Source organism: Anas platyrhynchos, chromosome 1 (genome assembly GCF_047663525.1).
Source record: "Anas platyrhynchos isolate ZD024472 breed Pekin duck chromosome 1, IASCAAS_PekinDuck_T2T, whole genome shotgun sequence".
Taxonomy (NCBI): Eukaryota; Metazoa; Chordata; class Aves; order Anseriformes; family Anatidae; genus Anas; species Anas platyrhynchos.
The window spans coordinates 33724125-33796213 of NC_092587.1; the positions used below are offsets into that span (position 1 = coordinate 33724125).

A 72089-nucleotide genomic window follows, 5' to 3' on the forward strand; every position below is an offset into this window, starting at 1 on the left:
CAAGCCTGCCCATTCAAAACTTTTATGTATTATAGAAGGTGATAAAGTCCCTGTAGTGCACATAAAAAAAAAATAAATAAACACATTAAAAAAAACATGCTGGGGAAGACAGTCTGGGCTATCTCTACCTCAAACAAAGGCAAATCCACCTGTATGTTTTCTCCAGGACCTGCATGCACTTGGTGAATAATGGAGAAGGATGGGGAAGTCCTATGTGTACTTCAAGGGGATTTGGTGTTGGGTGAGAATATCCAATGATTTGAACTGTATGATGTTAATTGCTATGTAATGCTGTATGACACCACCACTATGGTTTCTTTATGCCATATCAATGGTATCACAGTAAGAATCACCCAGATTAATGATGAATGAATTCTGATGGAACCAGACAAAATGGAATCAGAACTGGCTTCAGTATGCAACAATCCAACACCACATACAATCTCTTCTGCCCTGAAAGACTGTTATGACAGCTGGAGTCCAAAGTCATGGACTAAATGAACTCTGGACATTTTAGAGGGAAATAGACTAAGAGAATATCTGTGTATGTGTATATATCAAAGGACAGGAAAGGTGGTGATTATTTCAGATATATATATTGGAAAGCAAGACCTGAGCTTTCCAATATAGATGGCGTGGAATTAAGAGATGGATATTGTCCTGGTTTCAGCTGGGATAGAGTAAGTTTTTTTCCTAGTAGGTGGTATGGTACCATCTTTTGGATTTAATAATGTTGATAACATGATGTTTTAGTTATTGCACACAGCCAAGGACTTTTCAGCTTCTCATGCTGCCCTGCCAACTGGAAGGTGACACAGGATTTCTGACCCAAGCTAGCAAAAGTCATCATTCCATACCATGTGATGTCAAGATGAACAGTAAAATGGGGTGGTTGGTTGGGGTGAGGGGCCTCTGTTGGGGTCAGGCTTGCCATCAGTCAGTGGGTGGTGAGCAACTGCATTGTGCATCACTTGCTTTGTATATTCTTTTCATTTTCCCATCCTTTTCTGTCCTATTAAACTGTCTTTATCTCAACCCATGAGTTTTTACTTTTGTTTCCAAGCCTATCCCCCATCCTGCTGTGAGTAGGGGGGGAATGAGCAAATGGCTGTGTGGTGCTTAGCTGCCTGCCGGGTTAAACCACAACAGTCTTTAAAAACGTTTTTGTTCTCCCATGTGTCTGTGAACAGTGGGCATGTGCAGAAGCTGGGGGAAGGAATGAAGGATATTGCTCTCGTCACCCTGTTCATTTATCATCAATGACTTGAACATGTTTGTTCCCTCTGTGTTGTTTGTATATCCACTGACTTGAAATCTCTCAAATATAAAAGTGAAGCACTGTTTATGGGATCAGGAGAAGAAAATAGAAACATTGTCAGGCTCTTTGACATTGCTTACTATCTCTGATGAACCACACTCAGTATGTTAGACTGTCTGGCATAGGAGAGTTCATCCATTCAGTAAATTTACCATAAGTGCAGCTACATCTGGTGTGTATTGAGTAAACTAGTTCTAATAACAGAAATCTGCGTGGAACTAGTGTAAATTGTACTGGTGCAAATCACAGTTCAGAGCAGCTTTGTCTGGCTCTGCTAGAGGCTGGCAGTGATACAGCCGCTCTGATGGAGAGCAAGCAAAAGCAGAAATTGCAGGAAATCCACAGGGTAGTTAATGTCCTTGCCTGAGACACTGTAAATGACAAGCCTTTTGCAGCAGACACAGAAGACAGCAATGCAGCATTAATGTGTGATGTGGCTTTCCTCAATTTATTTTTCACATACCTTTTTCATAAAACAGAAAAAGAACTTTTAAATTAACACATTTTCATAAGGTGTGTTTGTTTTATTAGACCCTTTCTTGAGAGAATTCCATACCCTCCCTCTTTAAAAAAAAGATCACTTGAGAAGAGAGGGAAAAATCTCTGTGTGTCTCAGAGTAAACATTCCCTGCTGGGCTCCTGGCAGGCACTGAGCCCACCCCTTCAGAAAGAAATTGGATCCTGAAGCAAACTAGGTAAAGGAAAAAAAAAAAAAAAAAAAAAAAAGCAGCTGTTAAAACATTTGGACTCTTCTTTCCCCAGCCTAGTGCTACAGATGTGATCATTTCAGTTGTTTGGCTTGTGTGCTGGAAGCCTCAGACCCTCTACAAGGGGACGTTAAAGAGGATAAGATGTAACATTCCCATCTTCCTCACCACTGTCCTCTTCATCACTGCCTTCCTTTCCACATTCTTGGAGGACAGTCAGAAGATTTATTACATAATTTCTTTGGCGGCTGTTAACCAAGTGTGCAGATACAGCTTGGTTTAATTAAGAAATCAGAGTGATTCTTTTATGTAGGTCACATCAGTTTTTGATTCTGAATCTCATAAAGTTTTAACCTTTCTGAAAAGTCAGAAGTGTGTATATGGCTTTTCAAAAAATTACTTTCTTACATGCTTCTAAGTGTTGTTTATGCCAGAAAATGCCATTGCCCCTTTACCAGATAAATAGTCAGAAACCTTTGTCTGAATGTGGTATTTGGTGAAATATAACTTTTTCCATCAAAATGCTTTCAGATAGGATTCATACATACAATATGAGCTCCTAATTGTCCAAAACATGGCTACATTGGAAAAAGAGCAATGGATGATTTGAGTTTTCTTTCTTTGTCTCACCACTATTTGTATCAATTGGAAATGCCTAAAAATAATATATTCACAACCCATCAGAAAACAGGGGTATGCTGGCTGAGAAACATTGAATTATTTTTTTAATTATCTGAATCACTGACTTCACTCAAAGTGAGGAGCCTTTAAGTCTATAATACTTACACATTTATTTCTTTTATTGGTAACCAGGCAGCATACAAGTACAAGGACATTGGCTACTGCTTCCAGAACAACACATCTTTATGACCACAACACAGTTGCTCAGTGCCTCACTCCCTCATTATATCAGACTGTCAACCACCATTTTTTTGACGGTTCATCCCTGCCTCTCTTTTTTTCTGAAAAAATCATCATTCCCACACGTGATATTTTAAATCAATTTCTATTCATTTTAGAAAACTTCCTGTTCTTTCTCTGACTCAATATCGACAGAGTTAATGCACTAGTATTCCTTAGAGCACAATTTTAGATATGAAATGAAAAGATCAGTCATTTGTTGAGAGTACAGTGTTTTCAGCCTTTATCCTCAAAGTTCTTCATGTCCTTGACACAAGTTATGTAAAGAACTTTGTAACCCTCTGAGAAGGTTACATCATCTTCAACAACATCTTTATTGCTCAAGGACAATGAGCAAGGTACAATGTCTTCACTGCTCAAACACAAGGGTTCTCTGTACCTAAGCATAATGCTAAGTTGTGCAGGAATTATAGCTTTCTCAGCCATTTGGGATATTTCAAGCCCAAAGCTCTGAAATGAACTCCTTCAGAGACTTGAGACCATCATAGGCTGCATTCCCTTCTACTCTGCAAGGCCTAAATCCACTAAATCCTTGATTCCTCTAACTCATAAAAGTATATCAGCATTAGAGGCTTTATATTAAAACAAAACAATAAAAATCCCAAATATCCCTGTGCACAAACACATGCGCTCTCTCTCTCACACACACACATACAGAAAAAAAAATAAATAAAGCAAACAAACCACTACTGAAACAAAGTCTTTATTAAGGTCTGTTTTTCTTCTTTGAGAGTGGTGAGAAGACAAAGAATGTGGGACAAATGTTAGTCACACATATTACTTCTATATTAATAAACAAAAATATCCAGAGCCTGCTGTATGTCCCCATGGTTGGCATTCCTACATTTAAACCTCTTCCCACTGCCCTCCTAGCCCTTGCTGTGCACCCTGACCTATGTGATCCACCAAACTGCGACTGGAAGAGGCTACAACTGTGCTCAGAGATTAACATTGTTCAAGGGAGCATGCTAACAATTAAACAGGATGGGTAGTCACATTCCAATGCTCTGGATGTAAGTAATTTCATTGTGTATATGTAGCCATGGCATAGACTAGGATCTGTTGCAGTCTGTTAGAAAATAAGATGCAACAGAAATGAGAAAGGAGGACAGACTCACAGAAAAAGAAAAAGAAAAAAGGAAAAAAAAAAAAAGAGGGAGTTCAGCAGAGTTTACAGTGTATTACAGAGACAGGAATTTTTATCTAGGTGTTTAATATCACACTGCAGGCTATGCTGTGCTATCTGTATCATCTGAAGGTAGGATGCCAACATAATGAAGCACTGTTTATGAAAACTTTTTGAAGGAGAGTTGGAAGGAATGTTATTCCTATACATCTGTCCAGGGAACTACTGCAAAAATAGAGTTAAACTCTGCATGGAAGGTTCCTTTTCACCTGAGCTCAGCAAAGAACTGTGCTTTTCTTCACCCTGGATGAGGCATATCTTCTCCTCCCCAAGTTACAGACTCCTTCCCACATATTTTTCCCTTTTCCTAGGCTGGAAATGCCTGGCAGTAAATGCCTGTAAGACTAGGACCACACCAAGCAACAGTTCAAAACTGGATTCATAAGTTGTGTTAAAGTTGGGCATTTATCGGATACAGGATTCAGCATAATACCTAACATTAGTTTCTCTGGCTCAACCAGGAAAAGATGATAGCAAACCAATATTGTAAAGCTGAAGGGTAACACTAGAATCAATATTAAGTATTCATAAAATAGCATTGCCTGTGGAGCTGATGCAAAAATCATGCCCCAACACAGTTGTTAAAGGGTCCTGGATAACCCACCAGCATTGAAGGAGAACCTGTCCCATACTTGAAGCTCCAGCAGAGCTCCCTCATGGAATCTCTCCCTCATGCTAGCCAAACTCGAATTTCAAAAATTACCTTTGCCAAACTTTCCCTACCAATGGGTTTCTTAATTCTTTTGTAACTTCTCTATGCCATTAGCATATCTGCAAAACACAGATATGAATTTACTGGGCAAAATAAGGAAGTCCAAATGTTTTTCTTGAAGTACCAACAGCACATGTATAGGTGCTTTTTAGTCACATGACTATGTTGCCATAAAGCAGCTATACTGTTCCTTCCCCCCCTACATTGAGGCCCAGTGTGTCCCCATTCCTCAGGCTGCAGCTGCATTTTCGAGAGGCACCCACAAAACTTTTCCTCAATTACAATCAATTACTTAGTACCTCAGTTTCCTCAACTGAACTTTAGTGTGAGTCAGGACCATGTGAATTCATTATTTCATAGGGAAACAGGAAAATCTGTCCTTACAGGTACTGAAAATAAAATAACCTCCTCACTATTTTTTCCTGAGTCAGTAAATCTGAAAGGCAGTTTTGACTGGAACTTTTATTTTCTATTTATTTATTTGTTTAGTTAGTTAGTTTTTGCTTGATATTGGGTACTAAGACAGTTGGTTTACAATTTTGTTCCATAATGTTTCTCTCCCTCCCCCCACATTTCTGCTGGAGTAATCTGTATTTTCCGGCAGCAGTAGTGAAGCTTTGCCCTGAAGCAATCCCATAAACACTTGCAAAAAGCATAATTTTTCACAGTCAGATATTCATGAAGCAAAAACTGGGTAGCTTCATGCAGCAATAGTGAAGTGCTGCAGACAGGCTGTCTAGTGGATTGTGCGCTAGGCTGGGATCCAGGAATGCTTGAATGCTAGTGCTGGCTCTTCCACCAGCTTGCTGTGTGGTCTTGGGCCTGGGCAAGCCGCAGCCTCTGTCTCACAAGTTGCCCATGTATAAAAAGAGGACAATAATATTTGCCTGCTTTGCAGGAGTCAACACTCTTGTGCTAATGTTTTTGCAGGACTCTGAAAAGCTAAAGAGCTGCCAAAGTGTTAAATCTTTCTACCAAGCAAAGCATTTGTCTTTAAATTTAGAATGCAACTTGCTTCAGTGAGAAAAACAAAACAAAACAAAACAAAACATTTCAGCCACCTGCAAGGTTTTACAGAAACTGTTAGATATCCAGTGATATCCATTTATATAAGTAAAATCAGACACAATTCTTTAGAAGATGAACAAGGCTGTTTTGCACATTCTATGCACTTTAGTTGACTTTCTTATCCCCTTACCCTGTGCTCTGTGCTTTATGTTGTACACCAGCCAACTCCTAGATTCCCAGATCCACTACTGAATTTAGACAAGTGCAATCTATTGAATTCATATTGCCTTTCTGTTTCCACATCTGACATTTATGCAGTCAGTCCTTTTAAGTAGAATTAAACTAGATGACATTACAATGTATGCAAAAGAAAATCAAGATAATCCATGATAAAATTGCCAGACAAGGGCAATAATAATTCTATCCTCTTGAGCTATCAAAGCACAAGGCCTTTCATATGCAGAGGGTGTTTGCTGTCTTGCTGGGAGTCCTGCATTTAATGTGTCACAGACTTCATGTCTAGGTTCACTAGATTCACTTCTAGAGAAATTCTTTGCTCAAATTGTGTTGAATTTCCAGAATTCAACACAATTGAATTGTGTTGAAATTCCAGAGCCCCACAGTGTGGGGCTCTGGAAGAAGAGGAAAGCAAATTTACAATTTTTTACAGAAAGCACTCTTTTTTCCTTAGCCCCAAAATACAGCTCCAAGGGCAGATGAAACCATATGTGAACTGAGGTTGAATTTCAAGAGCCATTTTGGTCAACATGACAAATGTTTCAGAAACCATGAGGGAGTTTGCTTAGATGTTTCTGTTTTGTTGTTTTAAAGCACCACTTGTGGTTCAAACACCAGAAGGCAGTAACTAGTGATGAGAAGTCAATGCCCAACAACTTTCAGATAAAAGCAGCATCTGCTTCTGTGAATTCTCTCTCTGCTTCATTTTAGTGAAACCTTTGATGCTCTTCAGACTCTTCTCTGATGCAACTCAACTCAGCAATGCAAAAGAAAAGCCATTTTTTACAGGTTAAGCTTGGCAAGCTTGTGAGATGAACTGCCCTACAAAAGGGTCTAGTGAATGCTTTGTGGGGGCTCAGGCAAGCCTTGGGAGCACACACTGGGAATGTGGGATAACTGGAGGAGTGGAGAATAAGATAAAAAGATTTTTTTTTTTTTTAAGGGATCCATAAGCCTGTATTTTAGCTCAACTAGGTATCTAGAGGCTTAATGGGGCTATGACCAAAAATGAAGGTGTTTTCCAAGCTGCAGGCTGAGCAAGTAAACATTCTTTTCTGATCAACTTAAGGAGTAAGGGTGCAGTTTCATGTTATGTTTTATGTAAACATCAAATATTGCCCCTACCCTAGGCACAGTTTTACCGGTTGCTTTGGTCAGATGTAGAGTCCGTACAGTTTTGATGAGCTTTTGAGTTTGGAAGTATCTTGAACAAATAATTCAATATTTTGTTGAGACCAGCTAGGTGAGCCAGCCCATCTTGTAACTGCACAAATATTAAATCCAGTGTGAGGGAGAGACAGCAACCCATAGCCTGGGGTCAGAAAAAAAAAAAAAAAAAGGAAAGCCATGACTTTTTTTTTCCACAGACACCAGTTAGATCTGATTAAGTGTAATCTGAAATTGTACCCTAAGAAACGCCTCAGTGCAGAAGAGGAAGTCCTGAATTTCAGAAAATCCCAAAGAGAGGCCTATGGCATACAAAAAAAAAAAAAAAAAAAAAAAAAAAAAGATCTCAAGATCTGATCCACAAAAGGTAGAATTAAAAATTATACCTAATCTAAATGTTAATTGAAACAGATTTTGAAACAGTTTGTTTTTGGGACACGTATGTATTTAGATGTCTTGTTTGCTCGTTAGAGTATTTCAGCTAAGCAAATATATGCTTTTATCTCTATGGTATTTAAGTTCTGAATGGTCTCACTGTGACTGGGTAGTATAAGGTCTCCCAACTCTTGGAAGGAACCATTCCCTAAACATGAATGCATTTATCAGTGCCTTCCTCCCCAGATCATTCCAACAGTTCTATGTTATCTATGAAAACCAGCTGTATATTAGGCTATATCAAAAGATTCATGTTCAATGCATATCAAAAGGCCAGCAGGTTGAAGGAGATGATTCTCCCTCTCTGCTCTGCTCTCTTGAGGCCACAGCTGCATTCAGCTCTGGGGCTCCCAATTTGAGAAGGACATGGTCCTGGTAGAGTCAGTCCAAAGGAATGTCACAAGGATGATCAGAGGGCTGAAGCACCTCTCCTATGAAGAAAGGCTGAGAGAGTTAGGAATGTACAGCCTGGAGAAGAGAAAGCTCTGAAGAGACCTTCCATTACTTAAAGAGGGTCTGCAGAAAAGATGAAGAGGGAGATGAGGACTCTTTATCAGGGAGTGCAGTGATAGGTCAAGGGAGAGTGGTTCTAAACGAAAAGAGATTAGTTTAGATTAGATTAGATTAGATATAAGGAAGAAATTCTTTACTGTGAGGGTGTTGAGGCACTGGAATAGGATGCCCAGAGAAGCTGTGGGTCCTCCATCCCTGGAACTGTTTAAGGCCTGGTTGGATGGGTTTTGAGCAACCTGGTTTAGTGGGGAGTGTCCTTGCCCATGGCAGATGGCTTGGTACTAGGTGATTTTCAAGGTTCCTTCCAACACAAGCTGATCTAAGATTCTATGATAAAAAGATAATACGTGAAAAAAGATGTCTATGACAACATCATGCACTGTGAATGAGAACAAAATAAATGGGTCTGAGTGTATTTTTTTTGCCACTGTTTTTTTTTTTTTTTTGATCTCTAAATTTTTCAATAGTACCTAAAGATCGGTAATACAATTGTCACCAACTGAGAAAACTATAGAAGTAACAGCTACAGTATTCAGGGCCTGTTTCACACATAATGCTTTATCTGTGGCAACAAATAATTCAGCTAATCAAGAAAAGAAGTCAGTCTCACCTTGTAAAAATGTGAGATCTTTGTGTTAATACCAATACAAAATACAAATTTCACAATTCAGAAGATTTTGCAGAAATTAACAGTGATTGGTAGAGATGGACACCTGGAGATAATTTCCACCACTCCCTCATCATTCTCCAACAGTTATCATTTGATCTGCCTGTGCTACCTAAGTTTAGGGGTTTCTGTTAAGCAAATTCTAGGTAGTGAGACTACCTAGAATTTTTAAAGAATGTTTAAAAAAGGTGCTCAGAAATGATTTTGTATGTGTGGTCATTCTTGCAGCTTAAACAAGACAGATTTGGTTTGTACCTTCTGACAGTTATGCAACTAAAATAATATTCACCTGGAAATAAAAGCAAGGAAACAGATTTGGGGTATGGGAAGCTGTAGAATGCCCTATCATTCGAGTTTTATTATTTTGTAACAGAGAAGTTTTCTTAAAAAAAAGGGGGGGGGGGGGGATTTTTTTTTTTTTACATTTGAAAATGTATTTTCTCTGAGGAAGTTGGATATTTAAATATTCGTTAGATATCTTATCTACATCTCTATGTTCCTTTTCAGCCTTGTCACTGGTCACAAAAGGTCAAAAATGTGTGGCTAAAAATTCAGCTACACATTGTCTACATCTGACATGAGTTGCAATAGTGAAGGGTAATTTTTTTGTTTCTGTGTGAATGCTATTGAAAGACTCTAGGGGAATATTGGCAAGAAAGAATATCTTTTCCCAGTGTCCTATAAATAGACAAAGATTTAGCTAATTCATCAACAAAATCAGAATATTAAGAGTTCAGTGTTCCTTTTTAGGTTTACCCATATGTGTTATTAAAACCATTAAGATAATTCCATGAAGGCAGAGATGACATGGAAAGCAAGTTCCTGTTTTCTTTTGGGTTTAATTATCTCTGTTATCAAAACAACAAACTTGTTGTTAGAAGGTGAGGCTTTTGACACTGCTGGGGGTCAGCTTAGTCAGAAATGGTATAGCTTTCATCTCTAAGAACAGATGTTGTCAAGATAAAAGAACAATTATAACAAACTTCTCTACATACAAACTAAATATAAATATATAGATAGACAGCATAGAACATTATAACCATGCATACATTATTACAATGATCAGTATTATTATATAATGTATGTATAATATGTATTTATACACAATTAAATATAAATTATAAATAAACATAATGCTATATATGCATCCAATGTTATAAAATATTAACGAACAAAAATTATGTGTTTATACTCCCTTCTTACAGATAATACCCAAGGAAGGTAGCTATAATGTATCTCCCTGGGGTCTGTCAGTACCATGGTATAAATAGTTGCTTAACAGAGCTTTGGATCCATAACTGGTGTAATCAGGTTTACTGCACTATGAAGCAGATGGCTATATTTGCAAGAGCAACTCCTCTGCCCATCAACATGGCCAATAAGCAGCCATGCTAGTAGCCTGCTGGGATTTTCAAAACATGTTACGTGTCACATAACCGCAAGCCAGAAAGAGTTCTCGGCTCATGGTCACTAGCTTTCACAGAATGGTTTCGGTTAGAAGGGATCTTAAAAATCATCTAGTTCCAACCCCCATGCAATGGGCAGGGCCATCTACCACTGGACCAGGTTGCCCAGAGCCTCATCCTACCTGGCTTTGTACACTTCCAGGAATGGGGCATCAACAACTTCTCTGGGCAAATTGTTCCAGTGTCTCACCACCCTCTGAGTTATGAATTTCCTCCAAACCTCTAATCTAAACCTCCCCTCTTTTAGTTAAGAACCACTTCCCGTTTTCCTGTCATTATTTGCCCAACCAAATAGTTGTTCTCTGTTTTGTTTATAAGCCCCCTTTAAGTATTGCAAAGCTGCAATGAGGTCACCCTTGAGCCTTTTATTTTTCAGGCTGAACAACCCCACCTCTCTCACCCTTTCTTCAAATGAGAGGTGCTCCAGACCTCTGATAATCTTTGTGGCCCTCCTCTGGATCTGTTCTAACAGATCAACATTATTCTTGTGCTGGAGAACCCAGACCTGGATGCAGTATTCCAGCTGGGTCCAAGGCCATAATAAAGGGGCACAATCATCTTCCTCAACTTGCTGGTCACTCCTCCATTGATGCAGCCCAGGATGCAGTTGGCCTTCTGAGCTGCAAGTGTGCACTGCTTGCTCATGAAAAACTTTTGATCCACCAGAACTCCCAAGTCCTTCTCTCAGGGATGTTCTCAATGAGTTCTCCCAGTCTGTCCTCATGTCTAGTATTTCCCTGACCTAGGTGTAGCACCTTACATTTGGACTTGTTGAACCTCATTAGGTTCATGTGGACCCAATTCTCAAGCTTGTCCAGGTCCCTTTGGACCTTCCTTCTGATTTATCAACTGAACCGCTCAGCTTGGTGTCATCTGCAAACTTTCTGAGAGTTCAGTCCATCCTATTGTCTATGCCATAATTTTGCATTTTAAAAATTCCACACCAAAAGTTCTTACCATTGTCCTCAGAAAAACAACAAGAAACCAAAATGAACAATCAAACAAAAACAAACAAATACCCCAAAACATTCTAAAAGATCACCAAGATCAGGAGACAGTTTCATATATTTGGCCTATATTAGATATTTCTGCATTTTTTAAATATGTATTTTCCCTCTTTATTCTCTAAATAGTGATTTCCTTCATTGGTATTTATAGCAATCAGAGATTTTTAGGTCATTCTTGAATTAGGTAGACAGGAAATTGAGGTGGATTTACAGTGTGCTCAACTCTATATTAACCATCCAAGTCCATAATAATAGGAACCAACTTCTGCTAACTCCACTTCTGCCCTTTTTATGTTCCAGCTGCACTTGGAAAACTTTAGTAGCACATAGCCATATGTAAAACCCACTATATATAACTATATAATTGTTATTAATCTTAGCAGATAATCTTGCAAGAAATAAAACTCTCAGGTTTTGTGCTATCAAAATATACATGCAATGTACTATGGATGTATAATAACCTATGTGGAGGACCTGTATTTAGTATACAGCACCATATCCTGCACTAAACCACAATTTGCAGTAATTGAACTTGAGGCTTAGCAAGACAGCTGTACACATGTGGAAGATTTATAAAGGCTTTAGAATGTTAAAATAATCATTTAAAAGCTGTAATATGAGATGGACTTGGCTAGACTGGAACCTTTTTATTTTGCTGGTACTTTATTCTCAAGTTAAAAAAGAGTACTTTGATTTTTTTGTTGTTGTTGTTTTCTTTTTGTTTTTCCTGTTCTTTCCTGTGTAACTGAAATGAGATCTATTACAGGAGAAGACAGAGAAAGATGCTGAATCTTTTCACACACATTTTAATGGTCATTGGGCTGGAAAAAACAACAACAACAACAACAAAACAAACAAGAAAACAACACCAAAAAGCACCAATTCACAATAAAAACAAAACAAAACAGAAACACCAACTCACGATAGCCATATGATACACCTGTTTTCAGTTTGTATGACTTGTATGACTCCTTTCCTTCTGTTACCCTTTTTTTTTTTTTTTTCTTCTTCCCTTACTTTCTGGCAGAATAACATTTGCACTCACTGGTTCCTTGTACTTGAAGTATCTTTAGAGCAGGGTAATCTCTTGGTTTCTGTTATTTTCAACCTTCTGGTATTACATGGACAGTCTGTCACTGAAACTTGCTTTCATCTTTGAAAACCACTAAAATAAACTGCCCCTCTGCTGCAGAGACAGACTGTTTATTTGATACTGCCTGCCTTTATTATTTTATAAAGCTTTGATTTGCCCATCTTCAGTTCTTTGGAACTGTCTGTGGGAAGTGTAAGGGTCACATTCAGCAATATTGCAACAACACAATAACATTAGAAACAGGTAACACCAACAAATTTTATAGTGACCTACAGGAAAGAGCATTCACCTCTGAGAAGAACAGTGGAAGAATAAGGACCTCTGATGAAATAACTTTAAAACAGTCCATTTGAATCATTCATGTAAATCTCAGGAGTGGTAAGAACGTTTGTTCTGTCAAACTAAGAAATTCTGATTATTTCTGAAGTAGGGATATTCTTTTGGAAGGTATGTTAGCAAAACCTCACTGAAAGTGTGTAATAGCAGTAAGAAATAAGTGTTCATTTGTTTGTTTTATAATTTCCAAGTCATACTATGATCCCATATTTCTTAGTAATTTTCTTAGTAATTTTCTAACTAAATCTTACAATATGAATGTCTATGAAAAGTACATTTCAGGACTATAGTAGTAATTTATTTGATGAAGAAAATACATTTGATGAAACTTAAATTGAGATCTACATTATATTTGTTTCAAAAGGAAATGGATTTCCCTTATGCAATTATGCAAATAAAGAAAAAATCAAGGTAGATCAACAATGTCATGAATTCAGAGACCAATAGCAGAAGAATTACCTGAAAACTCCTGTGAATAGAATAGTGATAAATCTTGGGTTGAGGTCTGTTTAAACAGATGGTTTGCAAGATAGTTTCTAATAACATTCACAAAAAGCCTAATCAAATAAATTATTACACTGAAACAAAAGTAGGCTCACTGGAAAATATATCCACTAAAATTACTCAAGAAGTTTTGTCATTAAGTAATGATACAATCTGTTGGAAGAAGACAAAATGATAAAATGATCCTAAACTTTTTTCCTCTTTTTTTTTTCTTTCTTTTTTTTTTTTTTTTCTCCCATTTGAAATGCAAGGAAACTGTCAGGACCAATATATATTAGTTTGCTCTTCTAGTGAGATATGGGAGTCTGTGGCTTACGTTCTATTCAGTATAACTGAGCTATTATTTTTTTCTAATTGTGATTCATTACGAATGAAGAAATGAGCAGAATACCAACTGAGACTTTCTGACTTATAGACAGTAATTACAAGTTCTGAACCAGTTTGACACAGGGTGACACGTAGAACCAGGAGCAGGATGCACAATGACAGGGACTCCCCTCATTTGTCTTGGGTTTTGCTCAAAAAATACCAAAACCTTTCTGCATTTTTAGGTATAGCTTAGTGTTTTTTAGTATTATCATCAGCCCAACAGATAAGAAACTCAGATTTTGGCCACATCTTTTCACAGAAATACATGGGGGAAATGGACTGAGAGAGCGCAAGCATTTCCACCATCTTGTAAGTGACCTTGACTTCCACTGATTTCTTCTACATCTTGATGTCTTTTAGTACTTACTAAATTTTCATGGGAACCAGTGTTTTCTGTGTCTGTCATCTGGAGCTTTGCTATTTCCTTCAGAAACTGAAGAATTTTGTATGTACCAGGATAAGTATTTCCCAGAGAAGTCAGTGAGTATTTTGGGTCAATGACTCAGTCAGGTGGCAGAATGGCACTTGCAGGTCCTGAAAATCCACAAGATGCACGTCTTAGAGACTTGACATAGTCTTGTACGTTCTTTCTGTGTTCTCTCTTTGCAAACCCCTGGACAAAAAGCACAAGTTTTAATTTAACAAACAATTTCATTATATCTTTTAAATGTACTATTGTTGTTGTTAGCTCTTAAAATATGTATTTTTTTAAATTTATTTTTATATCATTTTGCTCTCATTTCCACATGGCTGCTGCACAATGAAATCTATATTTCTTTATATAGGTTAGTCTTCTTTATTGCAAATACAGTAGATGACTTATTTTTTTACCCCTGAGTTTGCCATAAAGAAATGTTTTTAGAATTCCATGATTTTACTTGTTTGTTAATGAAATACTGCTTAAGTGTACTTAAATTAGTTTAAATGCACACATTTGTTTATGGCAAAGGAAACTTCAGAGCTCTATTACATCCCTGGTGTATGATAGTTAAAAATTCTTCTTTATTTTTCTTCTCTCTCTCTCTTTCTCTTTCTCTTTTTCTTTCCCCTTCTCTTTTTTCTTTTTGTTCTCCCTTCCCTTCCCTTCCCTTCCCTTCCCTTCCCTTCCCTTCCCTTCCCTTCCCTTCCCTTCCCTTCCCTTCCCTTCCCTTCCCTTCCCTTCCCTTCCCTTCCCTTCCCTTCCCTTCCCTTCCCTTCCCTTCCCTTCCCTTCCCTTCCCTTCCCTTCCCTTCCCTTCCCTTCCCTTCCCTTCCCTTCCCTTCCCTTCCCTTCCCTTCCCTTCCCTTCCCCTTTCCCTTCCCTTCCCCTTCCCCTTCCCCTTCCCCTTCCCCTTCCCCTTCCCCTTCCCCTTCCCCTTCCCCTTCCCCTTCCCCTTCCCCTTCCCCTTCCCCTTCCCCTTCCCCTTCCCCTTCCCCTTCCCCTTCCCCTTCCCCTTCCCCTTTTAAATGTATTTTATAATATACAGTTATAAATATATTTCTTAATTAAAAGACTTGATTCAAAATAAAGAAATTATATATTCAGGGCAAATTCAGAGGGAAAGCAAACAAACAAACAAACAGGAAATTTTCATTAAGATGATCTCTCTTGTTCTTTAGTTAGAGAATTATAATATATGTAGTCCATTTTGGATAACAGTTTAAAATTAAACTGGATAAAATTCAGCAGAATAACACAGAAGAAATTGTTATGTCTGATCACTGCATCAGCAGAGATCACTCATAATATTGGACTTTTTATCTCTAATTTCTAGTTTTGCTAGAAAATTTATTCTGCCATATGTTTGATATAATAGTATAGAGCTCCTTTATTCATGGATGTGAAAAGGAATGGCAAAGAAAATAATAATAATAATAAATGTTCTTGTGAAAGTCCTGAAGCAATTGAAGAAGATCAGTGCAATATATTCCCACCAAATGTTCACTATCTTTATACAGATAACAAGTTGCAGAGCTGTTTTATTTCTCACTGCTGATACATTATTTTCTTTTCTCCCATGCTGTGTCACAGCATGCTGTCTTGCTTTGCAACATTTGAAGCCATGAGACAAATCTCTAAAACACAAGAAAAATGTATGTAGATGTTGTTTAAGAAGCAACGTACCTCCACTGGTGACCAGGTATTTTGCAGGTGGATTGTCATTCTGAAAACATAACATTTACATAATTACTGGTTCTAGGATTATACTTGTAAACATTTCAGCTTCTGCCTGCAGAATTTTAAGTATAAGAATAGCTGTCTCAAAAAATTCTGTGATTATTACTGTTAGTTAATTTACCTAAAACCAGCAAGATAAAACAACAGCAACCACAAATTAATTCCTATCTCAGAGTTTGCAAACCTATACTGTATGTACTGCAAGGTGATGATGATATACAAAGGTTTGACTGTTGCAGTCATCATACAGTCCTAATTTAGAGCATAAGTAGTATTATATCTCAGACTGAAGGACTGACTTTAATGAAAGTATAACAACTATATTTGCCACTAACAGTATTTTTACATCAATTCTTAGAATATGGCAAGATTTGCATTCCTTTGGGTATCTGAGTAGTTGATAACTGTAACCGTGTTTTTGTTATTTTTAATATTTTCTCCTCCTTCTCTCAGCTCCCCAAGTAATAACAATATATATTTATGCACAAAACCCTTTCAGCATACAACAACAATTTTTTATTTCTAAAAACAAATTCTATACTATCAACTGTATCCTACTTCCCCAGAGAAGGGTTTAGAAGTCTTTGAAAGAAAGCACGCGTCCTAGGAAAGGTTCATTCATGACTGCCAAGAGGAAAATATCCCTGCTTTCTCATATCCTGTACTCTTACCAAGTATCCAGCTGCCAAGCAACAGCATGTAGGAGACATAATGAAATGTGGATGATTTGGAAAGAAAAAAAGTCTTGTAATTAGCATAGATGACCATATTTAGAAATTGGGAAGCACAAGAATGTTGTAGGTTCTGGGATCAGAATATTTTTCTCTGCCTGCTCTAGTATTTAAATAGCATCCAGTCAAAGTCCATTTTTCCCTCTCATAGTCCGGAAACAGGACAGGCTAGTAAGAAAAGGATCATATGGAAGACTCCCTGTTGATTTCAATTTGTTTCTTTTCTCAAATCTTCTTTAAGTAATTCCAACTGAATGAGCAAGTCCTGCCACAATTAACCTATCTACATATCTATGTGACATTTAACTCCCCAAAGAAGGAAGAATGAAGCATTTTGTTTTGGTTTACTTTGTTTTTAAATCAGTCAGGTATCTATTAGCAAACACTCTGCATCCAAAAACAGAACAACATTCTGCCACGCTGAATTGCTATTGTACCTGAGGCACCTTACTGAGTTTCAAAACTCTGGTTTTCTCAGTGCTTTTTAAAATCACATGAACTTCACCAAAGATGTGCATCTTATACCACTCCCTGAAGAAAACATGAGTTCTTTGGTGATAAAACCTGTGTGGTCTGTTCATGCACTTACTCAGTTGCTTGGTACCAACCTTGTTATTGTTGATTGATATTGACTGCAGGGAAGTTCTCAGCCAGCGCAGTCCTATCCCCTCTCAGAAAGGCTGCTGTAGGCATTGCTACCCAGGCAGAACCTACTCTGGGATCTCTGGAGAGTGAAAATGTTGCATAAATCTAAGAGAGAATAATTTATAACAATTCACACTCTAAAAAGCATTAAAAAGGAGTGTAGACAAAGTCTGGGTAAAGACTAAATAGGAAAGAATCAAACAAATATATATTTTTGTAATGATTTTTTAAATGTTTACCTCTTTCAGAGGTAAAATAGCTCTTAAATTTTTAGCACCCTAGTCTATATCCATAGCTATATGTAAATAGCTAAAGTTTTTAAAATGAAATAAAATGTAGAGCTCCTTGTTGGTTATACTAAATACTAGTTAGGATAGGGCTTCAATAGGTTACAATAGGATTTTGTGGGTAAAAATATTAATATTACATTTTTTTTTTTAATAATTACATTCATCTCTAAGATGTACTGCTGCTTTGTTCATTGCTAGTATGAAATTGATAAAACTGATTCAAACTGATAAAGGAACAGGAGGATCAGAGATAATTAAAAGGAAATAAAGGATTCCTGAGCTTCTGATCTTTATATTATATTAAATAATAATAAGTTCAGCCAGGATAATTGAAAGTGTCACTAACCTCACATGTTTTTGGATGTATCAATTAAAAGTAAAATAAAGTGCCTTGTGGAAAATAAAAGCAAATCAGATATCAAAGAAAGAAAGAAAAGTTCAATGAAAGACTAAATGTAAGTTGCTTGGCAGAAGACGGGAAAAAAGATCTGTCCTTACTCCCACTAAATGAAAAGGGAAATTCTTTTGTATAAACCATCTTCTTGGGAGATCATTATAACCTGGTGAGCTCAAATTTCAAGGATTTATAGTGAATTCTCATCCTGGTTTAGTGAGAGAGACTGTTCTTATCCTCTGCTGAAGAGCTTATTTATGCAATGATAAAACCACATGAGTTCTATCTCCATCAGCAGGGGTCAAGACACAGGTAAGTAAGTGGACTGATATCTATTGGGTATGCTTAATGAAGGACAGGAACAAATTTAAGTAGAGTATTGTCAAATTGCAAGAAGTCTCTTTCCTTCCTTATTTGCATATATTAGTACTTTGTTTCCTCCTTTTCTCTATAGAGATTTTCTTATCTATGCCAAGCATCAGGGTGCTTTGAATGACTAGTTCAGACTGGAAATGACGAAAAGAGGTCATCTCATTCAGATCTCTAGTCAAAGCAGGGCTAACTTCAAAATTAGGAAAGAGTTCTCTGGGTCCTACCCAGTCAAGTTTTGAATATCTCCAAGGTTGGATATTCCACTGCTTCCCCAGGCAACTCGTGCTCGGCCACATCCATGGTGAATTTATAGCTGATCTGAATTTCCCCTCCTTCAGCTTGTGACCTCTGCAGCTTGTCCTTTCACTGTGTTCTAATTTGAAAAATCCAGCTCTTCTCCATAAAATCCTTCTGGTGAAGACTGAAATCAGATCAGCTTTCTTTTTTTTTTCTTTTTTTTTTTTTTTTTCCAGGCTGAACAAACCCAGCTTCCTCATCCCTTTTTCATATAACAAGTACTTCAACCCCCTCATCATTTTGGTGCCCCTGTGACTGGTTATTGACACTTGGTTGATCTTTCTTGCATGGAGAGGTGAACCTCAACACAATATTTCAGTTGCAGCACCACAAGAGCCGGGTAGAGAGAAATAACCAGTTCCTTCAACCTGCTGGCTATGAATTTGCTATCGCAGCCCAATATGCAGGAGGCCTTCAGCACTCTCATGCCACACTCATTTTCTGTAGATTCTGTCACCCTTGCAGTTATCACAGCAGACTTCCTGGATCTGTTACTTTGAACAAGTCTTTCTGTAAAAGTAAATGGGCTAAAGAAGTAAGGGTAACAGTATTCACATGCTTCCTACTAAAAACAGGGGAAAAAGGAGACAACATTTTATTTTCTTGTTGTTTGAACAACCATTAAAATTAGTAAGCATAACATTTAGCTCTTAATTTATAGAAATAAAAGATAAGCTTACATTCCTTTATGGAATCAGGTGACAGAAACAAGAAGAGTCTCCATCCAGAGCACAGACATCTACCAAGATGTGAAATAATTTGTAATTCTGAGCTGTGCTGGTAGACAATAAGTACTTGGAAGAGAAGGAGGGGGAGTGAGAGAGCAATTGTGGTGAAGTTCAGTTGCCTAGCAAGGTAAAACCAACACAGCTATATACATGAGTGAAGTCAAAAGAGAAATAGCAGAAAAAAAAAAGGAAGGATCCAGTGGTTATATATCCCAGAGTAAGACCTGTATGGAGAGGTTTGGGACTCTGTCTTGAGAGAAATTAAAATATAAATAGTGAGAGTAAAACATTTAGAAGATACTAAAAGGATACTGCTAGCATGGCTTTTTCCAGCTGTTAGCCCTTTGTGCTAAATACCTCCCTATTTGTATGTTATTGCTATTAATACAATATAACTTTTACAGAAATAAAAAATAGTTCTTTTTGTAGTGTAAAACTTCTCAAGTGTCTAATTTGGTTCAATGGCAAATAGTTTTACAGCCTTACAGATGGCAATCTTCAGCGAGCTTGTACACACCAAAAAAGTACAGATTTAAGTGGCCATGTATTGTATAAAAACACCACTCTAAGTAACTTGATTTTAATCTAATTGAGTTTGATTATTTTAATACCCTTCAAATGGCAGCCTGAAATTGATCTATGTGGTTAATACAGATTGGTTAAAATTTATAAAATGTATACATAGACAATGAGAACACTGAACAAAAGCCCAAATGCCCCTTCTCTATATTCCCTCTCCCTTCCATAATACACTGTACTGCAGGAATGAAGGAAGTATGAGATTGTTAAAAGTTTTCACAGAATTAGAATATTTCAGTTATAATTTCTTCCCTTCCTAGCATGCCCTCTCCATTCCCAGAAGGGCCCTGTTTATGTCACATACATAAACATGTCTGTAAGTAAAATACCTTTGTTCTGAGAATGCACCAAGTAAAGAATAAAACTTTCTTTAACAATACTATGAATACACAGTGTTATGACTTCAAATTATGGACTCAAGCTGAAGTTATATTGCAGGGCAATTTTAAAAATAAGTTTAAAAACAATTACAGCCTATTTTGTACAATTTCATCAACTATTTCTTTCTTTCTTTTTTTTTTTTTTTCTTCTAGGAGTGGTTTCAGAAAAGGGTGTCTCTCCAGATCTGACAGAGTTCAGCTTTACTGAATGTATCACATACACCCAATTTCATTTTGTGAACACAACAGAAATGATGTAAGAGATGCCTGAGTAATTCCTTATGCATCATATGTATGATATATGTATGCCCACTATCCTCTTTCTTCTACATTGCAAATTAAAGGATGGGCAGCAGTGGAAAACACTGTACCAACACACACACATGCACATGTGTGCAGAGGACACGCTGCACTCCATGGGCACTAAGGCTGTGCCTGTGCTAAGCAACACTGCATTCTTTATCTGTGTGAGGAGGCATCTCCCACCCAGGCAGTATAGAAGCCCAGGGTTTGCTTTCATAGCCACGTGAAAAGGGGTCCCACCTTTTTGGTAAATGCAGAGGGAGAGAGAACACCTATTCACTGATATTCTGAAAGGCAGACAGGCTTTAGTCCCTGCCTTGTGCCTGTTCTCTCATCACATAAAAAAGCCATGCTGGTGCAAGCCCTGGACAAGTAGTTCAGGGCTGCATATGCACTGCTAACTGCTCTTGTCCCTCACCTCCTTCATGGAAAATTTCTGTGTTGGGAACATGTCCCCATCCATTCTGCATGTCTCATGCATAAGGGAAAACATGCAGAATTCCTTTATTGCACTGTATGGGAAGAAGCAGGATCAGCTCCAACAATAAGATACAGTTTCAACAGAAAGAGTTTGTTCATGCCCTGTTTTGTGGGTGCTCTGAAAGGGGACAGGCAAGGTAGTGCCCAGGGTAGATATTTAAATTGATCCCCAGAAGACAGAAGTCAGCTGTATTTTATACAGCTTTTCAAGCTAGAGTGACTACCCTTTGTGTACAGTCACCTGGGTGGGCATACGGTTGTAGCAGAAATTTAAGGTGTCTCGTTTCAGATAAACAGGAATAAAGATTTATCCGGCTTTACACAGTGCCTCTGCCTAGGTCATGTATTTTTGGTCTGATACTCCGGTTGTTGAGGCAGAGGTATCAAACACACCTGGTGTGATACTCACCACACAAATCCCACTGACTGCACAGGCGGGTATGCTCCAACCACAGTAGCTGATGATCTTGACATCCTTTCCTTTTCTGTACCGCCCCTCTGGCACATGCACACATTCTTGCTGCAGACACAGGACCACCCAGCCAGGACTGGTACACTGATTCCAGTGTATCAGCATTTGAGATGCTGAGGTTCACAGCAGAAGTATTTCCAGACAGACAGCTTAGTACAGAGTCTGAGACACTGCCTTCAAGAGTAAGCAGAGGAAATATTAAGGTATCAGCTGGCTCATATACAACATGCTCTTTAAATTGATCTTTGTGGTATAAGCAATATTCTGTGTTTTTAATCCCAAATAGAAAAAGATTACAATGAACTAGATGTTAATATCCTAGTGACAAATGTTAATGCATTATGTTATACTGGATGGTGGTATTTTATTTTATACACCCATAAAATATGAAACTGCCACCATCCCACTGTATGTTCTGGATGTGTTCCTTCAGATTTTGAGTTCTCCTTTTTTTCTGCTCAGTATGAAATTGTTAATGAAAATGATGGAAGAGAAAACACCTGAAAAGTATTAGACAAACTGTTTATCACATTTGGGCTATAGATCGAAGCCCAAATGGAAAATATATTACGGTCCCTTTCCCATGCATAATCTTGCAAAGTATAAATTTAATAATGGAATCTGCAGGGTGCTTCTTCCTTTTCAGCTGGCATGTGTAGGGTAGGCTGGAAACAAAATAATTTACAGAGAACTACGGTTACATGCAGACATTTCTTACCACAGGTTCCTGAGTAAGTTTTGTCCACAGAAGAGTTAAAATAGGATTGGGAAAGAAGGTTTTGGAAGTGGCCCTGAGCCACATAAAAAAGACAATTATTTCTTCCTCTTCACTCACACTTTTATGTTTCCAAAGCATTACTCAATGTTCATCAGAGCTGCAGTCAACAGTTTGCCAGAAATTCAGAATTCAAAGTCAAGCTTAATTTGAAAAGGCTACTGGCTAATCACTTTTTGGCTTCAGCTGACAAATGAAGTATGAAAACTGCCAGCAGCTGTGTATTTTGTTCAATTGTTTGATCTGAAAACTAGACAGAACAGAGTAGGGGGTACAGAGGAAAGAGTGAGCATAACAAAGTGGAAAAGGGGAACATGTTGTCCTCACAACAAACAATTGTGCGCTAAAGTGACTAATTAATCATTCTGATGGATATCTCCATTGACCCAAATTAAGCCTTTGCTAGTTTCATATACATATTAGAAATTAGTTGTCACATGGAGTTTGTTAGCATACTGCTACTCCAGTTCTTGAAGGCAGTATGAACAATGCAGCCTTGATCAGTCTCAGGGCTGTGAATTACTAGTATGACTCCATTCTCTCACTGGACCATGTCTAACAAGTCAAAAATATACCTGTTTCCTCTTGTTTGTACTTTACCCTTTGCCTCTTGACCTTAAACAGCCAGGACATTCCACTAAAAAGGACATGGAGCAGCAGGAAGGGTGGTATAATACAGTCGTAGAAAGGGGTACTATTGTTACACTGGCTGGTAAATTTTCACCAAGCATCAAAATATACAGAATAAATAAGTTAGACTGCAAAAAATAAAAATAAAAATGTGTGCCACTGCCCAGGGTCAAATGACAAGATCAGTCAAAATGCAAACAAATTTTATGGAAAGAGGTTTCAATGTAAGGTCATAAGCCTCCACAGCATCTGGACAAGTTCCATGCACTAAGAGTAGGTGTGACTGGAAAGTGAAGAGAAGGTCAGAAAAGCAAAGAGAAGTTAATTTTATAAGAGTCAAGAGAGAAAGCAGAAGTCAGCAAATTATTTCTTTAGAAAAGTCTTAAAATTATTTTATCTGTCCCTTGTTCAGGAAAAAATGTTGTTTTAAACATTTTTTTTTCCCAGTAAACAAAGATTGTGCGAAAGTACCTACCTACAAAATCAGTGCCCCCCCCAAATAACAACAACAATGCATATACACACACACACACAAAATAAATTAAGACATTACATAAAGTGACAAATCCCACTCTATCCAAAAACTCCTCAGGAGTCCCAACACAAACAGACACACAGAAGAGAAGTTTCTTTCCTTCCTCAGCACACCAAGGGTTGTGCCACTGCTTTGTAACACGGTGCCCATATATAGCATATGTTGGTGCCACATCCTTATTCCACAATGCACGATGGAGATAGGCTCATGTCAGTAATGGCAGGGCAGGGATACACCCTGGCAAACCTACAATCTTGTTCCTTTTTGTAATTCATTTTCTTCTCAACTTGAGAGAATCTGTGGCACTGTGCAGCACTGGGGAGCATGTGATTGGCAGCTCCACAGGAGAAGTATACTGATGGCAAGTGAGGCAGCAATGGAAGAGCAAACCCTTTTAGCCTGACCTTTTTCCCTCCCCAGTACAATCTGTGCCAGAAGAACTTGTTGGAATACTCACTTGGCATGTGGGGATATGTCTTTACATTTAATAAGAAATTTAACAGTCAGATTCCCAAGCCAATGCCCCTGCCAGCGTTGTGAGAGCTGGCATTCTGAACTCATTTGCTTTCTGTTGATGCGGTCCTACTCCACATTTGCCATCTGTTTAAAACACACATGAGAGATAACAAACTTTGTTTTAAATCCGTGCTCTGAATCAGACCTCTGTTTCAGATGTATCTGAATGTTGATCTCCTACCTCCTAGCTGATTATCCTAAAAACTGAGTGTTGCAGTAAAGAAACACCAGCAATTCTGAGAATCTAATTCCTGCATTTTCATCATAGCAACCCCAAAAAAGACATTGCTGCATTGTCGAAGCAATTATATTTCAAAATCTGACTGTTGCTTTAAAAGTAGTCATTTTCATATTAAAACTGAAACAATTACCAAATTTTCTCCAAATTCAGAATTATTTTCGGTCATTCAAAATCTTTGTTTTTCCCTGATAGACAATTTTTCAAAGATTCCACTCAAATATATTAATATGGGAACTAATACCAGCCAATTTCTTGAGTGAAAATGATAACACTGTAATTTGACAAATCTAACCAGGAATTAGCTTAAACTACAATTTACACAGCAGATTCTAGCTGAGGAAGAAGACCAGCTTTTGGAGTAGTTCTTAGTAATGTGGACTCCAGCACAAGTAAACCAAATCTAGCTGCAAAACATTGTAAATAAGGTCTCAGGAAGCTGCAGAGAAGAGTTGTAAGAAACTAAAATGTGGTTTAATTTTTGTTATAAAACACTCATATTCCAGCTCACAAACATTTCTGTGTTAGCATGGACTTCTTTGTCTTCTGAACTGCAGGCAGTAATTACAGGATGAAGATTTCACAAATGAAGAGTTTCTCAGGGAAACTCAGGTTTCTTTCCTGACAAAGCCATCAGCTAGCATTTCCTCTCAGTACAAGAGGATAATTTTAAAAATGTTTCAATGGAATTGAAAATTATTCAGACTGTAGCTATTTGTACAACCAAACCAAGCCAGCAGCATAAGGTTCAAAAGGAAAGGCTAAACAGAAATCTATAATTCCTTGAGTGCATCTGTATCACAAAATTCAAGCATTTACGTGAAGTCACTCAAGTTAAATTGCTTCTGAATAACAGGACATTACCTGTTGAGTATTATTGCATTGATCATTGTTTAAAATCTTGATTTAAGAAAGATTTAAATTAACCTAGAAGAAACAGAAGTTTAAACTGTGTCTTTCTCTCCACTGAAATTCAGTGTAAACTCAATGGTAAAATTGCATAAACAGACAGTAGTGATTACACCTGATATTTGGTGAATTTTCTTGTGTAGACAAAAAATATGAGGATTCTGTGTCTGTAAGTAATACAATTAGAGATGAGTTAGGTGTTGATCAGCTTCAGTTTCCAGGGTCTGTAAAAGTGAAGTGGACATGACAGAAAGACAAGTGTGTCTCCAAATGCAGGAACAAGTCCAGATGTTCAGATGCACAATAATGAGATATGGACTGTCTGAATATATTAATCAAATGCGAAGCTCAAAATACTTTTGTCTGAGGCTGGAATTGTATGAACATAATTTTCATATTTTTTAAACAAGATAAACAAGTAATCCTCAGGTCTTAGTGTTCAGTCATATACATATATATGTATGTTTTATACTAAATTTAAATGATTCACTACTATGATAGCTTCATAACAACTATATACATATGAATATATATGTAGAAAAGAATGTAAAACAAACATATTTTATCACTCCTTTTTCAACCATAAAAAACATTTCATATTGTTATACTGTACTGAAAATGTATTTAAAGTGATTAAAACATGTATAAATCTGGTGTCTACAAGTATAAATGCAAATGGAGTCAACAGCTATGACATAATATGAAGTAGTCTCTAAACAGGGACAAAAACCTATAGAAACTTCCTGATAAAAATGAAATCTGTGTTTTCAAACATTTTACTCAACAATTTCTATACTGCTTAAGAGTGAGATTTTCAGAAGTGCTCTAGAATGAAGCTCTTTAAAAGCATTTTAGCCCTTCAATGACCGTAGTTAAAATTACTGTGGACAAATATATTAGTGCTGCTAAATTCTGGATCTCCGGTTTAAGCTCACAGGAAGTGAATATTGTAATGTACAGAGAATATCTCTGTTTGAACTTTGTTCAGTGTAGGAGCATTTTTGCTGGACTGTTTCTTAAGCTGGTTTAAGCATCTCTGATATCCTCTCTAATCACAGCCTAACACTACTTTAGTAAAAGAAAAATATTTTATCTGTAAGGTAAACTAGATCAATGAGATAATCCAGCCAAGAAAGGGAAAGAGAGGAAGTAATGGAAGGAAATGGAGGAAAGGAATTAAAGTGAGGAAAAAAAAGGGAGAAAGGAAGGAAAAAAAAAAAAAAAAAGAGAGAGAGAGAGAGAAGAGCAATATATTAAAAAAAAAAAAAAAAAAAAAAAAAAGCAAGGAGAAAAAAGAAAATGAAAGAATGAAAAGGAAGAAGAAAAAGAAAAAAGAGAGAAAAGATTAATTCTCAGTTGTCTCAGTTCCCAAATTCAGTTCAGTACATGACCACCCAAGCAGCTAAGCCACCACACCTGAAGGGGCAATGTGAGGGCAGAAACAAATGACTGGAATGTGAAAAGACAGGAGGAGTGTACTGACCCCACACTGCTGACATAAGAAATGCAGATCAGATCCATTTTCAGGCTTTGAGCAATTTCTGACAAGAAGCAACACTGCCATGCTTTGCATGCTTAGCAGACCCATGCTAAGAGCTGGGTCTGCTCTTACTGAGCCCCAGCAAAACACATGCATCCACCAGATTCAACAGCAACTGAGCAGCCATTTTGAAGATGTGGGTGATGCCTTAACAGAAGTGCCTAAAGCCAGAGACATACTCTGAAGTTCTTTGAATGTCCATGGCTTGGTGACTTTGGAGTAGGCATAAACGTGACAGCTTCTAGTACCTGCACACAGGAGGTGCAGAGCTATACTGCTCTAAGTAGGTCAGTACGACTGAGCAATACAAGTTTCCTAATGTACACTTTCCCTAGAAATATTTCAGAAGTAGAGGATTCATAGTTTATTTTCTGGCAAAGCACCTCTGGTGTCTATGCAATGTTGCAGGCAACTCTCAAGTTTATATATTTACATCATTCTCCCAGTGAAGCAGCTACTCCTGTAAAAACACAAATTTGCTTGTGTGGCTTTGCTTGTCTGTTCTGGGGCTCCTCTCTGCAAAGCTTTTGGTCAGGGCACATCTCTGCTTGCCTTTCCTCTCAGCTGAGACAACAAAAGCCTACAGCACACAGCTTAGGCACAGATATATTTTTATACGATTGTTTTTTATTTGTTCTGCAATGCTGTAAAGATGCATTTCACAAACTGGTTGGGCAGCACTTAGCTTGGAGTTGTGAGAAAAAAAAAAAAGCTTTTTGGGATTTACATCATTGGAAATGCTAACTGTAGCTGGTGAAATTCACTGGAGAGGGAGCAAAGTCAGAGTTCACCAGGGGGGAGCTCAGCAGAAGCACTTGAGTAAAGTTGCTGTAAGAGGTGAAGAATCTTTTTTGTCAATAAAACAGCTCCATCACTGGAGCTTCATAACAGTGGGAAGCAAAACTTCATATTGTTTACTGGTACCATAACAGCAACACACATTTTGCACACAGACTGCATCTAAGCCATTGAAACATATTATGAGTATGGGTACTTGGGTAGTGATTTTTTCTACAGTCTCCAGCTGAATAGGAAAAGATCATTAAAAAGGATTTTTTTTAAAGATTTGTTTTTCCTGTCTGATTCAGTGCCCATATACGTGTGTATATGTATGTGTGAAGATGCATAATATATTTCAGTAGTAATCCAAAGCAAGTCAGGGGGCTTTTACCTGGGATAGGGTGGAAAACCCAGTATTTGACCCTACTGGCCTGCCACTTCAGTTTTGCACTACTCCCAGGGGCCCTGCAGCAGACAGAGGCAATGGATAAGAATGGAAATTGCAGTGGGAAAGCTCAGCACTTGCCCCCTGGACCATGCACCTACCCTGCCAACCCACAAGGCCAGGGAGAACATCCTTCCCTGAAAAGCCTGTGGAAAAAAACAGTAGAGGGGGAGGGTTTTGTCTCTCACCAAACCACCCTTGGGAGCAGCATTTGCAGGATGCGTCCATCTGGCCTCTCTGGCCACTGCAGCTGTGGTTGTTTGAAATGGGGTTGCTCTTTGCTGGATGTATGTATGCTGTGCAAAATGCAGAGCAGACAGCTCAAAAAAGGTGGGGGCAGAGGAGAGTCTACCACTGGAATACAAGAAGCACCTTCACCAGAGAAAACCATATATTTTTTTTTTATAGTTGTTCTTATCCTATTGCTGAATTTACCCCAGGGCATCTTTTGGCTCTGTAGTGGAGAGACATTAAAGGAAGCCTTGGAGCCTGCTGTGGTCTCTATTGGTTCTCCAGATGTGTCTCCTCACAAAGCCTTTCGTCTGCATGGGTACAGCATTGCTGAACTTCTGAGCCCCTTCACTCTTCATTAACACTTAGCAAAACCTCGTTCCCACACCAAAGGTTTCCACAGCTTGTGAGCCAAAGGTACATTATCACATGGTTCCCCTTCCCAATAGCTCATGTTACTTGTACAGACTGCATATGGAGCTGTGGGTCTGGTTTTTAGCATTTTATAGCCTGTCTTCTGTTGGTTTAGTATGGTAATATGAACATTGCTAAAGACTCTACTAGAGTGGCACTTACAGTAAACCTGGAACCATGTCATGCCCTTAAGCCCATGTTCAGACACAGCCTCTTTGGCTGCAGTGAAGTTCTTATCATATTTGTCTCCTTTTAAGTGTAGACTTCAGAAAAATAAAGCTTCTCTTGTAGGCTTATTCAGTGAATGTAGTTAATTAATGTGTTGGCCCTCACCATTGTTTTAGAGTTTTGGTTGCATTATTTCTGAGGGAAAATTAAGGAAAAAATAATACATAGGTCTTAACCCTTGTATTTCTCCATAGATTTCCAAAATGTTTGGAGTAGCACACAACAGGAATAAAACACCTTTCTTCATTCTTCAGTAGAGAAAGGACTGCAAGAGCTAAATTTAGATATTCTGCTCAGGATCTACAATATCCCTGCTATTCCTGGAAACATAGAAATATCTAGGAGACTTCCACAACAGCCTCTCTTTCAGTTCTTCCCCATCCTTTCTACCATGAAGTTTTTCCTAACATCTGGTTTGAATTTTCCTTGCTACATAAGCCTCTCTATCGTATTTTCTAGCTCTCTGTTAGTTCTGTTGTTCTTTGCAGATTCTTTCAACAGGTTCTTCCAGCTTGGTACTGAAAAATGGATGTAATATTTCTTCTAAGCTCTCTACAGGCTTTCATGAGACAGAAAGATGAGTCTGTAGGCAATGTAATCATAGTTCTGTGATTAAAGAATTTGCCTGGAGGGGAAGAAAGTAGGGCTCAACTCCTCACATTATCACAGATCCTGCAATGCTGATGGTAAACTGTGTAGGCCCAGATCCAAAGAGGTATTAGGGGCTCATTAAAGGTTTCTTGTTCCATTCAATTACAAGACTAACCTCTCTCCTACATTTCTCCTTTCATGCTGGTAGGTTTGCTGAGAGAATGCTTTCAAGTTGAGGTACGCACTGGAAATGAGCAGGGGAACCAAGTTCATTGCCGTTGATGACACTTAAGTATGAGACAGAAGCCAAACCGTTGTTAGTCATGTCAACAGTGATTTACTTTTAAGCCTTTGCAGACCTAAAATTCAGGCATGTGAGGAAATGCAGCGTTGAAAAATGAGGTGCTGATAGAGTCTGGGCACCTCCGAAGATTAAGCAGGAGCTTTCAAGAGCTCAGTTTTAGGTTCTTAAATTCGAAGTCTTACTTAAAAACATTATCACCTTTCTTGATCCAGGCCTTGTGATATCTGTTTTTGTGACTCCCTGTTTGTAAAGGGATTTGGAAATACCTACTCTCCCAAGTATCTCTTAAATGAGATATTAGTTCTTGAATATTTTGTGGGGTATGAGGCTTAATATTTTCATGGAAACTGAGTAAAGCTCAGATAACCAACGGTTTCAAGCTGCAAGTTCAAATTAAAAAATATTGTAGACTTTTCTCATTTCTTAGTTAAACAGTCTAATCTCTATGCTTGCTATATAAGCAGAAAAAAATGAGACTAAACTACAGAATCCATATCTCTGTGGATGTGAGGTTGTCATTAGGAAAATGGGGTATATATGGAGCTTATTTGTCCAGGAACAGACATTTCAGTATAATAGTTTCAAGATTACATTTTTGGATGTATTCTCTTTAATGTTCCTATGTCTCATTTTACAAAACTTTGGCGTGCATTTTTACATTACATATGCTTAAATACATTACCTTCTTTAAATTTTAGGAAGATATTCAAAAGTGAAGAGATCAGATATAGCAAAATCAAAGGTTCCACTAAAGCACAGAGAAGCTTAAGTTTTTATGAAAAAAAAAAAAAAAGAAATATTTTTATTGCTAATCTGCAAAACTGAGCTAAATTTTTTGAACAGGTCTTTTTGAAAAGTCTGGCAATTGCATCCTGGAAATACCACAATCTCCTTCACATTGATCTCTTTGCAGCTCTCTCTGTGGTGCCAGCTAAAACTCCTCAGAAACTGGTCTGTTCTGAGATTCAAAAAAGATAGCTAGAGAAGTTAACTCTGATCTCAGTAAATATTATTGTATTCTTATCTCCTGAATTTCTCTGAAAGTTTTCATTGAATGACATACCTACATTCTCTTTAATATAATAGATTTCCATGAGCTGATTAAGCATATTAACCCAGAAGAAAATGAATCTGTCTGAAGAAAGAAAAGGTCTGAAGAAATTGTACTGGATTCCTGAGCTGTGCTCTCTACTGGTCTACTGCAAGGATGTAAAAAATGTCAGCTTGATGCTGGAGACAAAATAGGACCCTGCAGCCTGAAACAGATAAGAAATGGAAGAGTGAGGGCCAGTGGAAGAAACAGATAGGCGCTTTCAGTGGCACTGAACTCTTATTGATTGAAGAATCAAATCCTGAGAAACTCACTCAAAATGTCAATAGAAGAACTGAAAGCAGTTACCATGAGCAGGTGGTAAACACCTAAGAAATCTAAAGCAACTCAATATGAAACTGAGGAACTGTTTCATGGTAGCGTATAACATATGCCTTGGCAGCAGTGCCCAAAGAACAAGAAAAGATGAAGGTTTGTCTTTTTAAAAAAGACGCTGAGAAGAGCAATTAATAAATTCCATGAAAGCTAATAGAAATTACAATAAAAATGAAGTTACAGAAAAATAAATGTATAGGAAATAACAGGGAAAAATTAACACAGTTTTTGTGAAAGAAAACTCACCCTTATAAATCTAGCTGTTAAAAATATGAAGTAAATAAATATAGAACATTCACTGTGTTCCTATATTTTCACAAATGCTTATAGCAAGGTGCATTATCAAAAGCTCTTAAAAGCTTATGACTGTAATGCCATAAAAGGATCTCATAGTTATAATAAATTAGTAGATACTACACTTTCATGCAGAAAGGAAATATTATTCATAACGAGGAAGAAAAAAATTGAATTATATAAAAGCAACATCTGAAAATCACAGTTGATCACAGTTCTCTGAAAATATCACCTCACCACTCATTCAGAAGTGAGATACTGGAAAACCTGAGGTAATACAAAATGTTACGGTATTACTATATACATCTTGATCTAAAAATTTCTCAGAGAGATAGGATGTGAGGAACTAATATTTTCAGAAGTTACATTTATATTCCATTGTGTTATATATGTCAAATTATAAAACAATATAGCTCTTTCAGAATAAGAAGTCATACACATTTAAGTTTAAAACAAACCAAACCAAACAAAAACAAACAAACAAAGAACAACAACAAAAAAAACAACACAACACACAGAACAACAAAGATAAAACTTTTCAGGTTTTTCAGATTGCAGGTTAATATATACTGTAAAATATTCTAAACCTGGTGCACTGCTGAAGGAGAAGTGCCATCATGCTGTTAGTCTTCTGCTAGTCCTCTCCTCTCCTTTTCTCTCCTCAACATTCTGTTTGTTCAGTTAACTTTCAGCTGGTTCCAGTCTTGATTTTACTCACAAGCACCAAAATAAGTGAAAGTTGAAATGTATGGCAGAGACTAGGATTAAATAGCATCCTCTTCAGTGCCACTTCAAGTCAGAATTTTTTTAACTACAGCTTCATAACACAAATCCTTGCTCAGATTTTGGTTTGATAGCAGACTGGGAGATGGTTAGTGTTTGTCCCTGCACCTGTGAACTTAAAAGCCTTCCTAAATCAACCACTTTATACATATACATACAGACTGTATTGAGCCAGTCCTATGCAGCTGAGATAAAAAGCCCATGGCATCTAAACTGCTTCTAGCACCTGACATAGTCAAAGGTAGATATCTTCAGATACCTTCATGTTACAGCAAAATTACTATTATTTTAGTAAGAAGACTAACTCCTCTTCAGGGAGCAGCACTCTGGATGGACAATATTGAATTTCATAATCTCACATCATGTTTTTTGCAATCTATGAGATTAGGAAAAGAGTAGGAATGAAGTTGTGGACAGCAATATTTAATTGGTGTTGTTGTCTCAATAAGTTCTCTTTTATGTCTGGCATCTTCATTGGTCTGATAGTATGTAAGAATTTTAATAACATTAACTGTATGTGCCCCTATCTGACAAAAGTCTTTTTAGAGCTCTTTTCCCTGTATAAGGTATCACCTGGTGATTGTTTGCTGGAGAATTTTCATCCTATGAGATTATATTTGATCTCCCTAGAAGTACTAATGTGAAAGACACTGAGCAACAAATCAAGGTATGATTTCTATAGCCAGAGGGATGTAGTAATGAGTAGATTCATTATGTGAATAAGGGTTCAGAGACAAGGCCATAAGTGTGCCTAGAATGTTGTCATTGTTCAAAAGGAAACAGAAAAAGAAATGCCAAAACAAAAACAGTCTGTCTTTTCACTTGCTTTTGCAGTGTACTTTTTGCAATGAAACGGAGAAAACAGAGAACAGTAGCACACATTTTCTTCTGCCATTTCTTTGCTATATATCTTTAGTAGAAAGCAAAACCATCAGAGCAAACCCACAAGATTCACCCAGACCTAAGCACTGCACCTGTTATATTCATATGCTATAGGAAATAGGAAAGAAAGGCAACGAGTCATTCCTTCTGGTCTTTCATCAAAGCATGACAAAAGCTTTCCACATGTGTAACTGTATGAAGCCCTGGGCAAGATACCATATGCATCACTCCTTTGGAAATTAGTGTGTGATATTATGCTATGGATGAACACTAGAAATATTAAAGGACAATCCTTCTTTTTCAACAGATTAAAAATCTCCCCAAAGAAGGATATAGTATAATCCACCTAAACGGGGATTGGGTGCCTTCTGTAGGCATTCTGATTTGTGTTGATTTCTTTGTGAACTCCTAAAATACACACGAAACAGAGGATTTTTGCCTTTATGTCAATTGCCTATCTCAGTGTAAGTGCATGCTGTCCAGGTAAACCCTTTTCTTTTCCAGCACAAATCCAGGTTTGTTGCTCAGCTGGGCTGAATCCCCCCTTGGCCATTGCTAAGTCTTTAAAAAGAGCCACACACCACACAGGATAGTTAAAAGCCCAAAGAAGAAAACGTTGAATGAAGTGATCTTGTGGGTTTTCATACTTTTATGTGCATGTTGCCTAGTCACACTGGTAGCATGTGGTTGCAGCATAGCTCTTGAAAATCTCTGAAGCACAGAGATCTGTTAAATGCTACTGAGAATATAGATCTCCTAGCAGGCATGTAACCCTCTAAGTATAAGTCAAGAGCTTCTTATGGGAGACAGTAAAGCCACACAATAGGAAGTAATGCCCTTTTCTGCCTCATAGGTGGGGAAAACACATCATTATGGTGGTAGAAGTTGTAAAAATTCTTATGACTTGCACAACTGATATTTTTGTTGAAAATTGTTATTTTGGAAGAGGGCATGGTAAAAGCATAATTTAATTGGCCTAGCTAATGGAAAACAACTCATATACAATTTTTATCTCTGTGTCATTATGACTAGAGTAAGGTTATTGTTTCATCCTTTCTCTTTGTTCCCAATTAATATCATTTATCCTGTCACTATTAGAACTCCACAGTTGTTTGTCTGCATGGTGAAAAACTTTACCATTTAAAAGAAGAAAATACTTAATGAGACAGCAAAACAAGTGAAAGAAAGGATATTTCCACTTATGTTATTGAGCTTAATTTTAGCTGATTAAATCTTACAACTCTGAGTGGCCTCATGGTAGATTTTTTTTTTTTTTTCCAAAACATGGTTTGTGGAACAGTGAAACATTATATTTTGTTGGCAAACAGTTACAAGAATTTAAACCTTTAATCAAGCTCTGCTAAATGCTTCAGTTTATAAATTGTTTATGAGTTAACCAGGACTTTCCACACAAATCTGTTTCACTTTAATAATAGTCTGGAACTTTTCTACACAGTATTCTGTCTAGCACAGTCTTCTACTGTTCAGATCTGGCTACTGTTACAGTCTAATCAAAATTAGTCTCACTTACAGAAAAGCTTAAATATTGTTTGTGAATAAGTTATTGCTGTGAATAATAAATAATAAAACTCTCTAAAGATCTTCCTTCTTGCTCTTTTTATGTACCATACGGAAAAAAAGCAAGCACTGACTCATCTCTACTTACCCATTAGCCTTCCTTGGCAAGCATGATGCTTGGCACAGCTGTTTCTTCTTGCCAGACTGTGATTGTGCTCTCAGCCTCACAGAGCTGCAGTTCAGCAGTGCCCCTGACCCTGTGACCATCCATGGGGATTAATCTGTCTTACAAACGACAGGTCAGTCTGTTGGGTCAAAGGATTTTGTCATGTTGTTAAGCGCTCAGGGTACATGCTTCAACACATAATGCTATAGAGGGAAAACACGTTGGGTCACCGTCCTGACAAAGACATGGTGAAACAACCAGTGGAAGACCTGTTTGATAAGCATTTCTGCCCTCTCGTGGTAAAACTGTGCTAAATTTAGTTACATGTCACGTAAGCTTGTAAACAGACCAGAAGAAAGTGATCCAATACTTATGCTCTAGTTTCTCCAAAAATCAGGACTCATATTCATTCACTTACCTTTTGGTGCCTGAATTCCAAGAGGTCTTGCCAGTCTTTCAGCTTTATCCTGCGTTAAATGAGATTCTTAGAGGTGTTGTAAATTCTAGTTAAAGAAAAGATCTGTATCATATTTAGCTGGTTCTGTGAATAAATTCTTCACACGAATAAGAAATGGGATTTATTCCAGTTTTATGACATGACTACTCAGAGCCTTTTTTTTTTTTCTTTTTTTTCTCTTTCTAACCTGAACCAATTTTTAGTAGGCGTAGGGAGCCTTTTAGCAATATGAGAAGGTGAAATAGGGAAAGAAAAGTGTTTTGGTTGTAATTATACTACTTCTAAGTTTCTTCCTAACAGCAGCATACATTACATCATGCTGAAAAACATTGCACTGTTGCCCTCTATTTTAAAAATAATTTGAAAACTATCTGAAAATGACAGCAACAAGGAATCCATGTTTTTCTTCATGTCTCACAAAAAATGACACGAATATTTAAAAGGAAAAAATCACATCTTTCAGATAGCTCCAAAAAGTGGTGACCTGAAGAAAAAGAAATATTTTCTATTTGGGGCTTTAGGTACAGTCCCATCTACACCTCAAATGTATAGCTTACATTGTATTAGTTCACTCTCAGTCTTTACCAGGACTGAGTCATACTCATACCCAACCCTACTATCTTGTGTTTCCTTGATGTGGCAAAGGTGAATACAGGCTTAGACAGGCCTAGCGAAGACTATATGGAAAGAGCAGATCAATTAATTTACCTGTTGTGATTTCACTTGTCACAGTGAAATATTATCTAAACAAAGTGTGTGCCTGTTCAAGAGGATGTGCAAAAATACAAGAACTAGCAAAGCAAATGGTAACACCTAGTATAAATGAAGTAATATAAAAGTGGATTAGAAGAGTCAGCTAGTAACACGTATATCTTTATTTTACAAAGAATCTCTGATTATCTTTACATCTTTCTTTTTATAAATAAAGATAGCAGCCTATAAAAAGCAACTAAGACAGAAAGACAGAAGGAAAGGAAAGGAAAGGAAGGAAGGAAGGAAGGAAGGAAGGAAGGAAGGAAGGAAGGAAGGAAGGAAGGAAGGACGGACGGACAACAGGGTGGAAGAAGACAAGAAAGCTTCCCTGTCGTGCCTAGGAAAGAAAAATGGCTTCAGCTTGAGCGTGACTGTAAACTTTTCAAAGAAAAGTGAAAAAGAAAAAGAAACGATGAAAATATTATTTTTATTAAACAATGTGAGAAGAAGCACAGAAAAGAAAGTGAATACAGAGACAGACATACACATTGCAATGAAGAACACAATTTCTTCCAAGCTGGTTGCTGTGACTAGTCACACATCGGTAAGACACAGGTCTGGCTTTTCTTTGAGGGCAATGTATTCATGCATTTATATCCAAAGCTTTTTCATGCATGAGAAAAGGTTTAGGGCCAAGGTTTTCAATAAAGACTAATGATTTTGATGTCTCAAGTCCAAACACCTCTAATGAATTTTATGTTCACTCATATTAAATTGCCAGGTGGTGATGCTGGAAGTGAATGCCTGTAAAAGTCATGAGCAACTTGACCCAGGTAGTTAGCTTCTAGAAGATACCTAACAATTTTACTAACCCTTGCAGTATAAAAATGACTCTGTGAAACACCTATACCTGAGACTCACTCTTGCTGGCAATAACCATTTCTAAAATACAAGATTTTAAGTTTTGAGAAGCTTATTTAATTTTGCTGTTTTCTGTAATTGGGTTTAATTTCAGGGTTGTTAAGGTTTCTTTTTTTACTGCTCAACACATTCATCTGGGTAATTATTTAAAAGAAAGATACAGTTTATAATAGCCTGCTACAGATGTTCTTTTTTTTTAAAAAAAAAAAAAAAAGTCATTAAGAGGGTGTGTTGTTCTTCATTTGTTGCATTATGGTGAGCCTCCAATTATTGTTTCATCAAACAAATTAAAATTATTTAAAAGGGATTATTATTATAGTCATGTTGTTAAGTATTTCAGGTAGTAAATGTGTCATAATAATGTTTCTCAATTAATTGTTCTTTGTGCTGGAAATAACACCTACCACAATATATTGGTATTACATACAATTGCTTACTTGTGGGATGCAAGACATAACACCTGCCATAATATTTCAGTCCTATCATTCCTTATGTATATATCTATCATTCCTTACTCGTGTGATGTATCAGAATTCAGGCTACCAACCACTGCTTGAAAGAATGAATGAGAGAATTGTACTCTAATGGTTTATGAACATATGTTTTTCCTCACAATCAAATTAATTTTGGAAAACAAAGTTGGAGTGAGCTTTTTTCCCTTTTCTCTGTGATGCAAGTATGAGAATTAGGATATTTAAACATTTCATATGTATCATACATGTCTCTCTTCTACCACAGTTTAATATAACAGAAACTTAAGGGAAGAGCCCTTTCTCAGTTGCAGAGTATTTTGAGAAACTGTAGTTTATCCTGACTTACCTGGAGGATGTCACAAAGTTCCCATGGAAGTCTCCATATAACCTTAGATGTTTATTTAAGATATCTGCATTAGAGGCTTATTCACCTGAAGTTCCCTTAATCATTGATGGTAGGTGATAGATGTCTTCAGACAGTGATTAGGATGGTGGCCTAAATTGCCTTTTTATCTTGTCTCCCCTGTTGATTGTGAAAAAAAATAAATGTTTTCTTGATGTTTGTTTTAGTTTTTGGTCTTATCATGGCCTTTCTAATAGATATGTGGACTGCAGTTTCTATTATTTAAATCTGCAAAAAATAAACTTGCTTTTCTTTGTTGTCGTCCTCAGATCTTTCAAGAACTGACTGTGTGTACAGAGATCTATGGATCACAAGTTGAAAAACATTTCCATACAGGCAGTAGTTGCTACAGCAACAAGGCTTCTACACTAGATAAGCAGTTAACAGTAGCTGGAATGAATCTGGGTTTTTATGAGCAGTTGTACCTTGAATGAATGGATATAGATGAAGGTATGTGTGAAGGAAAGTATATAAAATGAAAATTTGTTCACTTCTACAGAATAAGGGAGGAATAACTTGCATTTCTTAAACATATCTGTCTTAAAGTAGGAGCTACTAGAATGAATCAAGGCTGTCTAATATTTCTGGAATTACAGCCTAATTACCACGTCCCAAAAACCATCAGTGTGCCAAAAATAGGCTCAATTTAGAAACAACAAGACAAAGAAAATATCACAATTAAGTAGTAAATATTTGCACCTTGGAGTCTAAGTGCTCATTAGAGCAAACAGGCTTATTAGCTTTAAAATATAGAAATGTGCAGATTTCTGTTTCAAGGAAGAGTCAGCAGCTCTGTGGCACTCACTGGGATAAAGCTGCTTGGCAGAAAATAGAAATTGTTTGGAGATGCCAAATCTGGAAGCCCAGCAGGGGCAAGGCTGCTGCAGCTCTACCATGCCTGCAGGTCCTGCTGGCAACAAGGCTGAGCATCTACTGTAGGCACATGCACACACATGGGTCTCTTGGCAGACCCCAGGATCTCCCTGGGACTGGCCAGGTCCCGCACTCACACTCTCCTGGTAGCCCAGGCCCCTGTTCGAGGAACACCTGCCCAGGCACCTGTGCCAATCTCTGGCTGGTCTGGCTAACAGAAAACCACTGTAACTGAAAATTTTTAACCAACCATCATTGAACAGTCTTGGTCCTGCACCTCTTAGCTGCTATAATTGGAAGTTGGTAGTGATATTTCTATTGCACAGAAGAGGGAGCGTGTGCTGGTATTGATTTCAGCTGGAAGAGGATGAGCATAGTGGAATCTTCAAGGAACATGTAGAAGAGATGCTTAAATTTTATAATACTACTCTTATAACTTCCAGCCAAAAGTAAGACTATTAAAAAACTACAATAAACCTTTTTTTTTTTTTTTTTTTTTTTTTTTCCTTTAAATCCTCAATTAAAACTTTCTTTGACTTCACAGACTTACTCTCTTTGGGGAGTTATAAGTTGCACATACTTGTGAATATTTTTCCCCATTTAATTTTAAAAGTGTGCCTCAGCACAGTGACTTTTGCACTGCTACATACAATGTATGTGTTCAAATTTTGACTGTAAATTTATGGTTATTTTAAAGAGATTTTATGCACAACAGATGCACTTTATCAAATAGATTATTTTTTCAATTGCGGTCTAACTTATAAAGTGTCCTCCATGATACACATTATACATTTTGATTATCAGATCAACTAAATTTTATTGAGACATTAAACTAATATATTTCCCTTTTGCCTATGTTTTGCTTGAACCTATTTGTCTTCTTTGTATAGTGCATTTTATCAATCATATTTAACACTGATAACTAAATGGATTATTTCACCAGAGTCAGCATCTGTTCAGGTGTACACACAGCAGATGACAACCTCTGCTCAGGACTGATTGCCACCATGGACCTTAAGTTAAGAAAACTCAAGATGGCTGAGATTTTACCGGTCAATTTTAATGACTGTTAGTATGACTTTAGAGCTACTCTGTGGTTTAAAGTTTAGGTTTATTGCTATTTTTTAAACAAACTATTTTTTTGTTCTCTTCAGAATAGGTTATAAGATGTTTAGTTTATTAGTTAATATTAACTTGTCTAGATTTTCTTTTTGGCACAATAACCAATTCTTTTGAAATCATGACTATTGCTGTGATGGACAATGGGACTTACAGGTGGGATTAAGAAGTATAGTTTGATGAATCTAGTTCTGCATTTGGTCAATGTCTTCTCATGAAGTACTGCAGTTGCCCACCCCTCTTGATGACTTCTGGTCGTGATGGATTATACTACTGTTTTGACTAGGAGTCCAGCCCCCAGTAGAGACAAAAAATACCTCAGTTCAGATTTCCATGTGTCTTTGCAGGAAGATAGCCAAGGCAAAATATTTAGTTTTCAGGCATGTGGTCTTTAGGGAAAATGAAATAAAAAAGAAAGCAGCTTTCTGTGGAAAGCAGACAGTTTTTGGAAAAAAAAAAAGGGGTGGGGGTGGGGTGGGGGGGTGGGGGGTAGGTTGTCCAAAAGCCCAATTTTCAATTGAAAGAGAATTTCAATGCAAAATATTCACCCAACCTTAAGATACAGCAATAAACATAAATTAATGGAATGTAGTGTTTCAGGCTATCTTCTTACACTTACTCTCTCACACATTAAGACACACACACATCTGAAACGGACAGACTGCTAGCCTGTTAGAGAGACTGTAGTGTCCATTTTACTTGTAATTTAAAGAATCAGGAAGAAGATAGTGAAAAGATGTTTTCTGAATTATAATCCTTAAATAAGTTAAAAAAAAATCTGCAAGGTGTTTTGAAACCAACTCTATTAACAATACTTCACTGAGAAACTTCTTCCTATTCTTTAATGCAGACACCTGTAAAAGATAACTGAGCTTAGATAAATATTTTAGAATATTAATTCACTGAGTAAGTGTGGGGTCTCTAATTGTATTATTTTAAGAGGAAAGACAAATGTAGGATGATTATTGTCTCTACACTGCTTAATGAGACATAGAATTAGCTCGGCTTCAGCTTTGTCATATCTGTTAAGTCAATGGATTATTAACTGTAATGCAGTAAAGGCATTGTCACTCTTACATTTTACAACATAAATGTCTAAGATAAAGGTTGGGAAACTCGTGAAATAAAAATCTGTACATTACAGGTTCATAAGTAAAATTGGAGACCTATATGTATATTTAAGGGGATAAAAGGTGGATGGTGAATAACAGCATCAGAAGGAAAGAAGACAGATATGTAAGAGCGACTATTAAAAATTAAATAATTCAGAAAGCAGTTCAAGCAGAGCAATATCCCATGTGGTTTCTATGTTCATCACTAGCTAAAATCAAACTAAGTATTTATACTAATCTAAGCAAGAGCAGAAATGTCAGTAATAGGTAATAAATTTTACCATCTGCCTACTCTGAGCCTGTTTTTCCTCATCATGATAATTGTTGAGTGATCTCCCTGTCCTTATCTCAACCCTTGAGCCCTTTGCATCATATTTTCTCCCCCTTTACCTTTGAGGAAGGGGAGTGAGAGAGTGATTCTGGTGGAGCTCGGCTACCCACCCGAGCACCACCCCCCCTAAAAGAATTCAGAAACCAAAGGTGTTTTGAGCTCATTTTCATGCAGACATCTTGAACATGCTGTCCTTGTACAAAGTCACAGTAGCGATATGCTGCAGTGAGGGATGGGACTCCTTTCCAGCCAGCTGTTAGCTGATCTTTGCTTTGATCTTTTTTTTTTTTTTTCTTTCAAAAATTAGATGAAGTAATGGAAAGTCTTAAGACAATGAAGGGCTGGCTACAGATGCACATTTCTCATATAGACCAATTAGCCAGCAAACGGAATGAAGTCAAGTCAGGTTAGCTCTAGGAATCTATTAGCTCTAGGAATCTATCTAGGTTAGATCTAGGAATCAATTCACAGATTCCTTGGACTTCCTTTGTGATAAGTTTAGTATAGTTTGTTTTATAAAAACTTCTGTGAAAAGTATCTTTAAAAATATTTTTTCTTTCTTGAAGGATGCTTGAAAATTTACATAAGCATTGGTCATATATATTGTAGTTTTATTAAAAACATCTTTATTTAAATCTGCAAATGTCAAAGTCAGTAGTGAACTTCAATTAGGTTATACATATGTAAACACTCCAGGATCGTAAGCAGTTAGGTGCCAAGGTGAGATTTTTGAGCCAATATATTTTCATTTCAACTAACACTCTTTTCTTTTTTTAACTCCTCCTCCCCCTTCCCCTCCCCCCCCCCCCCCCCCCCCCAATTACAGCTGTGTAAATTATATTTCCAAATGTCCTAGAGTAGGTTAGAAAAATTCATAATGGACTCAATTTCTCACCACAGTCTTCCTGAGACAGATACATTTTGATACAAGTTTCAGTTTGCATATTTGAGCTTACAGGGGATTCAGAAATGGATTAATGTTCTCAGAAATTCTTTTATTTTAGGTAGACTCTGACACAGTATCAATTTAAAGAGTCCAGGGCAAGTTTTTCTTTGTTTATTTGTTTTTATTTATTTATTTATTTTTGTTTGAAAAGGGGCAGACTGATTGGAAGGTCACTCAGATTTTAAAGTAAAATATTTAAATACTTTCAAGTATTTATTTTCCCCTTCTTTGACAGAATAAGATTTTCTTTTTACCAATCTGAATGTGCTAAACATTCTCAAGACTTTCCCAAGTGGCAAAAATCGATGAGCATAATATAAGCTATAAAGGGTTTATTCCCTTTCTGCAAGGAAATACACTAAGCAACTTGCAAAACCAGAGAAATTTGAAGAATCATATAAAATACCACAACAAAATGTTAAAAGTCTCATGAAAAAAAATATTTTGAAGTATCTTTTAAAATAAGAATTGAAGTATAATTGAAGTATAATGACTGTAGGTCATCTGTATCTGAATTATTATTTTTTTTTTCTGTAGATACAGCTGAAGAGAAAGTCACAAACATTTTATTGTCTCTCTCCAAGGTTATAAAGTTCTCATTTGCAACAATTTTTCTTGTTGACATCTGAACCTGTTCTACCATGTCAGAAGAAAGACTGTTGTTGTTAGTACAAAAGACCATGAAATATAAGCTCTAGCATGAATCCTGCTTCCTCCCAAACAACACCATTTTATCCAGCAAACATCTTTTCTGGATGCATTCTGTAATATCTGTCTGTGCCAGTAATATAAATAAGCTTTCTCTCCTGCAGAGACAACACAGCTAGTAAATACTAAGCTGCAAATTTTGTTCCATCTTCTATATCATCAACAGAGTGGTTTAATAACTTTCAGCTGGATACACCTGTTGAGGGAAATAGGGTGATAGTATCATCCATAGAGGGTTTAATTTGGAATTTAGTGTTGCACAGATGTAGCTGTGAGCTCATTTGGTTTGCAGAACATTTATAACTAGCAATGATATGTGACATAAAAAACAAAAAAAAAAAAAAAGAGAGAGAACAGCACAATAAAATAACCATATTTAACTTGATTCTAAGGAATAGAGAGAGAGCATTTAGAATAAGCAAACAGGCAAAACACACACACAAAAGAAGAACCTCCAAACATAAAACAACAACAACAACAACAAAACCCATGACATTTAATCTGTAAACTAAACACATTTGATAGAGATTCTTGAGTGAAAATGATGTGAAACCCACAATGGGATTTTTCAGGACATGACAATGTTTATATTAAGAAATCAAAATCTACAGACTAAACTGCTGATTAGTTTGTACCAGACCATTTTTCACCACTGGGAAAACAGATTTATTTAAAATTTGCAAGTCTAAATTCATCTTGAGGGATGTCTTGACCAATATATCCAACATGATGAAAATTTGGAACTAATGTTACTTTAATTTTATGAGTGTGGTCACTGCAAACACCTAGGAGCATTCATTAAAATGGTTAATCCAAAGCATATTTTCAGGGGAAATTTTGCTTGAAAATGAGCTATACGTTTCATACAAAAAATGATTTGTGTGCTCCTGTGAGTAACTACTACAGAGCCATAGGGTAAAGAAAACTGGTTCTTCTAAAATAACTACAAAGTTATGTTCATTAATTGCCTTAGGCAGTGTGGTCCTGAGCAGTCTTATATCTGTGCAGGTTATAAAATGTGGTCAGAGCATTTGATTTGCATCTGTCTGCATAAGCATGCCCGCAGCTTCATCAAGAAGTTGCACAGGGTTTTGTAGAGTCTGCATTGCAGCTAAATCTACCAAGCCAAATATTTGCCTTGGAAGTACTCATGAATACAATTGTACTTATTTAGATCAAATTAAATTTTAATAACTTTTCATTTATTCAGGAGGAAAGGCAGATATTCTGTCACTGTGTTTCATGGGCTTTTTGGGAGATTTTTCTTAAGTAAAATCATGAAAACATTTGTGTGCATATATAGTAACAGAAAACCTTATACTTTTACAATTGTAGAATTTCATGAGTACCAGAGCTGTATCATATACAATGTTATCAATGTCATTAAATCCTTCAATCTATAAGACAGTGTTCCTATGACTTTCGTAGGCATGATACCAATTCTAAAAGTCCAAGTCTGCTGTGTATAAACTGCAATCAGATTTGCTAATGTCAGAATTGTCGAGGCATTTCATATAGTATGAAGTCCTCTGCTGCTTTGGTAAAAGGAGAAAGGTAGAAGGCCTTCAATAGATGGAAAATATCTCATTTCCAAATAATTATAATTTTCATTATTTATTCAGTATGCTAGCTTTTCAAAGAAAACTATGAAGTAATTGGTGTAATTGTCCCCAGATAAAAAAGTTGGTTGAAATATAGATGTTTTTAATGTACTTTTGCTTATCTATCCATTTTCCTTGGGAAAATAAATAAATAGATCATATTTGTAAGGACTTTACTTGTATTCTTTGATTTGTCTTACTATGATCTTTTTATATATCCTGACCTTTTTATTAAGACTTCCTTCAAACTGCATAGCCAGCATGATGTACTATCATCTGTTGCTTGTAGAGTATGCATTTGTTTTATGCCTGATAAGAGCTAACTTGATTTGTGCATAAGCACAATCTCTGATCCTTAATTTCAAATACAACAGTGTGAATTTGCTTTCCTACCAGATCCACAATTAAAGTAACCATATGGAAACTACAGAGACATCAATGACACTGGCTCTCAGAGTGATATCCAAGCCTTGGGACAATTTTCTTGAAGTCCCAGATTCTGAAGATGTGTAACTTCTCATAATAATTTGTAAAAAAAATTGCACAATTCATATGACCATAGGAAAAAAAAAAAAAAAAAAAAAAAAAAAAGAAAATCTTTTGGTTTTAATTCTACAATTTTTAAGATTTTTCAGGATTTGATGGTCTGACTCATGACATTCAGATACTGATTTGGCAATATTGATATACTCACAATCCTTTTAGCCAGATCTTACAAAAGATTTAGAAGTGCAGTGATGCAGACAAACACTTTTAAAACCACAGTCTATCTGAAGATAGAAACAAAGAAAGATTGGGGCATGAACACACAGAAACAATAACTCTTCCAGACAAAAACAAATAAATAAAAATGAGGAACTTTATATATTGCCCAATGATAGATGTGACTTCAGTTCCTGGCTACATTTCCAGTGTTGAAATTCCATAAATGCCAGTGCTGAGCAACCATCTAAATTGTAGCAGTGTTCAGACATGAATATATCCCACCCTGTTTAGACATCAGATTGAGGTGTCTCAGTGAAGAGAGGAAGTTCTTTATCTTCTCCTTTTGGCTAAAGGTAAGAAGTATCTGCAGAAAACACTCAGGAAAAGCTAAGATCGCATTGGGAAACCAAAGCTGCTGAAATCAGAGCAGACCAGACAGCTGGCTGAGATATCCATTCTGCAGACCCTTGTGTGGTACAGGCCCGTGATTCCTGGTCACTCTGAGTGAGTTGCTTGGCTTTCTCTAAAAGGAAGGTGATTCAACCTTTCCGCATTAGTCCTGTCATTTGCTATATATAGTCACAGTAAAATAGTCAATGAATGTTCTACAGTTAGCATTCACCTAGCCCTACTCTGCTGCTAGCAGGAAACCTGTCTGGAAAAAAAAAGTATCAGTGAAATGGCAAGCTGTAAAGAGGAACATTAGTAAATCTCATGTAAAGAAAATATTGTAACAGTGAATCACTGCCAAGAAATTCAGGAAAGTGATTCTCAGCAGATGTAATTTTAATTCCTGATTTTGCATATATATCCAGATGTGATTATAATCAGTCTACAGTGTATGTAAAATAAATCATGTACACGTTTTTTAAGATAAAGCATTCTTCTGTAAATATTTATATAACTTTGGAAGATCCCAATTCTGCACACACTTACTAATAAGTGGAATGTTTATGACAAGTATTACCCTTCATAAGAGTGGTCTAAAATTTATACTACAGTAGCAACAAGTCTGTGTGAAGTAAAATGGTGCTAATTCAGGGATGTGTTGAAACACAAACAAACATTTTTATTCAGAAATATGCATGACTTGGTGGTTTTACAGAGCAATATTTAGGACTAAACTACCTAGATCCTGTTGGCCAATTGTTTTCTGAGAAAGCTTCCATTTCCTTCTCCTTCCCCAGCTATGGATATTATGTCTGCAGTCCATAATCACACCCCACTTTTACTCCATGTCATAGCTTCTCCTTTTATAAAATCAAGTTTGGGAAATACCAGATTAGAGAAGACAGTCTCTAAAACCTCTCTAAACTGTATATTTTCTGTTTCTATTCAACTGTTGTTAAAGAACTGTAATTTGCTGTAGTTTGATATACATATCACAAAATAGTAATTTGTGGCCAACATTGTCTCTTGATTTAAGATATCAACAAACAGTCCAGAGTTTCCTAGAATGGATTTTTACTACATAGCTTGCTCCTGTGATTTTCCTAGTCTTTTTCCCTTTTGTTACCGAACCTATTTTGTTCTGTTTATTATTTTCACAGCATGATGTGAAAATAACCAGTGAAAATAAAACAATATTGCATGCAGTCAGAGGGAAGTTTTGGTTCATACAGGTAGGGTCTTAGTGTGATGGCTGCCTCAATCTAAGTGCAGGTATTTTTCAGAATACATTTAGAAATAGTACTGTTAAGAACTGAATTAAGAAAATATTGCAGCTAAAGTATTTAGTTGATTTTCTGTTGTTAAGTTTTCTATGCCAGGTATTCTCTTAATCCATTAGCTGCTTCAAGTGTTTCATATCGACCCTGATAAAAGATATAATGAATCTTCCTTAGAATTTTGTATGTATATTCTGAGGGCTATAATATTATTGTCATTTTGGTACAGAGATTCTAGCAGTTTTCTTATTTAAGTCTGAATCACAGACTTAAGTCTGGGAAGTTTTGAGAAACATTTGTGTAGTGAAGGACTGAAGTGATTTTAAAATGCTGGGACAGTGTTGTCATCTGTTATGACCAGCCTCAATCTGTGTGATTTGGCCCAAGAAGATTACTTACTGACTGTTGTTGCTCTCACTGTCCCATACTGCTACTCAGCTGAGACTGGAGCCTGGCCAGGCAGTTTTGTTCCTCTTATTTTCTGTCATACACATTCTGGTATGTTACATCTACCTGGGAAAGCAATGACAGAAATAAGTGCATCCTACTTGTAACTCATTTTGCAGAGAAGAAAAAAAAAAGTCAAAAAACAAAAACAAACAACCAACAACAACAACAACAAAACCACACACATCGAATCAAATAATTTTTTTTTTTTTTTTCTCATTTGCCATTTGCTCTGCTTTAACATTAGTAAATGCCAGAGTCTCTGGGAAGTAGCCTCTATCAGTCTTCTCTGCAGTACAGTAAAAGACGGAAGAGGGAAGACACTAATTACTGCTAGTCATTACTGCAAATAGATGGTTTCTGATTCTCACTGATCTGATGGCCAGAAATCTTCCTCTAATTTTTAACCTAAATTTACTCCTGATTATTTTGCATATTCATTCTCAAAGCAGAAATGTCATTTATATTACATCAACAATTATCACTAGTTTAATCATAAAGGAAGTCTTTTTCTACCTTAGTTTTCATTCAGTGCTCCTATAGAGCTAAGTTCTCTTAGTCTTCTTCCATAATCTAGGTTGCACACTTGCTAATATCTTCCTGGGAACAAAGTTTATATTGACACCAATCACTGATATTCACTTCCTTTGCTCAGGGCTGCTTTACACTGATGTCTGTACAGTGAGTGGCTGTGAACAGCTGACCAGCTGTGCTAGCATGTTACCCTAGGTTGTGTGCATGTGGCTGTGCTGCCTCTTCATGCAAATTGAGTTGTGAGGAATAAACTTGGATGTCTCTTTCCCATGTTTTCTTTTATTTAAGCATCAGACCTGGTTTGTGTGAACATGGTAGGTGTGGTGTTTTTGCCTTGCTGGGCAGCTAAACACCAAAACTGATCTCTCACTCCCCCTTCACAGAAGAAGATGGGGGAGAAGAAAATATGCATGAAAGAAAAAAAATGGCTCATGGGTTGAGATAAGGATAATTTAAGCAAAGGAAAAAGAAATAAAGAAAAAGAAAAACAACAAAAACAACAACCAGCCAACCAACCACCAGCACCAAAACCACACAAGTAAAATCTACATGGAATTAAAGAGAGTAGAAAAAAAAAGTATTCTCTACTTACTATCAACAAGTGATGTTTGGCCACATCCCGGAAAGCAGGACCTTAGTATGCTCTGTTTGAGGGGACACATGTCTTCCTAACAAGAGCCACCTCTCTCCTCCCCCTTTCCCACATTTTATTGCTGAGTATGACACCTTGTGGTATATCCCTTTGGTTGGTTTAGGTCAGCTGCCCTGTTGATGTCCCCTCTCCACTTCTTGCCCACCCCCAGCCTACTAGCTCTGGGGGTGGGGGTGTTGGAGGAAGTGTTGATGCTGTGCCAGTATTGCTCAGCAGTAGACAAAATATTGGTGTGATGACAATGCTGTTCTAGCTAAAAGTGCAGAGCACAGCACTGTATGGGATGCTTCAGGGAAAGCTAACTCCTTCCCATCCAGGCCCAGTACGGTAGGGTGCCTCTTCAATTTGCTTAAATTTTTCATTCTTGGTGTTGTGTAGGCATATTGCTTGCCCTCATCTACGAAGCAAGATGAGACTTGTATATAAACTTATAACTGCCCAGTTATAGGGGAATAAAATCTGTCTTTGTCCCAAGGAAAAATTCTCCCGTACAGTGATAACATACTGCATCTTCCTCTGTGTTCATTAGACCTTCATGATATTAATACCTAAATCATTATCCCCATTGCCTTGATTTTTGTTTTCTTAGATGCATTGATTATAAAATGTATTACAAAGTGCCTCTAGGTCCTGTAATATTATATCCATGGTATCTGTATTAGTCTTCCAATAAATAATCATCACAACAAGATAATGGTGTAATTGCATAATTTAGATATATGACAGTAGAGATTTTTGTTAGGTTTTGTTTTAATTATGTATTTATCTTTAAAGGATTTCTTCTCCTTTTCACTGTCTGATTTTCCAAAGGCAGTATATACTTTATCTTAACCACAAAAAACAAGGATCCTAATAATAATAATAATAATAATAATAATAATAATAATAATAATAATAATAGTAATAATAATATGCCTGAAATAATTAATTACACAGATTTCCTATATTCCTTAAATGTATGAGAAAAAAAATAATCTATACATACAATTTAAAATGCTCCATCTATTTTTTTCAGCATGAAATTAAACATAATGCCTCATGGTTCTGTAATGGTTTCAGTTAACTGAAGTTGTGCCAGAAGAACATGTGATACTCAGAGCTCTCATTGCACTTGAGCAAAACAATGAAGCAATCAGAGTATCCTCAGAGGGACAATCATGGCTCCATGTTTTTTTTAAACTTTGCAAGAATTAAGTGTAAGTAAACAAGAATATTCAGAATTTTGATTTTTAGACTTCAAATTGTTTTTAATGATGATTTCAAATAAAACTTAATTTGAAGGAGAAATTTCATCCAAATTTTGTTATTCATATTTTGGACTCCATTTGTGAAGTACTGCTTTCAAAAAAAAATTAAAAAAAAAAAAAATAGTATGTGACTAAAATAAATTTTATTACCCTCTATAAACAGATTATATTCTAATATGTTCAAGTCTTTGAGGTTTTCCAGCTGTGTCCCTTTGTCCGTTTCTTTCTTACATAGACTAAAAAGAAAGGGTTTTTTGTTTGTTTGTTTGTTTGTTTGTTTGTTTTAGCAAATGAGAGAAACTGACATTTCATGTTTAAATAAAGAAATAAAGTTTTTGTGTATTACAAAGATCACTGGACATACATTACTGTTTTCTGGGAGTTACTGAAAAACACCTAAAGGACAACAAAGTCACTGGTCACAGCCAGCATGGGCTCACAAGGGGAAGGTCATGTCTAACAAACTTAATTTCCTTCTATGACAAGATCACCCAGCTAGTTGACCAAAGGAAGCCGGTCAATGTAATCTTTCTGGATTTCAGTGTAGCTTTTGATACTGTCTCTCACAGTATTCCTCTGGACAAAATGACCAGAATACAGTTAGATAAAAGCATAATAAGATGGGTGAAAAATTGGCTGACGGGTTGGGCCCAGAGGGTTCTTGTAAATGGGTTTACAACAGGATGGTGTCTAGTGGAGTTCTCCAAGGCTCCATTTTAGCACCAGTCCTCTTTGATGTTTTCATAAACAATTCAGATTTAGGACTTGTAGGTTTTTTGGGCAAGTTCAGGGTCAATACTAGATTGGGTAGAGCTGTTGACTCTGTCAAGGGCGGTGAAGCCTTGCAGAGAGATTTAGACAGGTTGGCGAGTTGAGCAATAACCAACAAAATGAAGTTTAACAAGAGCAAATGCTGGATTCTGCACCTGGGAAGGGGCAACCCTGGCCATGCGTACAGACTGGGGGACGAGATGCTGCAGAGCACTCCCACAGAAAGGGATCTGGGGGGTTTTGGTCGACAGCAAGCTGAACATGAGCCAGCAGTGTGCCCTGGCAGCCAGGAGGACCTACTGTATCCTGGGGCGCATCCAGAATGAAAATGGTAGCTGGCTGGGAGAATTGATTATCCTGCTCTTCTCTGTGCTGGTGCAGCCTCATGTCAAGTACTGTGTGCAGTTTTGGGCGCTACAGTACAAGAAAGATATAAAACTGTTAGAGAATGTCTAAAGGAGAGTGACAAAAATGGTGAAGGGTCTGGAGGGGAGTTGTATGAAGATCTGATGAAGTCACTTGGATTGTTCAGACTGAAGAAAAGACTGAGGGAAGAACTCATTGCAGTCTACAGCTTCCTCACAAGGGGGAGTGGTGGGGCAGGTGCCGATCTCTTTTCTCTGGTGACCAGGGATAGGACCCAAAGGATTGTTTTGAAGCTGCTACAGGCAAGGTTCATACTGGTTGTCTAAAAAAAGTTTTCTCACCAAGAGGGTGGTCAGGCACTGGAGCAGGCTCCCCAGGGCAGTGGTCTTGGCAGTGAGCCTGATAGAGTTCAAGAAGTGTTTGGACAACATTGTCAGACACATGGTCTGATTGGGTGGTTCCATTGGGAACCCAGGAGTTGGACTCGATGATCCTCGTGGGTACCTTTGAAGTTGGAATATTCTATGATTCTTCTGTTTATAAAGCTAAAAATGTCATTAATATGCTTGAAAAATTATGAAATTCAATGGAAACCTTTATATAATTCTCCATCAGTAAAAGTAGTGATTAAAATACATAAAGTAAGAAGAAGGTGACAATTTAATTTTTAAATGTCTCATTTTCAGTAATGTGTGACTTAAACAAATAAGATACAATTTTGCAACTTTTACTTCTATAAGAACTGCTATTTGACTAATGGTATCAAAAATGAAGCACAGTGCTGACTGGCAATGTTTTTCAGTCACCTTTTGCAGTTACTGAACCAAATTAATGATTCTAAACTCAACAACACATCTTTAAACAGGAGAAAAAAAGAAATGTATATTTCTTTTTTAATTATTTTAGTGCGAGTGCACAGCCCATCAGATTGTGCAGCATCTGTGTCTCTATGAATGAACGTATAGTGTCTTAAGTTCAGTGAATAAAGGTTTCCATCTGCTACTGATTCTTAATCAAGAATTGTAATTATTATTTTTTAACAATAGTCAAGTGCTTTATTTTTAACATGTTCTTGATAAGGTATTACCTTCTACTACAACTCAATCTTTAAAACTTAACTTTTAAGCATTTATTTTTATTCCAAAATGTTATTTGAGTTTCTAAGACTGTTTAATTTTTTATTACCACTAAACTCACTTCAAGGATATAGAGAAAATGAATTATTGCTAAAATGTCTAAGTAACGTTTTTGATTTGTTCATTATCATTCTGGCTTGGCAGCTAACCATTATGAGGTAGAAATTAATTTTATGTTCTCTTTTGTTATGCAAACCAGTCCAACAAACTGAAAAGAGCTGTGAAAAATCCTGAAAACTGTAACTGAATGTGAAACCATGTAGAAAACAGTTTTCACTTTTTAAATTGCAACTTGTTTTTCTCAGGCCTTATATTTGGTGTAGAATAACACTTACTGTGCTAGAAAAACTGGTTAAGTGCTGAAGAGCCTGATGGTGAGTGCACTCAGAGGACACATTACACACTTCTCCTCTCAGGAAATAATCCCTGAAAATATTTCCCATGTCTTTTCACTGCTCAGCTTTCCCCTGCAATAAGCTGTTGAGTCTCTTGCACTCCTGGTGAAGTTAATGTGCAGGATGCATACTATACATGGGGATGTACAAATCCAAGAAATAGGACCAAGAATTCATCCCATTGGTGGTTAGGTCATGGTGACAGAGAATGGAAGAAAATGAAAGCTGAGATTTCACCCAGGCAGGTACTTTAGATCCATCCATATTCTTAATTCAGAATTACTGGATGAAAGTGAGGAGGGAGACTTTAAGGCTCTGTAAACTTCTGCCTTACACTTTTACAGTATATCTATGGAGATAGCCTCTGGGGATGCTTCCTGTAAGAATCTGATGACACATTTCTATAGGGTATTTCTGTAGTCTGAGTTTTCCCTGATCTAAGAGTCAGGTCAATATCCGGAACAAGAACAGGTAAATAAATGTGTACAAAGTAGGTAAGTATAATCATGACATGTAGTTCTATAAACATAGCTTTTGGGAGATTAATACTGATTTACTCCTGATTAATCCATGATTTACTGTCATTCCTGAGAACAGCTTCAAAAGTTCAGAGTAGCAGTTCTGATTTGCCTAATTTGCCTAAGCCTTGTCTGTTACTTAAAAGATGTAAGATGCTTGATGTGGTCATCTGGAAGAGACATTACCTCAGTGATGGATATTAGTGTCTGCAATTAATGGGACCTTAGGTGAACAATCATGTTTTCCCATTTGACACTGTCTCTGATAAAATTAAAAGCAAGGTTACACTATAGTGCTGAAAAAACAAACAAGTAAACAAACAAAAAAAAAGAAAACAACAACAACAGCACGGTATTCTTTGGCCCTGAGGCCAAGTGACAGCATACAGCTCATACATCCAACTAAACATTTTTTCACTTCCTATGGAAGAACTGAGGCTACATTCGCACTGTCCTATTGGGAACAGTGTCTTAAATAGCAAAGCTGAAAATCTAAACCAGGACAACAGGTGTGCTATAAATTAGTAATACATCATGTCATTGCTAAGGGCAGTGCTTTGTTTTATTTTTTTTCCATTAGTGTAGCCTATGAGACATTAGTGTAGCCTATTGACTCCACTGTCAATGTATGATTATGTTATAGCTAACTCTGTGCTGTTCTGTCAGAGTACTTTTTTTTTTTTTTTCCTTTTAATATGCTGTGGGCTTGACTGAGATCATCTCTATGTCAGTGGTTTGTTTTTTTTTTTTTTTTTTTTTTTTCTACAAAGGCCATTAGATCATCTAGTCTGACCTCCTGTAAATTGCACGATTTTATATTTCACCTGACTGTCCCTGTATCAAACTCCATTAGCTCTCATTTAGCTAAAGTAAATCTTTTCTCAAGGTATTCAGTCTTGAGCTGAAGATATGTAAAGATATTTCTTGCCTTGATATTTTCAGTGAGTGGAAAAATTGTTTTCCATGTTAAGAAATCATGCTTTACTTCTTGTTTAAATATATCATCATTCATTTCCTAGCCAACAATACACTTTAGTCCACTATATTAAAGATTCCTTTAGCATAATGTAGTTTCTTTTCATTAATTAATTATGCATGGCAACTAAATAGTCATCTATCTAATAATAATGTATTTACATACACAAGTACACATATTGCACTATTGCATGTATTTCATAGAATCATAGAATATCTGAGTTGGAAGGGAGGAAGGGACCCACAAAGATCATTGAGTCCTACTCCTGGGTCCCCAAAGGACCACCCCCACCCAAAAAAATAATTAGACCATGAGTTTGAGAGTGTTGTCCAAACACTTCTTGATCTCCAGCAGGCTTGGTGTCATAATGACTGCCCTGGGGAGCCTGTTCCAGTGCCTAATCACCCTCTTGGTGAAGAAACTTTTCCTTATAACCAGTATGAACCTCCCCTGTAGCAACTTCAAACCATTCCCTCAGGTCCTACCACTGGTCACCAGAGAAAAGAGCTCAGATTCTACCTCTCTGCTCTGCTTTGTGAGGAAGTTTTAGACTGTACTTGTATTTCTATATATGGTTTTAATAAACATAATACAAAGTATTATGTTTATTAAATACAGTGCATGCAACATCCTACTGTTGGTCTAAGTATTATTGTGTTGCAGAGCTATTATGCTTCCCTGTATGCACATATATCCCACAGAATTATTTTAGCACATTTTGCTGACAGTAAAACTGACTCCTATATTAGAACTTAGAGTGAGGTAGGCTTGTACTAACTTTTGCTCCTTATTATTTTGCATTAATATTTTTCTAAGCATATTTTGTGAGAATAGTCCTGTTGATAATAAAAAGTAACCAGATTATACAGGATGGTTATAATTTTCTCTTACTCATTTATCATCTAAGCATTCCTTCTCATCTGTGTACTTTATTGGCTGTGATTTCATGTTTGTCTCCGTGTTATTAATGCAGATGTTGAATTCAACTCCTAACATAGTTAATCCCTGAAGAACCTACATGGAAACCCTCATATAATGGCGATTTACCACTGACCTTTCTCTTATGCTAGTTAATTCATTTATGCCTTATTAAGATTGCACAGTGTACAATTTTAAACAGAATGCCACAGTAGTTCAAAAAACATACAAAATTTTGTCACTTCTAGACTACTTTTATTAGTCACCTTTACTGAAAAAAATAATAAAAGTAATCTCATCAAAGAATTAAATCAATTTTCTTTGATAGCATTTCTGCTCTTTAAAATCTACTCATGAGCATAAATAAAATTCTTGTTTGACAGTCCTATACAAAATAAAAAATCCTGTCAGTTTTCCTATTATTTTCCCTTGAACTGATGCTAAAGAGGATAAGGCCTTTGGCACAGTCTCCCATAGTATTCTCCTGAGGAAGCTGGCAGCCCATGGCTTGGACAGGTAGTCTTTGCTGGGTTAAAATCTGTCTGGACGGCCAGGCCCAGAGAGTGGTGGTGAATGGAGTGAAATCCAGCTGGCAACCAGTGGTGTTCCCCAGGGGTTGATGTTGGGGCCCATCCTCTTAAATATTTTTATTGATGACCTGGATGAGGGAATTAAGGGCACCCTCAGTAAGTTTGCAGATGACAACAAGCTTGGGGGAAGTGTCGATCTGCTGGAGGGTAGGAAGGCCCTGCAGAGGGATGGGGACAGGATGCGTTGATCGGTAGAGGCCAATGGGATGAGGTTCAACATGGCTAAGTGCATGTTGTGCACAACAACTCCATGCAGTGCTACAGGCTTGGGGCAGAGTGGCTCGAAAGCTGCTCAAATGAAAAGGATCTGGGGGTATTAATTGATGCTCATCTGAACATGAGTTGGCAGTGTGCCCAGGTGGCCAAGAAGGCTGATGGCATCCTGGCTTGTATTAGGAACAGTGTAGCCAGCAGGACCAAGGAGGTGATCATTCCCTGTACCCAGCTCTGGTGAGGCCACACCTTGAGTACTGTGTTCAGCTTTGGTCCCATCACTACAAGAAGGACATTGAGGCCCTGAAGTGTGTCCAGAGAAGGGCTATTAAGCTGGTAAAAGGCCTGGAACACAAGCCCTATGAGGAGCAGCTGAGGGAACTGAGGTTGTTTAGTCTGGAGAAGAGGAGGCTCAGGGGAGGCCTACCCCTGAACTACAACTACCTGAAAGGAAGGTGTGGGGAGCTGGGGGTCAGCCTCTTCTCAAAGGTAACTAGTGACAGGACTACAGGGAATGGCCTCAGATTGCACCAGGAGAGGTTCAGGTTGGAAATTAGGGAAGGAAGGAACAGATTCAGTGCCCCCTTGTCAGTGGAGCTGGTAGTGGTTGAGGGGATGGGGAGCTCTAGAGCCTCTTGGCCAGGCTGGTAGGATTCTATCAATTTGGTATGTTGCTGACAGCTGAGTTTTCTAGAAGAGAAGACCATTTAGGTTGCTAGACTGGGACAGACAAAGGGCCCTTTCACAAAATTGAACTTTCCCTCTCACAAAATAGAACATTTCTAGAAAAAAGAAACACTACTCCACTTAAATACATTCACTTGACAGTAAAATATTTTGGCTTTTCACTGGAAAGGATTTCTATTTCAGAGTCAGCCAATGTTCTATATAAAAACCAAATGTGAACGTGTAAATCTCTATGTGTTACTTTGAGGTAAGATTAGGTCCTATGAAAAAAAAAATAAAATTAAAGAATATTCCCCAAGCTTTGTTATCCCTTCTGCAGATCAGTTTTATTTCTGACTGGCATGAGCTGTAATTTTAATTTCAGCTTATACAGCTCCTCACTTAAGCTTTTACATTTTCCAGTACTTCAGGAACCTGACAACTGGAATACAACCTAAAATTTCAACAGAATTTTATGATTTATACTAAGATTTTTTTTCCTCTGAAATGATTTGTTGCTCAAAAATAATTTCTAATATCTGGGTGTCATGGTGGGGTAACAACAACAACAACAACAACAACAACAACAACAACAACAACAACAACAACAACAAATTTAAAATAAAATTACCTTTATGATACAAAGTAGGATACTGTAAGCCATTTATTGCAGTGTTAAAAAATTGGTTTAATAATAAAAAAAATCAACATGTAAGATAAATTTTCTTCTACACATTTTGTCCTTCAAAACATTGTGGTTAACAGCTCATTTTAATTTTATAATTTCATAATTTTAATTTTTTCATAATTTCATAATTTTAATTTTTTTTTTTTTTTTGTACTCTCAGCTCTGAAGAGAAAAATATCACAACAAGGAAAAAACAGACAACATTTCTGTTGGACCAAGTGTTCAGTGAGTTTTGTGGTGTTCCTGACGCTCCTACAGTGCAACAGTGCAAATGACAGGCAGCCAGGGCAGAAATTCAGCTTGCCTTGTAGACTGTCTAGATCTGCTTGAGTACTTGATCTGTGCAAAGAGAATATTAATCTATTTAAAATATAAATGAGCATTTTTTTTTTTTCCCACAAAGAATCATTAGGCAATTTAAAGAAATAAAGAAGACAATGCTTCAAGCAAGCCACAACGGTAATGGGAAACAAGAAAAGAACCAATGTAAGGCTCTCAGAGATGCTGATGCACGTTGTACTACATAACAGCCACCTCTAGGATGCAAAGACACCTCTTTACACTGATAGTTTGGCAAGCAAGCAGGCAGCTCTCCGGTGGTAACCAGACTCTCACACTGAGATCACTGAGATTCAGCTTTCAATTAAGCTCGCCCTTCTGCATGCTGATACCAGTGAGGATTTTGTTTTTGTTTTTATCTGTGCAGTGCATAAAGGATCTTTGTAACTTTTCAAGATTTATCTAAATGGAATCATAGTTATATACACCCTGTCCTTACCTAACCTAAGAGAAATCCTCAAATAATATACATAGTTTCCATCAGACTAGGATATATTTTTCAACTTAAACAAATCACCCTCTCCCTTTTTGGTGGGTCTGCAATAAAAATATGTCCTAAATTCATAGAATAATACTCTACAGTAACATATCTAATCTTTGCTTCTAAAGGATGTGCATCTTTGTTTCCTTTCACTTAAGTTGTAATGTTGATAAGCATGCAAAATCCATATACAAAATAAAAATGTTTTCTCTCTTCCACTGGTGACATTTTTTTGTTTTGTTTTGTGCTTTCAGCTTTAGGTGCATTAGTGCTGCCCACTAGTGGACGCCTGAAATCTCTGTCAGCAAATTCCTGGGCAGATATTGGTTATTAATCACACTTACTTGGCCGGCTGATTTTAAGTAAATATAACCCTGGTGTTTTTGGATTTTAAATTAGCTCATTATTGTATTCAATTGTTTTCCCTTTAAATTATTTTCATAGTGAAGAAAAAAATAAAGAGAAAGAGAACTCTACTGTGCTAGCTCCAAAGTTAAATGCTACATGTGTGTATACATTTCCAGAAACTGTCAAAGTAGACTTGGCTATAATAACTTCCCTGACAGAAGAAGCTGACTTGAGGAATATGTACTCTGCAAAAATAAGAACTCACCCACTTAAGATATAATATTACATTACTTTCTGGAGTGCAGAGAAATTACACATAGGAATAAGTTAGAGGAGAAAATTCTGAAAGACTCATTTTAATCTATTGCAACATGGATCAAACATTAAGCATACCAGTAATGACACAGAATTCTTGCATACTTATATATAGATATGTGCTAAATTGAGCCCCTAACTTTACAATTCTTATGTTTATTTGGATCAGCTTTTTTACAGCTCTCATTCCTTATCATTTTGGTACAGAATACAGCTTTTTGTTTTCATCTCACACTTTAAAGTAGGAATAGTGAAGTCTTCCAAAATATCTATCATTGAAGTGGTAAGTTATATTTCTCCTACTGAAACTGGGTATAGAGAAGACCATTTGGTCAGGATAGGATACACAACTGTACAACTACAAGTATGTTTTTTGTTTGTTTGTTTGTTTTAGAATCAGTTTCTTCAAATTGTTTTGATAGGAGTATAGACCCTTTGGCAATACAGTGTGTCATATTTCATAAACACTTCTGAGTTTTAGCTTAGTCTATATGAAATTTGCTTTCTTTGGCAATGTAATGTCTTACTGACATGAAGATGAGCATGTCAAACATACTGACATGAAGGTGAGCTTTCAGGTCACCACGTCCTGTTCCTCTCCATGATGTACACGTGGAATTCCTGTTGATATAATTGAGAGGAGTTCAAGTTTCTCTAGGCTTGGCAAATGTCTTCTATTATGTCATTCCAGCCTTTCATATTTATTAAGAACCACTGCTTCTAAAAAGGCAAATAAAATTATTATAAAATAAGAGTCTCAAGGCATATGATGTTAATTTAATAAAGACCATACAATGTATTAGAGATGTTCCTTTGGGAAGTGTCATAAATAGCTCCACCAGCCTCAACAATGCAATCCTTAGCAAACTCTAAGAGGTTTCTTGCAGGGATACTATTTTGTGACTCAGAAAGGATTTAGTGTATCAAGATATATCACCTAAATTAGGCAGCATATTAAAAAGTAATGTTAGGACAATTTCATGTAATTATACTTTTAACTGGGGGACTGACCATTTCTTGTTTGCATGATGCTGTTGTCTATTGCCTGTGCAACTTATTTCCAACTGGCAGGGAAATCAATTAGCCACTGAATAATTATCCCCTATGAACAAGCAACAAAAACTGTGGTAACTTGAGTGGTATGGACAAAGTGGCCCAGCATTAACAGCTGTGATGAAGAGACACATTCTTGGCTTCCTCAGCACTTGCAATATGTCTCTTTCCCCTGTACTGACCATCTCCATTTCATCCTTCCATCTGCCACACTGCCTGGTTACAGCATGAGCAACATATGTACACCTTTTTCAAGCCTGGAACATCTACTACAAAATGGCTACTACAATGCTTCCCTGTGTGTTTCTTCCGACAAAGATGCAGTGGAAGACTGACACCTCAAATGGTAATCAGCCTGTGTTTGTTACTACTTTGGATGGGAGTGTAGGAATTGGAAAGGTGATGTGGAGTGGTAACCATCTCCTGATGTGGGGAGCCAGTCTGCAGCAGCCTCTGGCAACTTCAAGGAACATCAAGGAACATCTCTTTTTGGATAATGCAGATGGCATTGTCCAGCTTTGCTGTTTGAAAATATTCTTTGTCTTCTTCGGAATAATCTTTAAGGCAAGACTTTTGTCAATATGCTTTTTACATGATGTATAGCATACTGAGACATTTTCAGAAATAATCATAGAGGATCAGTTCTGAAAAACTTCTCAAAGGGTGCTTCAAATATATAGCCTAAGTAGATGTAAAAATGAAGTAGAATTTTGTATGACAGATTCTCAACCTTCATTGCTCCTTCCATGAGTTATTTCATTCATACATTTGAGAAAACGAGTCTGTGTGTAGAGTTTAATTCTATAAAATAAACCAAGGCCAGCCAAAAAGCACTGAATGACAAGCTCAGGTTGCTTAACAGAAAGTCACATTTTTCGGCAGTATTTTGCCCTCCAAGGGAAAAAAAGGGATTTTGCTGAAACATCATTTAAGACCCCACTCATGGGAGTGGAGAGAGGAAGACTTCATCAGGCTAAATTATATATGACATCGTGTAATTAAATATTTGTAAGCTAGACCTACTGAAATCACATCATTCCCATCTACTGGGCTAGCCAAAAGTTTACAGAGAGCACGGACAGACAGGTTTCCATTCCAACATTCCAAACAGTATTATACAATGCAAAGTAGTGCAAAAAGTTTGAGCAGAAGTTAAAAGAGCAGCAAAACAAATAAAGTATATCCTATCTGTTCATGTTCATATTGCTTGTGGTATTAATAATGATAAGCTAAATGTTAGTGTATTTTTATTTTGAGGAAAAACATCATAAAACATGTTAACCTGACACAAATTTATATTTAACTATTTAATTATCTCAGAAGAGTTTTTGTTTGTTAATTTGTTTTCTTAACTGCTGCAGTGAAGAGTGTACTAAGCAGTATGGGGTAGGTTGTGCCTGCTTAATTTTATGGATTGCAGTAAGCAAGGCTTAGTTTACTTGCTGAACTCAATATTGTAATAAAACTTTCACTACTTGTTTGATGACAAGGGATGGCACTTTATTACCTTGTGTAGATTGCTGACTAGGATTCTTCAATATTTCAGTCAAATCTTTTGGCAAAGATATGGTTTCCTCCAGGGAGATGCTTAAATGAACACAAGACCTTACTGAAGTCACAAATGTATTTAAATGGAAACTTCTGAGCATTTCCTTCAGACGTGCTGCCTATTAAGAGCAAGGGAACCTGTTCAGTTTTGCTCTGCACTTCTGAAATGATCTGTAAAACTGTAGTGCAAAAATTCTCCGTATCCAAGTAACTGCAAAGCAAGAGATACCTACTTTTAAATTTACCTTCTGTTTTCTATTTCCCTCATGCTTTCCTTGTATGCACAGGAATTGATTAGGATTGGATAAGTTACCCTGTGTGAAAATTGATTTGAAATTGGTGAGTGAGATGCTGAAAAGCTTTTACATAGAATTGAATGAAACAGGAACTTCCAGAGCATAAATCCTCAAACTTTTTAGACAAAAATCAGATGAATCACACACTCAAGATTCTTACTTCTCTTCATGCAGTGGGCAGGGAGAGCACAATGACTAAAATAAATATACACCTCTAACTTTTAGATACTTAATTTGGGGTTAGTATACTCCACTGTTTGATCCAACATATTTTTATGATGTATTTTAGACCTTTCATAAGCACATGGTATTTTTTTTTCTTGTTTACTGGAATGGTCCTGTCTCATGCCATATTCTTTTATTTGTGTTTTGATCTGCAAAAATTCAGGTAATAGTTGCCTTCAGTGAAAATCCAACATAGTTGCTTGCTCTGATCAAGTCTTTGACTTCACAGCTCTGGAAACAAGACAAGCCGAAGAAGTATGTATCTTATTTTCACATTCTATTCTGGGAAATCTGCAAGGATCAAGCCATATGTCTTGAACTAAACCCAAAGCATAAACTGAAATGCATTATGAATCCTCATTTGCTCTGTTTTGGCACGATTGAGTTTACTTCTGGTATCAGTTTGGCAATCCTATACCAGTCTGGTAATCCAATCTGTACAGCACAGACAAGCCTCCCAATTTCTCTCTTTGATCTAAATTAAAACGTGTTCTCATGCCCTTTCAGTGTTATAATAGTTTTGGTGATATGCACAAGGATTAGAGCAGCCACTCCTGATCATACCTGTCTCGGTGAAAAACTGGAGATACTTTGCAGGCTATGGATCGTGGTGTCTGCTCTTCCTCCCCACCTCACAACACTCATCACCTGTATAGTTTTGGAACTGGTCAAGTCAGTGCTTTGCCATCTTGAAACATTTCTCCTTGCTGCCTACTCTCACTTCCCCAGTGAGACAGTGGGTAGAAGTGGATAATGCCCAGATTTTGTTACAGGACTGTTGATTTGGATGTATTTTAATGTCTGCAACTAACTACACCCAAGAAATCTGTAATCTTTTTGTATTCTGGCAGATTAGATTACAGTCTGCTGCTAGCTGGCAAGAGTGGAGTGCAGTTCTTTCCTTAAATACTCCATCCAGGAGAAACTTTTGGGTAACTCTGTTTAACTGATTTTTTTTTTCTTTTCTCTCTGAACTGCTTCAAATCAACTATTTATCTTTGTTTTTGTTTAAATTTAAGTTGGTCATAGAACAAGACATGTGTTGACAGCTTCTTCCAGTGACCCCAGAACTACAACTCGTTTGTCAGTAAGTGGTTTGGAAAAAAACAAAGACACAAATGTTGGTGTTTTGGACTCAGCTTTGCTCTCTATCTCCCTCTCTGTCTCTCCCTGTTTGTGTGTCTGTGTATATATGTACGTGTTACATGTTCTGTTAGGCAGAGAACAAAAAAGATGATTTAAAGGATTTCAGCATCTCCATACTTAAGAGTTCAAAGGTAATGATACCAAGTGATGGTACTAAAAAAGCCTAAAATTGTCTATTGTGCTGAAAACCTTATGACATCTCAGTGAATGCAGGCCGCTATAGAGATTATGCTAGGCGAAAGGAGGTTTTCTGTGTGTATGTGTGATTGGCATAGGTTTGGAGATAAATTTCTGTATACAGAAAAAGTGGTGTGAAATCAGCTGTGCTACAATGAGGACAGAGAAGTAAAATTCTCAGAGACCTTTGTTACTGCTTCACCCAATGTTCAGGAAGAAACGAATGAGGAAGAAATGAACAAAGTCTAAGACAAAATCATCTTTTCTCTGTGTGTTTTAAGGGCAGTGAAAGGAATGCAGATCAGGACACCATTTCTGCAGGGAATGCCACCACAGTCAAACTGGATAAAATAATTTATGGAATTGCTAGTAGATTAGGATTTGCCCTTCTCTTTTTCTTTCATTTGTGTTTTGTTGTTGTTGTTCTTCTCCTCCTCCTTCTTCTTCCTTTTCTTCTCCTTCTCCCTCTCATTCTCCTTCTCTGTATTTTTTTTTTTCTTTTCAATTTATCTTTCCCCACTTACAATTAGACCAAAGCCAAAACAGTAAGGGTACCTGTACCAGGAAAACACAGTGTGTATACTGACAAAAAATTTGAACATCTCCCCCTTCAGATACAGTGATTTATTAGAGCTGAAACTAAAACAATGCAGCTGCAGTTTTTTTAGCTTTTTATTATTGGATACTTTTACTGAATCTCTTTTTTCTTATTTACCTTGATACTTTGATAAACTTCTCAAAAAACAATTAAACCACATAGAGTAGAAAGTCTTGGAGCTCCAAACCTATCCATGAAGTTATTCTCTTTCCCATCCTTAATATGATGATGCTTTTAGGAGGCAATAACATAAGAAAATTTATTATAGGCAGGATAAAATATAGGATAACATATATGGTAGTTAATATTCTGGGTTTTAAATTTTGGCCTGATTGAAAGATAGGTGCTGCTAGAAATATTAATATCTACTGATAAATCAGATGCTGTCGATATATATATATATGTGTGTGTGTGAATGAATAATTAGTTATCTCCTAATTGTCATACCTAGCATTATTTTCTACTTTGAGGAGCTATACTCAGATAGGAACACAGCCCAGGTTTTCTCCAACTAGGTGTGCTGTGAAGGAGGACATGATTTCAGGCACTGTGATTTTCAGCCCTAGCACATTTTAGGTAATAATGGAATTCCAGAGAATTCTCAAGTTGCCTATGTCATAGGAAACTCAGTCACTCCCTAAATTCACTTAAATTCTCCAAGTCTAAACACTCCAACTTTGCTGTCTCAATATGGATGTGTCATCTGATTCTCTTGGTTTAAGTATTGCTCTTCCTGCTATGTGCATGGCCATCATGGCAAGGAAATCAGGGAATGCACAAAGTCATGGCTAGGTTTCCAAAGTCTGTGCAGACTGAAATTATTCATATCTGTTGATATCACACATATGATTATTTATTTGACACATGCCTAGAAGCTCCAATTGTATTTGCCGGAATTATTTCAATGGTGTTGTTCTGAGCTCAAGAAGGTTAAAGTAATGCTTATACCAAGGAGTCCTGAGTCTTTCTACTCATTTTTCTTCAGCATTTTTTTAAACCCAAACAGAAATTATATGATTTCCTTCTAGAGTAATTTGATGTCAGTACTTACCCACACTGTTGAGATGTTCAAGCCTGCTACCTCTTTTTGAAATGTGGCCTTTTTTGCTGTTGATCATTAAAATACTTTATAGTCATATGCATCTTTGGCCTTTCTTTGTAAGTTACTCACCTGAAAAATCAAGATGTAAAGTAGGAAAAATAAAACAAAATATTCCTTCAACTGCCAATGCTCTCAGCTGGCAGGAAAGAATTATTTGCTACTTATGCAAAATGCTTGTGATCATAAAAGTGACTTTTTGGAAATAAAATTTGATCTATTAGAAAAACAAACTTACAGATTTGTTTGCACACCATTTATAATGTTACATTATTTGGAGTACTTCACAACTGATTTTAAAATAGAAATACCTTTGACTACCATGACTGAAATATAAATTTGCAATAGTTTTAAGATTGCTGGAAAATACCTTTGACTACAATTTTAGACTTCCACTTTGTCTAAACAGCACTGACAGATTTAAGACCTACTACTCCATTCCAATGGATCCCTTACTCAGCTCACAATTTTTAGTATAGTTACCCTTACAAAATTAGCCAGTTAAGTTGTGATGTTTTTCGGTAAAAATGGTCATACCATAACTTGAGGTAGGAATAAACAAAAAACACTACTCATTTCACTTAAATTCAGACTCCCAAACAGTACCTATTCATTCAAATTAGTAGCTTGAGTTTCATTAATAGCAAATACAACTATATAAATATATAAATAACACTTCTAGGTACCTTACAAGAAATGTGTTCTAGAGCTTTATTTTGCTGAATACTCCAGGCTGTCTTTCCTCCTTTTGCAAATGCAGGTTGTATAACTCTACAGTAAACCATTTCATGGAAGAAATGTGGCTAGAGAATATACTTCAGGGGATTTCCTGTGATGTAAGAATGAGAGATTTCTTCCAGTGATGATATTGCAGCACCTGCCGAAAAGCCGTGGATACAGAAGCTTCAGAAGCCAAATTTGGAACTGGGAAACTTTTAAACAACAAAATCTAAGTGAGATAAATCCTTTCTAAAACCACAAGGCCTCAAATCATGCAAAAAAGTCTTTGAAGTATCTGAGACAAAAAGTCAAATATCTCTGACCCTTGGCTAACTTTTTAAAATCTAAATAAATAGTCTCCAGTCTATAGGGCTGCACATTTTACTGTTGAACACATTTTACTTTTTCCTTTTGTCTTTCTGTCTTAGAAAAACTAGAGATTTTCAATCATTTTTAGTGAAAAAAATAAAACTGAAGTACTACAGTAAGAATCATTGTCAAGAATTCTGAGCAAAAGACAAATTCATATTATGATTTGTGTAAAAAATAACACTTTCTGTAACAATTGGCATGCACATTCAAGCTATAATTACAGTCACTCAGATGCAGCATAAGTTTCTTATCCCACCTGCTGCCTTTTTATTCCACTTGTCTATCAGAGATCTTCCCCTTCTATTGTTTTTTTGTGTGGATAGGTAAAGAGCTGGATCTAGAACAAAAATAACCATTAATATGTTTTCTTTTGATCTGGATCAGTACATCAGCTCATTGTTCTGGGGTTTATGCTGGCTAAGAGAAGATAGAACCAGAGTAGTTGAGGGCATGGTCAGAATGACCTTCACAGTTTGAGCTCTCTGCCAACCTGCTTTCCAGATGATCATCCCCCAGCTTGCACTGGTGCCTGCAGTTATTTCTACAGAGGTACAGAACTTGCTAGTTTCCCTTGTCCTGTTTGCCCAGTTCTCCAGCTTTTCCATCTCCCTCTGGATGGCAGCACACACATACGGTGTGTCTATCACTCCTTAGTTTCACATCATCTGCAAACTTGCTGAGGGTGTGCTCTCTTTCCCATCATCCAGCTCACTAATGAAGAGGTTAAACAGTACCAACACCATTCTCAACCCTTGATGTACACCATTAGGGACTTGTCTCCAACTGCAATTTGTGCAGTGCTCACAACCATTTGAACCCATTTGTTAAGCTGGTTTTCAATCCACCTTGCTGTCCATTTATCTAACCTGTATCAGAACCTTTATGAGATGCTCAAGACTTTTTTCCTATATGTGCTGGATGCCCTGGAGTTCTTCCAGAACACTTAGCGATTCCTAGCAATAAGCTCAATATTTTTTCTCATTTTTTTTTCTTTTCTTTTGGGTGGAGAGATTTATTTTACATTAAACTTTTTATTTTTATTTTTTATTTCCTGATTTTGGTCCTGTTTCTTGTGCCCTTCCCTTCTTGCATGTCCCCTCCCCTCCTCCCCCGCCAAGCGGAACCACACCAGGCTGGTAATATAAATTCAGAAGGCAACAATTTTCTAATGGTCTTTTTTCTTCTATTTCTTTACAGTGCACATGGCATCTGATTCATTTCCTGTTGATGACATTCAAGATGTGTCTCCTGACCTGAGGGGGAGTGAGATTAGTCTTTGATGACGTATGCACATATTCCACTACAGCCACATGCTCCTCTGTTTCTAGAGACCAAGTATAATATTAAAGCAAAGCAATACAAACAACCCTTGTCCTATATTATCCCTTGCCAATCTATCTTAGGACAGAAAAAGTATTTTTAAGAAAACACATCAAACAAAGTAATTTGTGACTTTTTTTTTTTTTTTTTTTTTTTTCTTAGACAATGCAGGCTGCATTACAAACAGTAATAGATTGTATCAGCTTGGGCTTTGCTCATGGTAGATGGATCACAAAATGTTGACAGTAGGAACCTGGCTCTTTTTCTCAAAGCTGTTCCTGCTTACTAGATTTATAAACAACTAAATCCAGATGGATTTGTATCCTAGCTTTCAAGACAAAGCTAACCCTAATGCTATTTCACTTGGCTATCATGAAAGAAACAATAAACTGAGATGACTCATATGGTTACCAGCGGAGAAAGTTGTGCTTTACTGTCTTGTCTACCAATATATATCATTGTCTCCACAATATAACTGATGGAATATACATCTCAGTCTCAGCTTAAGTTTCAGAAACTGTAAAGCTACCAGTAATACAAACAGGAGTTGCATTTAGCTGCAATGTGACTTTTTCTTTTCACCAAGGAACTGACAATGATCATTATTTGAGGTGAAGATTTTGGGACCACTGAGCAAGGCAGGCTAAACAGAAAATACTTGCTTAAAGAGAAAACCTAAGCCAAACAAGACTTAACAAATCAGCCACTCCCTGTTTCATTGGCATCTCTGAATCAGTATTTGCAGAACAGTTAGCTATCTTATTGCACTAATAGCATTTTCTCCAGTAAGAAGAGACATATAAGTGAGAGTAAATGTTGTTTACAGATCACTTACTATGAGTCAGTTGAGCACACATGTGGGCTGCGTTACTCACATAATTGTTAAGTGAGTATTAGGTATGTAAACCCATTTTTCCCACTATATTTTGCTTTGTTTCATTTGAATCCATTTGCAATTCTATTTCTTAAATGTAAGTAGTTAGATTGATGCCAAATCTATAATCATTGTTTTAAGATTAAAAATGCATGATAAATTTCATTTAAAATATCATGGTCTAAACTCTATCGATTTTTAGCCATGGAACCCAGTAAAAAGGCACAATGAAAATTAAAAACAAACAAACAAACAAATCAATCAATCAAACAAACAAACAAACAAAATCAGATATAAGAGGCATAAGACTTATCGCATATTCCCATTCTGGAGGTGTGGGAATCTTCGGACTCATTTCTTGCTGGGTGGAGAGTTGGGCTATGCTGCTGAAGTTTTGTTCAGTGCAGCCAGGCAGGGGAGAAGGCACATGCTGCTTCCAAGAACTGGGGTGAAACAAGCTGTGAAGAAAGGCATCAGCTCTTGTGCTGAATAAATACTTCAGTGCCACTAAATTCAACCTCTGTCTTGAACCTGGATTTTCATGCAAACAATTTCTGTTGATTTAATTGGGGATCACCCTATTTCAATCCCTATTAGTAATTATCTTTCAGGGTGAGATGAAACATATTTCACTGCTGTATTACCATATTGAAGTGTTAGTAGGGTTTATTCTTACCTTTATGTAGTATATTATTTTTCCAGGAGTAGAGAGGCATGTTTTAGCACATGTAATAGAAATCTTAATGTTCGGATTAACCTGTGCAATTATTTGTTTGGCCTCACTAGAACTGGGCTGCAGAACTAAGCATCTCAGAAAGTATAATTCCAAATCAGATGACCAGAGGTACTTGACTTTCTGACCTTTGAATAGGTGTCCACAAGCTTAACTACCACATGCCCTTATTTAACTCAGAACTGTGCAAACCAAGAATTAAAGACAGGTTGCAATACACGGTTTTGTTACAAACAGAAGTAGAGACAGCTACAGGAGGGAAATACATCAGGGAATGTAAAAACAGGACAAGGTGAAACAGGAAAGATAAAATATTCTCTAGAAACAAATGAAATGAAACAATTTTCTAAGTGAGTTTTCATTTATGAAAATATCTTAATTTATACCTGTATGCATTTAGATTTCATTGTTCTTCTGCAGATTATTCTGTATGTTCACAAAAGTCATTCAGATGAATAATTGTTAGCACAAAAGGAGTAGCCATGGGTTGTTGGTGTCATCTATTATAAATTAAAATAGAAATGAAATTGGTTATTTGTCGACTCACATTTTCTCCCCTGGTGCACATCATAACAGCACCTGTTCCTCATACAGTCTTCCTACTTGTAAAGAATCCACAGAGAAAAAAAACACTAAAGTCTTGTCTTTTTTTTTTTTAAAAAGGTCTGTCTAGCACTCCAACCAAGCACAGCTGACATTTCCACACTTTGATAAACCTTTGCTCATATTTGCGCAGCGTCTTTATGTCACTACTGATACCCTCATTGTGTCACCTAAGTGATGAATTATTTGCATGTTTTAAAAAGGAAGATAGCTTAACGTGTGAAAATAAAATACTTCAAAATCTTCAGATCTGAGGCAATGAAATGTATAGAATTAAATCTGCTGGCAGAAAAAAATAGCATAGGGCCACATGAGAGTTCCCAAACCAGAATATAGAGACCTTTGCTCATATATAAAACACCTGTCTTTTGTGTGCAATCATGAGCTTTTGTTCATCATTGAACAAATGAAAATTCACTCCCTCAAGCTCATCACAGATATTTAACATGCTGGAGCTGCTCTCTGCACCAGGAATCTACCTGTACAGGAATTTCTGGTAACATAGCTACAGACCAGTTTTCCAGATTCTCTGTTTCCTAGTGAGGACTTCCTTTTTTTTTTTTTTTTTTTTTTTGGTATGGACAGTTATTTATATGGTATTTATTTATGTGGACATCCAACAGAGTTACCCTCATGTCAGCTGAGAGCACAGACAGTCAGCTTTCCCAGAAACATAACTAAAATTTTGCAAAAATACAAGATACTTCTTGCTATGTCAACTTAAATAGTTATTATTTGTACAGAATTTTGAAATTAAACAGTTCTTTATAAATATTCAGTATTAACAGCATAAATAGTGGCTTGACATGTTGCTCAGAGCTGAGAGAGTATGTAATTTATGTAAGGCGTTTCATGCAAATTTACATCAGAGACTCTAGAACGCATATATTTTTTTTTCTTCCAGATTATTATTCAATTATAATGGCAATATTATTGTGAAGTTTACTATTGCTTACAATTCACATTTTTTATGAATTACTACTTTTGTGCCTGCAGGAACTCAGTAAGTCATATAAATGCTGGAGGTTACAAACCACGACAGAGAAATATTGCACAGAGACATCATCATTCACAGATGACACAAGCCTTGGCCTCCAAATGAAATAGAGGCTTGCTGCAAACTGGCAAAGAGCATCAGCCAAAGGCTGGCTGGTTCAAACCTTTTTGTCACCTCCCATTTGTCAGCTGGTGTTCGTACCCTTACATCAGTATCACTGATGCAAAGCTTGTTTTGCTGTTTCTTCTGATAGCTATAGTCAACTTGTGTTCTCTGCATTGTTAATAATTAGGCAGTCTAGATAGGAAGAAAAAAAATTGTTTTGCCTGCATCTGGAAATCTTGAAATGGCCAATGAATTAATGCCATAACAAAGAGAATTTAGTATCCAGGTTAATCCCACATTTTAATTAGCTCTGGCAATGTCCACCATGGCCACTCCCCAGTAAAATGTAACATGTAATGACTGCAGAGGAACAAGAAGGTAGGTAAAATTTTCAGGCAGTAATCACAGAGAGCGATGCCAAGAACCAGCAGCATCCACATTTTTAAACCTTTCATAGAACAGCAATTGCAGCTGAAGCTTGTTAACACACTGCTGCATCTTAACATGTATGCATCTCCAGTGCTGGGACAGGCTGCCTGTCTCCTTCTGGACAAGATCCAGATGAAAGTACCCATTGCCGCTGAGCTATATATGAACTATAAGACAGCACAATATCTCTGCCAGTGTACTTTATGCAGGGCTTAAGCAGTACAGAAGGACAGTATGAATGGACAAAACCTCCCATGTCTCCTGGTGCATATTCCTATTGCCCCATACGACAGTTTCAAGTTGCAGCGCTACAATGTGAAAGTAAACAGATATTGCAGGTGGTCTTGGGAGTGTCTGTGCTCCCTGTGCCTCTGGACCATTCAGTCCTTCATTTCCAGTCAAAGACACTGTAACACACTTGATTTGAATAGCCAGCTTGCAATAAATTGTCTGTAGGTCTGTGAGAAGGAAGTATCTATCTGTTAACTTTTATTCTCTCAGTGCAATACAGAGAAGCAAATGGAAAACAGAAATTCACAGCTTCATAAACAACAACAAAACCATGAGTGGGAGGAGTATCAGAAATAAGGATTATAATGGTGCTTCTTTTGCACTCTTGCTAGACCTTCATCTTGTTCTGCTCCATCCCACCTCCTCTCTGCCCTACCTCACTGTCACTGTATCTTCTTGAGTTTTCTGCTTTTCAAGGAGTACCCAGAGAACTGCAAATATTCCACAATAAATTTAAAAGTGCATGGAAAGAACATGAGAAACTGTTCATGTGCTGTTGGACTGTCAGTCCAGCATCCACTGAACTGAAGCACATCTATGGAGTCTACTGGGTAGACTCCTTGCCTAGACCTCAGATAATATTATTGTAAAATACTTTTATTTGGAATCATCCATAATATCAAAATAAAATAAAAAAGTCTTAGGTGCATTAATCTCTAAGAGACCTTTAACATTATTCCCAAAAATGAGTTCACTGGGCTGTGCTAGAAATAGACTTGAGATATATTTATATATGTATACGCAAATTTCCCCACCCTCATCTTGTGAACCAAAATCAACTTTCCAATGAAAAAGACATCTTTGCTGTGTGCCAGGTTGCATTGCTTGCTTCTATGGATATGAGGAATTATTTAAACAAGCACACAGATCTTATTTATTTATTTGTTTCCTCTCCCCTACTGACAAATACACCCCAGGGATTTATTTCTTCACAGGAGAGAATCTGCTGAAGCTACATGATAAAGATTTGGCAGTGAAGCTTTGTTCCTGTGATGGTTTCAACACAAGCACATTCCAGCCAGAAAGACTGTTGCGTAAGGATTGGCATATTGCTGTTGGCACTGTTGCTCAAAGCAGGGAAGAGGGGAGCCTGCCACTGCCTATAAATTACACCATGAGAAAATGACTTTCAGCCCAGCTATAAACAGACAATTATGAAAAGCTATGGATTGCCATCCTCAGGCTACCAGTGGTGCTAGGAGAATGAGCTTGTAA

The 72089-nt window shown here is 36.9% G+C and overlaps 2 long non-coding RNA genes across 2 annotated transcripts; both read right to left on the minus strand.

Moving 5' to 3' along the window:
* Positions 1-9939: 9939 nt before the first annotated feature.
* On the minus strand, positions 9940-34891 carry LOC119715640 (uncharacterized). Its single transcript, XR_005262906.2, has 5 exons — positions 34662-34891; positions 21412-21648; positions 17143-17284; positions 15750-15789; positions 9940-14259 (listed from the first exon to the last, which is right to left on the minus strand). It is a non-coding gene; the product is annotated as an uncharacterized lncRNA (long non-coding RNA).
* A 29493-nt stretch (positions 34892-64384) lies between these two features.
* On the minus strand, positions 64385-68180 carry LOC140001423 (uncharacterized). The gene is made up of 3 exons (XR_011806643.1): positions 65779-68180; positions 65117-65307; positions 64385-64502 (listed from the first exon to the last, which is right to left on the minus strand). It is a non-coding gene; the product is annotated as an uncharacterized lncRNA (long non-coding RNA).
* Between the last annotated feature and the right edge of the window lie 3909 nt (positions 68181-72089).